This window comes from Homarus americanus, unplaced genomic scaffold (assembly GCF_018991925.1).
Source record: "Homarus americanus isolate GMGI-L3 unplaced genomic scaffold, GMGI_Hamer_2.0 scaffold36734, whole genome shotgun sequence".
Taxonomy (NCBI): Eukaryota; Metazoa; Arthropoda; class Malacostraca; order Decapoda; family Nephropidae; genus Homarus; species Homarus americanus.
The window spans coordinates 10,940,960-11,009,762 of record NW_024733126.1 but is presented as its reverse complement, the minus strand read 5'-3'; the positions used below and the strand labels follow the sequence as shown (position 1 = coordinate 11,009,762).

Genomic DNA, 68,803 nt, shown 5'->3' with positions numbered 1-68,803 from the left:
AGATTGAAGAAGCCACAAGTCCAGAAAACCGTGAAGGAAAACTTTTTCGGAGTGAGGGTTGTAAACTCTTGGAACAATCTACCAGTGTGTGTTGTGACGGCACCGAGTGTGAGCTCTTTCAAGACAAGACTTGACCAACACTGGAGAGGGTTCAGGTACATTCAGGAGCCGGTGCATGCCCAGTATTTGCCAACGGTGCGTGACAGAGACGTGACCGATCGCCCGGGCGGCTAGCGAGCCGATCAGTGGCGAAGAGGATAAAAGTAAAAAAATAATAGGACAAAATACGCTATATACGTAGGCCTATTACACGTTACAGCAATCGTCTTGTGTCCTATTAGCTAAATTTTGATAAATACATTTGCTTGCCTATTTAACCATTATTAAAAAATGATAGTACAGTGACCCCTCCGTTAACGAACTCAATCCGTTCCAGAAGGTCGTTCGTTAACCGAAACCATTGTTTCAATGGGTTTTTGGGTAATTGGTTCCAGCTCACCGAAAATTGCCTAAATTCAACAAAAATGGTAGAAAAGTTCACTACTTTGAGGTGTGTATGTAGAAGGCTCCTGGATGATGATGATGATGATGGGATTTAGAATGGGGGTGGAGGAGAAGCGAGAAGAGAAGGCATTGGGTGGAAGAGAAGTCACCCCATGGCACCATTTCACCCATAAAATTTTAGCTCTCTGGTGTAATTCAAGATTATTTTCTTTAAATCAACACTGCACTGCATTATATATTGTCAATATGTAAAATATATTTCAAAATGACCAATAATTTGCTTGGAAACACAGAAAAAAAGCGTTTAGTTGAAGAGAGTCTCAAGCAAGATGTTACCTCCAGTGAAAAGAGAGAGAGACTAACTCCTGTTTGCTGTGTTAAGAGGATGGATGCCGCGCATTGAACTAGTCACTTTACCTTCAATTATGTTCAATAATTGTTAAAATGACTAAAAAATTGAATATTAAGCTTTTAAAATTATTGAATAGTATAAACTTCTTGATATTTACTAAAATAGTAAGGAATTTAAGCCCTAGAACCGATAATGTATTGGCAGACTGATACTAAAGCTGGTTGCCCGGTCAGTGCAAGCGAAAACATGTTGAGGTCGGCTCGTAAGAACTTCGTTAACCGAATTTTTTTTCGTTAAACGAATTGAAGATCCTTATGGAAGGCAGTTCGTTAATCGAAATTACGTTAACCTAGGGGTTCGTTAAACGAGGGGTAACTGTATTAAATTTAAATCTGAAAACTTAGACCAAAGAGTTTTTATTGTAAAGAGTTTTCATCACTGATTTGTAGTAACACATTTTTTACATATTTCATCCAAGCATGATCAATTACTGTCTTTTATTACAGTAGTTTATATGAATTTGCGCTCATTTTACTTTACTTAATCATCTTTGCCATAAGGCTTGCAGGTAAATTTTTACAAGTGGACTGCCATGGATTTTTTGTTGAGCAATGTGTTTTTCCGATAGTTTAGAGTCAGTGGTTCTCAACCTTTTTCACTCCATTCCCCCCTTGAGGAATTTTCAACATCCTCGTGGCCTCCTTCATTTTTCTCCCAAAACCCCCCCATTCGGTCCTATTGTGGGGTTATGAGATATTAGTTCACACTCAGGATGGGATGGAGAAAGGAAACTCACAATGTGCTCTCTGTATACATATTATATTGGATGTAAAGTGCAGCTTGGTGCTTGGGGGTGGCAGCGTAAGTCCAAGCATGGTGTAGGAGAGTGCTGGTTGGTGAGGGTGCTCAGAGGAGGACAGGCAGCTTGAAAAGCGGCATAGAAGCCGGCGGGAGCGGAGGAGGAGGAGGTGTTGCTTGCTGGTGGCTGTAGGTAGAAAGAGGGAGGTCACGGCGGGGTGAGGTCTTATATAACATGGGTAGGCGTGGGTTGATAGTTGACCTCCGCCTTGTTAGGCGGCGCTGGTTGCCGACCTAGACTACGAGGCGTACGCTGTGGAATTCGAAGAGGGTCGGCTACTCAGCGACAAACGGCGTTTGTAGGGGAGGAATCCACTACACTATCACCACTTGCAAAGGGGATGACACACGGACACGTACTGAACAAGTCAGTTCAGCAGCTCGGTCCAGCGCCTGTCATACAGACAGGGACTGGACCTGTGAAATCTAAAATAATCCGTAAAAAAAAAAAAATTAGCACCAGTGTGTGTAAATATTAAAATTGTATTATCCTTATGATTAAACAAAATGACAAAAAATGAATGAAAATTCTCTTCTGCCAAGTCAAAATAAGAAATACAAGTTTTGTTTAATTCAGATTCCTAACATTATTTGGAAACGTACAATTTATAACAGCGCCGTGGCTCCCTTGGGGGCCATGGCCCCCAGGTTGAGAACCACTGGTTTAGACGATGCTAAGACACTTTTCTTCTATGAAGTTTCTCTCGCAAATAACTTAAATATACCATGGGATGCAAGGGGGCGGAGCCCCCCATTTAGGAGGTTGGGTTAGGTAATTTCAAGTCATTTGCAAGGGAAACGTCTCAGAAGAAAAGTGTCTTATCATTGTCTAAACCATTGGATAAAAACATTGCTCAACAAAGGATCCATGGTTGTCCACTTGTAAAAATTTACCGGCTTGCGCGACTAATTCGATGTCCTCTAGGGTACTTGTAGACTTCTATTTAGTCACCCTTTGCCCATCTATAGTGCAGTAAAGGCTAAGTAACTGCAGGCGTTCTAATCTATCTGGTTACCTGAGTGCAGGCACCAGTCTGATGGCCCTCTTTTGTTAATTCCCAATCAACTGGCAGTCTCGAGCATATCTCGGGGACCAGACGAGGTAACAGTGTGGGGTTTCTAGATATTGGTTCACACTCAGGATGAGTTGGAAAAAGGAAACTCACAATGTGCTCTCTGTATACATATTGTATTGGATATACAATGCAGCTTGTAATGGGCCCCTGTCTCATCAACAGAACATATTATATAAATGGGTCAATACATCTGATATTATATTCAGATTCACCACCCTGTAACTTTCCACTGGCTATGAGGTGACATGTTCAATGCACGTGATAAGGTGTGCCCACGGGAAGCTGCGTCATACTATGCTGAGTAAAGGCATAAGTAGCCGGCTCTCTGGCCACCAGAAGCGAGCAGTAGTTTGATATCCTTAACTAGAGGAAGACGTTATTTGAGAACCGCAGTGGATGGCTCCGTCTTCCCTTGAGGGGGAATGACGTACCCATACGGTTCTCCCTCGATGGGTCGACTCATCAGTTGCTCACAGAAAGTTACATCGTAAGGATGTGACCTAACGTTTATAATACATAAACACCGTCCCTTTCTCATTCACTCATATACAGTGGAACTTACGGTCGATCTACACTCAGGAATTATATATACAATCCTTTTATAATAAAACAGGGAAGTACAGTTTGGGTTTCGTTACTTAAACCCAAATAATATATATATATGTGAACGGCCCGGTTAATTGTACAACACAGCCGATTCAAGCTTGGTGCTGGGAAGGCAGCATGGTTACAAACGTTGAGTAGAGAGAGCTGGTTGGTGAGGGTGCTGAGAGGAGGACCAGCTTGTGGGTCGCCATGGTCGCCGGCTGGAGCAGGAGCCGCCAGGCAGGAGCGGAGGAGGAGGTGTGGCTTAATAGTTGACCTTAGTCTTGTAAGGTGCGTTTGCGGCTGGTGAGTTGGGGTGACTGATGAGTGCCTTCCTGCGGGTGGGGTTTGCATGCGGGGACGTTTGTAGAATGCGTTTGTACGCAAAACGAATGGAACGGCAATTTAACACATACAGGCCGGGATCACAGAAGGAAGGTTGGTGAATGGCGGGATACGGGGATACTGGATAGCACATTTTGGGTCATGGATAGAAGACCGCGGCAAGACCGGCAACAGGAGTGCAGAGACAATAGCAAGGGAAGTACCTGAGGGGAAAAAGAAGGCTGTGTGGGGCCACGTCAGGAGTAGGGGCCACGACAGCAGGAGGGTCCAGGACAGTAGCAGGGGGTACTGCTGGGCTGGGGGCGGCGTCTGAGGCAGGACGGGTGCGTTGGGGTCGGTAGGACATGGTGCTTGGGGCAGGAAGAGGAGCGGCTGTCTGCTTAGAGTAACAGAGCTGCTCTAGGGTGTCTAACCTGCGGTGTAGAGACAGTAGCTGTAGAACCGATGAGAGCTGCCTCTGTGTGGATAAGCCAGGCTTCCATGTTGCTTGAAGACTGGGAGAGTGATCGGTTTCTCCTCCATCCTGTGTGAGTGCGTCACTCCGGGGTCACCAAATGTGGGGTTTCTAGATATTGGTTCACACTCAGGATGGGTTGGAGAAAGGAAACTCACAATGTGTTCTCTGTATACATATTGTATTGGATGTACAATGCAGCTTGGTGCTGGGAAGGCAGCACAGTTACAAGCGTTGAGTAGAGAGAGCTGGTTGGTGAGGGTGCTCAGAGGATGACCAGCTTGTGGGTCGCCATGGTCGCCGGCTGGAGCGGGAGCCGCCAGGCAGGAGTGGAGGAGGTGTGGCTTAATAGTTGACCTCAGTCTTGTAAGGCGGCGCTGGTTGCTGACCTAGACCACGAGGCATACACTGGGGAATTCGATGGTCGGCTAGTCAGCGACAAACACCGTTTGTAGGGAAGGAATCCACTACACCAGTACCGTATTCCAAATGGGGAGGCATCTCATTTATGAAGAGCGTTATGAGGGTCGGACCATCGTTGAATGTGAACACCCTTACTAGGGTTGCCATACGTCCGTATTTTCCCGGAAATTTCCTCCATTTAGGTCTCGAAATCTTCATCCGGAAGTAATTTTTAAAATTCTTCAAAAGTCCGGAATTTCAGCTTCCATCATTTTCTCCACGGAAAAAAAACATGAAACTGTAATGACGAGAGAGAGAGAGAGAGAGAGAGAGAGAGAGAGAGAGAGAGAGAGACTATGAGAGAGGGGAGGTGGAAACGGTAGAGATCTTGTTCAGTTTTCATCAGTTGATAAGTCACGTGTACGCCTGTATGGTGTTGTCAACTTAGCTGCTAGCAGTTTTTGGGATAGCATGTAGTGCCATGTACTGCTTTTCCTTGTTCTTCAGCCACGCGCATTATTATTTTTTTTTGTATTTAGTGCTATTACAGCCATAAATGAAATGTTGAAAGTACGTATACCACTTTTTTCTTATGGCTTTTTTTTTACACTGTAGCATTTGTTTTTCTTGTCCTGCATTTAAGGCATCACAAGTGACTTAGGATAGAATATTATTGTAATACAACAGTTTTTTAACTAAAAACCATTCAAAAAGCGATTACGGTAACATCTTTTGAACGAAAGAAAGCGAAAGTCATTGCTTTCGTCACTTTCCACTATAATGCGTACGTCATTTCAGCAAAAATATTGCATTTCCATATTCTCAGAAATAAATAGTAGTTTTGCTGAAACGTAATGTATTTCAATGTAAATTAGGATAAACTACATGAAAACAAAAGACTTTACCTAACCTTCCGCTGTTCAAGATATGTTGCTCGTTTTTTTAATAGTTTTCGGTTAAAATACTGTTATATTAGTGATATTCTATTCATACTGTGCTTGATATAATACATTCACGGAAATGTAATATTTTTGCAGCTACACTGCTGATGTCAACACAAGCGTGGTTACAGCGAGACTGACTGAGTGAGGGAGCGCGGGGTGGGGTGGCGACGCGCTATGCGTGCGTGTGTGAGGTAGCGGGAGCAGGCGGTGTGCAGTGTTCGGTGCCGCGCGCTATTTGAATTTACTTCAATTACTTCAATGTACAGAATATTCCTCCGGCGGAGCAATCCGCGTATTTGCGAATCCGTGAATGCTAAACCCGCGTATGTGATGAGCCAACTGTATTGTAAGAATATAAACATCAATACAAATAACTCGTCGGCTGTAAAGTCCTACATATCAGTCGAAAATTTACATTTCAAAGAAATCAAAGTGACCAGGATAAGTAAACACCAAAGACTATAATAGTCTTTAGTAAACACACTTGTACTCTACATTACCTTCAATAGTTTGGGGGCATCATCTCAAACCATGTTTACTGTTTTCTTAAGTCTAGGAAGAGGTAACAAGTTAAGTACAGTATACTATATGGATGATATACCATTAATAAATCCTGGCAGTTGAAGCATGAAAAAGAAACATGAATTCAGTTTTTTAAAACTATTTAGGCTCGACAAGTTTCAATCTGTAAATACAGTCATGCGCCAGTTAACGTCCTAGATACGTTCTTGGAAACGTAACGTTAACCGAAATGGACGTTGTCCGATCATCACATAAACTTTGTATTTATACTTACGTGTATGTGGAATACTATATACGTACATATACACTTTTACTCTTAAATCACAACTGTAATGTGATACAGGTGATTAATTTTTATCTCTTGTGCAAAATACATGACGTTTATATTAAAATTATTCACTGTTTTACAAGGATTCCAGCAACGCCGGGCAGATGGGGAGAGAGAGAGGGTGGGAGCGAGCGAGGGGGCGTGGGGGGAGAGGAGGTAGTACGTTTGACAGTTGGCACAGACCCAGGTCTAACGCGTGGATATTTATCAGTTCTTAAGTGACTAAGCTTCTCTTATAAAAAGCCAGTGAAATGACCTGGGTGAATATAATTAACATTACTGGGATTCTTGTAACATACTGATTAATTTGAATATAAACATGCTATAATTTGCACTAGACAAAACAATTTTAGTACCGTAATCAAATTAGTACATGTGCACTCCAGCTTTGCACTAAGGTCATTTATTTCTATTATGTTTCTTTTAGTATGGTGTGTGCATGTAAATGGATGAAAATAAATGAAGAAATCTATGTAAATCTACCCAAAAATACAGTTGAAAAACTTTTTTTATAAAATGTACTACAGTACTGTACACTAATGTACAACAATTTTTATCTCTTGAGCAAAATATATGACGTTTATATTCAAATTATTGGCTGTCTTGCAAGGATTCCAGCAATGCAAATTATAATCTCCTAACTTTAGTCTGAGATATTATATAAGATAAAAACTGTAAGCCTAAAAGCCTGGCTGGGGGGGGGGGGACTGCCAGCTCCGCCACCCAGCGAGGGGTTTGGGGGGGTTGAGGTGATAAGTTTGAGGTGAAGGTCTCTGTGTGTTTATTTAACAGTCCTACTAAGCTTCTCTCATTTTAAAATGCCAGTGATATGACCTAGGAGAATATAATTAACATAGCTGGGATTCTTGTAAGATACTGATTTATTTGAATATAAACATGTTGTAATTCGCACTAGACATAACAATTTTAGTACCGTAATCAAATTAGTACATGTGCACTCCAGCTTTGCACTAAGGTCATTTATTTATTTTACGTTTCTTTTAGTATGGTGTGTGCATGTAAATGGATGAAAATAAATGAAGAAATTTATGTAAATCTACCCAAAAATACAGTTGAAAAACTTTTTATAAAATGTACTACAGTATTGTACACTAATGTACTACATTTTTTATATCTTGAGCAAAATATATGACGCTTATATTCAAATTAATCTCTGTCTTGCAAGGATTTCAGCAATGCAAATTATATTATCCTAACTTTAGTCTGAGATATTATATAAAATAAACATAAAGAAATCAAATCTGGGAACACAAGGAGGGTGGGAAGAGGGGGCGGGAGGTGAGGTGACAGAATGTCTGGCGTTTGTTTGTTTATTTATTTGAGATAAGATTTGACAGTTGGCGCTGAAGGCCTGCCTGCGTGTTTATTTATCATTACTTAAGAGTGACTAAGCTCTTCTCATAATTTGCCACCCAAACGACCTGGGTGAATATAACTTACATTGGAGGGATTCTTGTAAGATAGTAATTTATTTGAATACCTGTATAAACAAGCTATATTTGCAATAGACATAACAATTTTAGTACCGTAATCATTTAGTACATGTACAATACAGGTTTGCACTTAGGTCCATTGTTACTGTACAATATTGACTAAATTCACTAGATAACGTACGCCTGGCAGCACAATCTATAAGAACACGCGATGCATACATGACTGTGTCTGCTCTAGGGCCATTTAGGTTCACCAGGTCCCATTATTTGAATGTTTTTTTTTTCAATTTAAATTTTAATTGTTTATTCCTTGATAGAGGAAGCGGGATCCTAGTGCTGTCACTTGGTACCCCTGTACCATAACACCAGAAGCAACTGGCCAGTGTCACAAGTATATACAGTCATCCCTTGGTTATCGCGCCTAATTGGGACCCCGCCGATAACGAAAGTACAGAACCTATGGGATTTATTCTAATTGGTTCCAGGCACCCAAGACCCAACCCCAAGTTTCCCATTTTACGACCATTTAGACCCACTAAATATATATATAATGTTATGGTAAATATCATAAACACACATAGGCATGGCTAGGTTTATTACAAAGTGATGAAAAGGGTACGCTTAATACTGTAGTCCACAAAACATGTAGCTATGCTTTTTTTATTTGGTCCCCCGTCATACGAGTCCGTTTTCTCTCACATCAGGACGCCTGAGTCCTCCGTTTTCTCTCTTAATCTTAGAGTGCACCAGAAACTTTACTATTTTTAGTAATGCCACAGAATTTGACAATTGCAACCCCAATTCCAACTTGCAATTGTTGAGGCAACTACATATGTCTGATTACAGCAAATGTGTTATTGTCAATTTGTCGGTGAAAGATTTTATCCTCAATAGATGTAGGTTAACATTACACCTGGAGGCAAATGTTTAAAAATAGCCTAAGATAGGAAGCATATTCCTTTAACACATAATATCTGACCAGTATGGGGAGGATCATCGTGTCTCCGTCAGGGGGTTGTGGAGGTGGTCCAGCAGGCGTCACGGATTTTTTTTTTTGGTTTTGGGGGTGGGGGGGGGGCCACGGACATATATGCGATTGGACGTTGTTCGGTTGGACATTAACCGGCGCATGACTGTACTAATGTATACATTTCAAAACTAGGTAAGTTGACATGTGATTGATTAATTTTGAAAAGAAAACAGGTTGACGTATCACTTAGTAATTACGACACAAGACAAATTAAAATATTTGGTAACTGTGTAAATAATATACTGTAAGTTGACATCCTGCTAATATTAGAGTGAAAATTCAACAGTATGTTGACATATCATTCACAAAGATTGCAAGTAAGATAAGAACATTGACAATTCTGGAGTTGAAAACTCACTACTGTACAAGTAAAGTATATTGACACCTGACCCCTGAATTACACGAAAGCGCTTGGGAACTTCGTGTTTTCTTCTTTCCTTGTGGTTATCAGCATATACCTAGATCACGCGCACCTACAGTGATTTACTTGCATATATATATATATATATATATATATGTATGTATGTATGTATGTATGTATGTATATCTATATATATATATATATATATATATATATATATATATATATATATATATATACTACTATATATATATATATATATATATATATATATATATATATATATATATATATATATATATATATATATATATATAGATATATATATATATATATATATATATATATATGCAGATAGACCTGACTTACGACGGGTTAGGGACCCAAATCCAGGTAGTAAGTCCGACATGGGTAATGAGTCCGACATAGATAATATTTTTTTTTTTTTAAATAAATAATCTACAATGAAATACAGTACAGTAAAAGTAATGAATAATGAGGAATGGATACAGTACAGTGAAAGTAATAAATAATAAGGAATGGTTACAGTGTGACTGAGCACTTACCTTTAATGTAGTCAGCTGAATGCACATGGGGCCCCCATAATTTTCTAATTATACATGGAGACTACATTAACTGGAAACGTTTCGGTATAGAAAATGCGTGTGTCATTTGAAAAAAAAAATTAAAAAAAAAATGGTCACAAGGACGGTCGTAAGTCGAAGCAGTCGTAAGTCGGGTCTGTATATATATATATATATATATATATATATATATATATATATATATATATATATATATATATATATATATATATATATATATATATATATATATATTGATAAAATCACACGGGAAAATGGAAACAACGGAGTACCTTAACTTTCGTCATTATTCAAGACATCTTCAGAGGCAACTGGATCTAGATGTATGATAGTTATTTTGTGGGTCCCCTTTTTTCTGACCTGACCTGGCTAGTCACGTCACCACCCTTCTCTTAAGCTCCTCTACGTGTGTGTTGGTGTGGGGATTAGTGGATGTCATCATTATGACCTGACCTCATGTTTTTAGGTCACCCTGTATATTTAAGCCTCTCTCTGTCCATGTAATCCAGTTGCCTCTGAAGATGTCTTGAATAAAGACGAAAGTTAAGGTACTCCGTTGTTTCCATTTTCCCTTGTGATTTTATCAAGATTTATCTTATCCATGTTTTCATTGTGGATTTACATGATATATATATATATATATATATATATATATATATATATATATATATATATATATATATATATATATATATATATATATATATATATATATATATATATATATATATATAGATATATATATAGATATACTGTATATAGATATATATACACGCAGGTATATGTAATATTCAGAAATTTCAGTGTGATATTAGAGACACAATTACCAAAAATGGCGATACTGAGTTCAAGGTCAACGGAGGGAGGACAGTGCTCCCACAACCGCAGTGAGAATTTCGGGAACTGGGGCCATATAATATTAAGTATACTCTGGCGACTTAATTTGGACGTGAATTATGAAATTAAATATCAGTTATTAAATTAAAAGTTTCTATAGAATGTTTCCCAGTCTGAAAATGTTGTGTAAGTCCTAATTATGCTGTTAGTTGTGCGGTAAATAAGTCACGGCCAAGATACACGCCTTACAGGAGAGCGTGGCTGGCTCAGTCGCGTTTGAGCGGTCAAATAGACCGGACCCTGCGTTGGCCAGAGAAACACGTGATCTGGTTCCTTGGTTACGACACCAGTTAACAAGTAATTTTTATTCGATCTCAGACAGAATTTAGATAGGGCGGTAGGCACAAACAATGAGTGAGTGACGGTGATGTGAGACAATAGCTAACAGAGGGTTTGTGTAGAGCCCACGCGTCCATACGGTATGAACGTCCACACGATCTGAACGCGTCCACTCATCTGAGTTGAGCCCACGCGGTTGAGTGAGCAATGGAGTGAAACCAGCTGTCTGTTGCTGCAGGGTGTGTTCAGTTACGACAAAACAACCTCAGATAAGGAAACTTACATCATGGATGTGTGCTGAATGCAAAGTGCCGCTCTGCATTCCATGTTTCCTTGAGTACCACTCATAAACACACTTCTAACCCAAAAGTGAGTAATGAATGTAGTATAATTATAAGGAACTATGTAATGGTGTTGTGAAGTTGTAAGAACATACTGTATTGTACAGTGAGTTGGTAGTTCGTCAACAACACATCTGACAGTTCGCTCCCAGATGCGCGATAATTCCCAGAGGGGTGCTGAGGCACGATGACTTGCCAACAACCATGGGTGGTGAGTACACTGATATTTTATGTTTTTCCTATTGACTAACATGTATGTCTAACATTTCATGAGACTAGAAGGTTCATTTTATGATTTTTATTTATTAGCCCACTATTGAGTTTCTGGAGGGAGACATTCTAAGGTTAGTTAGACCTTTAAGTGTTAATGAAAGTAAATATCCAGCAGTCTTAAAGTATAATAACTGCCACAGTCAGATCAACAATATTATACTAATCCACATGATATGGAGATCAAAACAAATTCACCCAACACCTAGAAAAATACTGTATAGAACAAGCAACATACTACTGAATTTTGAGATAACAATGCCATACATCAAATGCCAAACTAGTGTGTTTTACACCATTCCTCTTCCTCGTATAATTCATACATAATTGACAGAAAGAATCACTCGTTTTTTTTAAACATCAAAAGAAGAATCCCAAACATTGGGCTATTTTTGTGTAAGCCAAAAAATAGATTCGTCAAACTCAAATAGCAACTTTGAGGAACCCATTTGTCAGAGTAACCCAATGTTCAGGATTCTTCTTCGGACTTACGTCCTCGAATATTTAAAAAAATGGGCGATTTGTTTGGACTTAGGAGAGAGGCTGTTCTCTACACAGAAAATTAACAACTAAAAGTCCTTAATTAGTACAGCAGGTTATCCAAACTGTTACAAAATGTTCATATTGAATGGAAAAGAGGTAAGACATCTTAAATAAGCAAAAAATAAATCCTCAGAGTGAGTGAATAGAACAGCTAGTTCACCGACAGTTTGACCACACACAGGGGTAAGATGTTGACTTAAGAGTCCTCTGGGCCTTTCTTATGGTGTTCAATTTCTTGAAGATATTCCCTTCAACAATGCCTCCTCATTAAAAGTTGTACATTATATATTGTATATACAGCGCATACACCCTTATTTTTATGCAAGGATGCACCCCAGGTCAAGCTGTTAGCCCTTTAGCTGGCCAATGACACTATCTGCGTTACTACACGGGTCATGGGGAGCAAGATGTCTCCTGTGACCCTGACTGCTCACAATGGCTAGACCAGTCATGCAGGGATCTGGTACGTAAGATATTATCTTTATACACTCATTTTTAGCCATCCATATCATTTATACAACTATTTGTTCTTTTAACACTTAGCCAGATAGTTTATCCTTTTAACTAATAAAAAAAAAATATATACCTGTAAATAGTAAAAGAAAAAATCTATGCACTTTGGAAAATGTCATTGGCAGGTCTACAGGTAGGATTTGGACTGCACAAGCAACCGGTGAAAAGGTCAATGCATTACTGTATAAAACTAAACCTTTGATACACAACAATGCACACTAATGTCTTATAACACTTGGATATTTTCCACTTGTACTTGTGAATTACTCTTGATGTTGTCCTTTCAAGTCACTTCACCTAATTGTGTTAGGTATTTAGCTAATTCTATACCATGACCAACATAATTTTGTAAAGTCACTTAAAAATAATTTTTTTCTTGGTCAAAGTAAACTACTGTATGTGTAAACAAAGTATTTAAAATACTAATGAGTCCTTATTAGATCATAGTTATTTTTTTGACAGCATAATAACAATACCAAACAGTCTCTCATACACTATTCCTTTTTACTTCCTTTTCTCAAGTGTTCCAACTAATACATACCTAAAACAAATTAAGAAGCTGAAATTTCAGAAAGTTCTGCTTCAGGTGGTTTTAAAGGCAAGCTGAACAAATACATGGGCTGCTGGACATTTAAGTAGTATTTGAAGTAGGTGTGTCGGGCTTCAAAACCTCGCTTGTAATACAATTCCCGAGCCTGAAATAGGGAAGGCAAGTAAAACATTATTAATCAAGAATTGGTTATAACCTGTGTCAATATAGGCTGGCCAAAAAGTTCTTTTAGTAGGTGAGTCAGTCACTTTGTAGTAGTATTCTTTTAGCTGACAAACATTAAAATTATCACCCATAAAAAGATGTCCCATGTATTACCACAACAATCAGAGAAGCACATAATTCACCTAGACTGTATTTCATTAGAGAAAACAAGCTAAGTGAAAGAGTCCAGGGACCCTTATCATAAACTGTCCAAAACATGGAGGGAAGGAAAATACAGGTTACTGAACTCTTCTAAAATCCTGTTAAATTACATTAACTGTTTAGTCACTCAAAAAACTATCTGTACTTGGGAGATCGATGACTTTCAGAATGAACACTGATTCCTGTTGTCTCAGTAGGTTTGTCAAATTCTTTCATCCGTTGTCATAATGTCTCAACACAATTTTGCATAGATAGTTTTTTGAGTTACAGTGAAGTTTGCATTCTTTTGTGTATGTAATAAAGTTCATAAAATGTCCAGTAAGATGCATGTGCATGTTCACAAATGGATGGATAGATAAAATTTTCATGTCCAGGCTGGAAAGCTTACTTTTCTATCATATGGAATTAATGAGAAAAAAAACAATACAGTACAGTAAAATCTCCATTAGCTGGAATCCCTCAAACCCGGAACTGAAATTTTCTCAAAAATTCTTTCCAAAATCTGGAATTTTCCAGAAAATTCCGGCTTTGGGATTGATTTTCCGAGAGGCACATTTTCCGGAAATTCAGATAAAATTTTTCTCGCAAAATTTCGGGGATGGGGGATATTTTTCCAGATTATAGAGATGACATGATGGGCAATTTCTGGAAATTCCGAGAACATTTTTCCGTTACCCGGAAAATTCCGGGGATGAGGGATTTTTTTTCCGGCTTTGAGAGAGTCTTCTCGTTACCCGGAAATCTCTCATTCCAAGAAGTGCTAACGGAGATACTGTAACACTACTGTATACTGTATATATCAAATTTCCTCAATGAGAAAATAAGATTCCTACAAAAATATTTTCAACTTAAAATACGTACACAAAAGTAAATAACTAGTAAAGCAATAGGAAAGAGATGTCAAGCAAACATACCTATACTGTACTCACACACTTGCTCATATCCTCAACTTGTATACATTTTATGTTATTACATTTTAGTAAAGCGTAAAACTGCATCATCACAAGGGCCTACCAATTGAGAAAAATATATACAGTACAGTACTGTAGTGCATTGTTAATCAAGGCACGTAAAATATTCCAACCACAATAATCTTTTTATCAAATACCATTTGAAGAACTGAAGAAGGTTTTTAATAAAAAACAGAAAAAGTTAAAACTACACTAAAATAACTTTATAAAATAAAGAACAGGTATAACCTTAATCTACAAATAAAATGCACATGACACTTGCATATGAAATCAAATTACAGTACAGTATTACCCCGCTTTACGAGGTTTCACTTTCCGCGATTTCTCATTTACGCGGTGCCTCACCAGAACCGAACTTTCACTTTCCGCGGTGCCTCACCAGAACCGAACTTTCACTTTCCGCGGTGCCTCACCAGAACCGAACTTTCACTTTCCGCGGTGCATCTACTCATATACGCGGGAAGCGCACAAGGTCGCCCAGTCATCAAAACATTACCGAGTTCTTCACCCGCCACCCACCACAGCCGGCCTAAGTCAGTGATAGTGAGGATATGGACTTATATGGACTTTGAGGGGTTTGACAAAGAGGCCCTGCAAGCCAATGTGGTGGATAGTGATACAATTGATACAAGTGATACAGGTGAGGGCCAATAATATGCCCTCTGCCTCGGAACCAACCCCTCATCCCTGTGTGCCCAGCCATCTTTTCTACTAATGTAAGTGTTAACAAAACTAATATTATTGATATTTCTCTTAATTATTAATTGTGTGTGCATACCATCATAAAGTTAAGATAATATTTTTACTACAACATAGTTGTGTGTCGTCAAAAAGTGGAGTTTGGGGGTCGGGCCAGTCTCTATTGGAATTAATCCCATATGTTCTGTTGTTCACTTTACAGGGTTTTCACTTTACGCGGTACCCTGTGGGCTCAATTGACCGCGTAAATCGGGGTACAACTGTACTTGTACAGTATTAGTAACAACAATAATATACTTTAATGTTAATGCAAACTAATAGAAGCAAATTCAATGTTTTCCTTCTCTTACATTGTTCTCTCAGTTGTTTACATGTGTAACAACCTAGCAGCAATATCGTGGGATAGACATCTGTAGTCCAGCCTCTTACATAATTGGCCATTTTCTAAGTCATATGCTGCTTCTAAGTTATTTTCTGGTGAAATTCGGGGTACTTTTGCAGGATAAAATAATTTTGACAATTCTGATTGTCAAGGCAGGTAAAAGGCCATATAAAATATTTAACGTTATTCACACCTCAGGATTGATCAAGCCTACACAGTACATACTATTTCCTCTAAGAATTCCTGCATACTTTCACACATTTTAGCAATAAATATGGCTGAACCATTCAAGGGGTTTGCATTGTATCAAGTTATTTTTGTAAAAAGCACATTATAGGGAATTTACTGGGAAAACCTCACAACCCTTGTCATGCATTTTCATAGGGGATCTGAAATAGTGCCAAGTTATATAAAAGACATCATATACTGTACCTTATAGTGACACTCTGTTGTAATAAGTTCAATTTCTTCATAGCAGCGATCAGTGCAGAACTGGATGACCTCATCCAAAAGCCCCATGGCAATTCCACGCCGCCTGTACATTTTTTTTACAGCCATACGCCTCAGCCAAGCTCTGCAACAATATATGAATCCTTCTGAGAGATTGATTAAAAGATTAAATTAGAGGAAATGTGAGATAATTTTCATGAGAGTTTTACACATAAAATTAAATAGAGGATTGAGAAAGGTTTTTTTACCTTCTTTAATACATTCACTGTCATGGTACTGTACTGTATATACAATTACCATAGTACTGTATACAGATTTGGGACCAGGTCATTAGATTCACCACTAAAAGTGGCTTTAACTATACACTGTAAGAGGCATGGAAAACCCGCGGCTTGAACCATGTCTTTGTGCGGCCCGCAGAGTGACTAAGAAATTCTATTTAATATGGCCCACATTTCAGGTAGATGCAGCTAGCTTGTGGTGAGCAAAGCAATATTTATTAAAAGAATAATCTTCACACAATTCATTACTGTTCATCACCTAAGAGTAACTACAAAAATGTAAAGGTAAAATAAGTGTAAATAGTCAACAATATAAACATTTTAACTTGTGTGAGTTTACGGGCCAAGTTCGGCGCGGTCTGTTTGATGGATTAGCTGCTGTGTGGCAGTGGGTCACTTGGGAATTAACTAAGGTTGGAAAAGTCCAAGTGGGGTCACAGGCAGTGGTCACACAGGTCAAAGGTAAAGGTCTCTTCCTTGATGACAGACTCTCTCCATAATACCTCATCCTTCATGCCTGGCTGTCTGTTCTATCTATTTATTCTTCTCAGATTAGATATGCTTATAGGTTGTTTCATTACAGTTCTTCATGCACTGCACCAAGATTAACATTGACATTGTTCTGGTGGGTGTGTCTCGTAAGTAAGAAAATGCTGTAACTGTAGGAAAATCAACGTACTCACAGACTGCTTCATTCATCTTCCCTAAAATGCCAAGAAACATATACAATTTACTAAAAAAATTATTATGATAGATTTGTTTCATAAATGGAAAAAAGACCGACTGTAAACTGAAAATATCGTAAGGTGGACCCCTGCCTGGTGCATTCAAATTTAACATTGTAGGCATAATATAATCAATAACAAAAGCATATAAATAGCATTAATGAAAGCATATAGAGAGCAAGCAAAAGATGCTGAAGCTAGAGAAAAGTGTTGGGTGGGATGGCTCGCGCGGGAGCAAAACCCAAGCGTAAGGGCAACTCAGGGGGTCAGATGAGTATAAGTTTCCTATATATATATATGTATATTATAGTCTGCATTTATGCAGGTTTTGTTTATGAGTTTGGTCATTTACGCGGAGAGCGGCTGGAGGTCCAGACACTCCATGCCATTTTTTATTCAAGCGGTCCATTCTCGACCATACGGTGAGTGGTGCGCATTAGGCCGCTCTTACGTTATCGCTGACGTCATATGACGTATCGGACTGTGATTGGGCCACGCATCCTTACCACCCACGTATTCCCTCCGCCGCTAGCTGTGATTGGTCTAATGTAACATGACGTGCCCCGCCACCAGAGGGTAGAAGTCGCTGACCTGGCAGGGCCTGTCTCATTGTTCTCAGCCGCGTATACAGTTCTCTCTTGTGCCCGCTATTCCCCTCACAACTCACAATGGCTTCCGCGGGACCCCCACCACCAGAGAAAAACATTGAATTACCTAGACCAAGCCATGATTGTGTGAAGGAAATCATCGAGTCGGGGAAGAAAATTAAGCTCATCCTTGACAACGACCCAGACAAGCATCGGTATGAAGCGTCTATAACCATCTGACGAAAGTTATGGAGCCGTATATCCAGATCTATCTCAACAACATCAATGCTAGTCGTCAACGTAGTATTGAGGACTTCCTTGCCCGCAACCCTACACAACTACAGCCAGCCCAAGTCAGTGATATTGACAGTGGGGATATGGACTTTGAGAGGTTTGTCTGGGAGGCCCTGCAAACCTCTGCGAGTAGTGAAAGTGAAAGTGATTCACCGAAGGGCAACTAATCTGCCCTCTGCCTCGGAACCAGCCACCATCCATGTGTGCCGACCCAGCTTTTCTACTAACGTAAGTGTTAAAAAACCTAATATTATTGATATTTCTCTTAATCATTAATTGTGTGTGTGCATACCATCATAAAATTAAGATGTTATTTTTACTACAACGTAGGTATTGTGTCGGAAAAAGTGGAGTTTGGGGGTCGGCCCAGTCTCTATTTCAATTAATCCCATATGTTCTGTTATATACATATATAATATATATACCGGTATATATATATTTATCCATGGTCTTCTTAAAACTTTAACAGGAGCCTACATAATACAAAAATTAAAAGAGAAATTAAGATGATGGAAGAGAGTTTCAGTGGTTCAAGTTTTATGGGGACAGTCACTTTGAGAAAAACCTATTAAGAATACAGAATGGGCTTCCGTGATAGACTAATTTATAGGTTCCCTGATTTAAGTCTACTGAACTGTCACACAATGGAACCTACTTCGAGCCTCCTCGTAATGATTTAGTGATAGCCACTGTACCAACAATGTGTCGTCTTTGCCCCTCAAGATCTATGTCTTTAGCCTCCAGCTGTGCTTCTGTCAGGAATTCATACTCCACCTGTAGATTGAGAACATTGTACAGTACATCATGCTGCTCCAATGATTGGTTGACTTCAATAATCCTTAATTTAAAGCAGTTCAAAATCAACATTAAAAATCATTAAATTACAGAAATTAATGTTCATCATATTCTATATGGTAGTCAGCACAGAATTACACATACAGTATTGTACTCTATATAGTTTACAACATGCATCATTAAGCTCCATGAAATACCAGCCCTAAGTGATTGACTCACCCACTCATAAACTTACAGATTTTGAACCAGCCCACACTGAAGTAGTTCATGACTAATTTTTTTTTATTCTAATTATATTAGTATTAAAATATCAATGTAAGAATATTCCATAATTAAATTAATTTTCCCCTTAATTTATTCATATACTGTAAATAAATTATTATGATAAAACTAGACTCTGAACAAAAGCATTTTTACAATCTTTTATGATACAGTATAGCATTACATATGCAAACAGTATGTACAGTATTGGAATTTTTTTTTTACATTTAACAAGAAGTACAGAAACACAAACATATACCTTTTTAGTTTTATTCATCAACATGTTAAGTTCGTTTGCCTCACTAACTTCAAGCACTTCTGCCACCCAGAATCCAGTATCAGGATATTGCATATATATTCGTGTAATATTATTCAAATCTTCATGGAGTTCCATAGCCTATGGGGAGACACTTTATATAATCATTGTACAAAAAAAAGTAGCAACTCTTTCAATTTTACAACAGCAAAACAGGCATGCTGAGTTTTTGACAAATGTTTATATGCTATTGTGCTGTATAGCACAAATTTTCACCTGTGTGAATTTGGTTAATGGTAGACCAAAGACTACATGCAGCCACCAGTCCTACCTCTCCTATACAACTACCTCAACTGCTTTTCATAACCATTTACCTGGTACACTTCCAGGACCTGTGAGTTAAAGTACGGTACTATGCTGTTGTTGGTTTTGCGAGTGACAATTGCCCCACAATGTCAGGAGCAAATAAAGAGTTTCAGGTTCTACTAAAGAAGGATATTCCATCCATTTCTATTTTTGGATGTGTGCCATTCGTTTGCCTTGTGATCGAGCCAAGCCAGCAACCACTTGCTTTCATGGCTTGAATCCTTCTTGAAGGATGTTTCCTTTTATTTTGCATGCATCAATAAACGTAAACACAAGTTCCAAATGATTCAGGACATTGTTCAGTTTCCCAAGCATAAAGGTTGAAATTATCAGACTCGCTGGCTGTCTAGAGGATCAGTTATATCCAGAATATTGGGACAATGGGAGGCACTGCAATTATTTTTTCAGGGAGAACCCAGAACAGATAAAGTTGATGGGGTGGCCCAGGTATTCAAAACAATAATCATTCCTGGAATCAAAGATATGTTGATGTTTCTTAACTACGTCCTCTATAAAGTAAACAAAATGAAACTTGAATTTCAGTTACAGTACCTAAGACTTTCAGCCCTTTCCTCTTTAATTTTAGATGAGCATAGAATTATCTTGGGTATGTTAATGTGAGACGAAGTAATTCAGGCACAAGGAATAGCTACCATTGACTTTGACAACACTCCTGCATACAAGAAAATCATTGGGATCAATCTTAGTGGTAGTTGTGAGGCTATGCTCATTAAAGAACCTCTTGGCAAAAAAGATAAAAAAATTGCCTTGACAAATGTCAATTTTTTTGGTGAAACTGTGACAAAAAAAAATACTTCTGGGCAAGATACAGTTCTAGCTATGCTTTGAATCCTCAACCCCAAAGAAGCTCTTTCTTCTCATTGGAACATAAAGTCTATAGTAAAATTGGCAATCCAATTTCCCACAGTGGTAAAGAAAGAAGACTTTGATCAACTATAAGACCAGTGGAGGGATTTACTGTATGTGAGGACATCCCTGACTTGGCAGTAACTTTCTGGCTTGAACAGCAGACAGTTAAAGATGGCAACAATCAGTCCAAATTCAGTCTTTCAAGGTTTATGTGCAGTCTTTTTGCCCTGCCCTACTCCTCTGCATGTGTTGAAAGGGTATTCTCCAAGCTAAATATGGTAAAATTAAACAAACAGACTGCATTTGTCAACTGCTGCAAATCACCTCGCAAAGCAAGCAATTGCGCAAGAAAGGGTTTCTTGTTATCAATGGGAGCCATTAACATCACTCATCAAAGATGTAAAAAGTGGGCAGTGCTACATAGATCAAGATGCTGCCAGGAAAAAGATAAACCTGGTAACTCTAAACCCAGGCAATGCAGAGACCACCAGTGAAGATGATAATGATGCACCAATACTGTACAAGTATTTCTACATTAATTCCCTGTTTTACAGATAAGTTTTCATTTATATTTATATTTTCAAGAATCAAGGGATTTTGGGGGCTTATCTTTGGATTTTTCAATGGACAATCTTGGGACTTCATTTTTTTAGAGTGACATCACCAGCATCAGCTGACTGAGCTGAGATGCTGGCTGTCAGCTGGCATAAACATGTTGTGTTTCTATGTACTGACATTTTTTTCCAGCAGCTTCCACGCAATGCATTTTTACAAATTTGAAGCTAGTCCACAGTACTGTCGCACCTTCATTTCCTCATATACTGTACTGTCCTTGGTACAGTTATCACAGAAATTCCCCCCCCCCCCCTTTTTTTTACACAACTTTCCATTTCCTTTCAGCATTGTTAAACTCAGTTCTATCACTTTGGTGTTTGAGGACATTATGAAAGCAAAATAAAATCTATACTATTAAACAAAGGGTACATAGCACACCTAACCTGATGCTTGAACCAGCAGCATTTGCACCAAGTAAACAAAGCAGAAATTTTGAATGATACAGTAACTCATGAGGGGTCATGCATGGGTTTTTTTCTGTAGAGAATGTACTGGTACTGTATCAACAATTACATAAAGGGAGTCACTGTAAAGTAATTTTTATAGATGTTGGCTAAGCATTTCATACTGTTCATTTTGTTTCAAATCTCGTCCAGTTTCTCTTTTAAGTACATACAGGTATAAACTTATTATTGTACTGTAACTGTACTGAGTTTATTTCATTTATATGTTTATTATTCTTTTAATCTTTGTGTACAGCACCCAAATTTTTATTAAAAACATAATTTATAAATTTTTTTTTACACTTTATGATGCTTTTAGTTTTTCCCTTAATATGTATCTCAACTTTTACAATGTAAGGCTGTTGGAAAATGCTCATTGATCCACAAAATATATTTACAAGAGGTTTTCAGGAACCTAACTCTCTTGTAAATTGATGAATACCTGTACCATACTGAAAATTTTACATGAAAGAGATATTATAGCATAAAAATTACCTTAAACGAATGTGCTGACCATATCACCACATATATAATAATGATGGCCACTGGAATACCAAAGAGACAGAAGTAAAATGGGATTCCAAGTCCAATGAAGGAAACAGCAATTGCCAAAAGAGCCACCTGAAATAACAAACAAATGTAAATCAGTGTTATCCATATGAGTTGGTCATCAGCTAGACTTACTGCCTTAACTAAAACTTTGGTCTGCTGAAAATGGCAGAACTTTCATAAATGAAGACTGATCCTGAAATTTGGGTGCTGGACAACTCGTACCCACCAGAACATGTCAAGTCGTACCCAATTACAGAATAACTAGTACCCAAAATGTTATATATATATATATGTATGTATGTATGTATGTATGTATGTATGTATGTATGTATGTATGTATGTATGTATATATATATATATATATATATATATATATATATATATATATATATATATATATATATATATATATATATATATATATATATATATATATATATATATATATATATATATATATATATATATATATATACAGTATTACCCCGCCTAAGCGGTTTCACTTAACTCGTTTTATCATATACACGGTGCCTCGCCAGAGCTGAACTTTCACTTAACACGGATTTTTTCCACATATACGCGGTGAGTGTCCGGCTGGAGACGCTATTTTTAGATTTGCCCCACCCGCCACCCTGCCTGACTGCCTGTTTTAGCTCATAAAATTCATACAAATTACCCGGCCAGAATATAATTTACATTGCTGGAATTCTTATAATTTGGTGATCATTTTGAATATAAACATCATATATTTTGCATTAAACATACAATTTTTAGATAAAAAATTTTCTCTAGGTAACTATGTTATCTTTTGTGCAAAATATATGACATTTATATTCAAAATATTCCTGGTCTTACAAGGAATCCAGCAATGTCAATTGTATTATCCTAACTTTAGTTTGAGGTATTATTTATTAAAATTTAGTGGTTTTCCCCCAAAAATTTCTCTGAGAGGGAAGAGCCAGTGAGTGTAGTGTGAGAAGAGGGGGAGGGAGTCGAGTCCATTATTTGAATGGACATTAGCTTGGCGACTGTATTTCTCTATTTCTCTTAAGTATTAATTGTGTGCATATACCATCATAAAATTAAGATGTTATTTTTACTAGAACATAGGTATTGTGTTGGAAAAAGTGGAGTTTGGGGTAGGGCGGTTTCTGTGGAATTAATCATATGTTCTGTTGTTCATACTTGGTTCACTTACTTGGGACCCTCTGGGTTCAATTGACCCGGCGTTAAATTGGGGAGTGCAACTTTCAACAACAACATATATATATATATATGTAATAACCATATATATATATATATATATATATATATATATATATATATATATATATATATATATATATATATATATATATATATATATATATATATATACACACACACACACACAGTGGTCCCTCGGTTAATGAACACAATTCGTTCCAGAAGGTCGTTCATTAACCAAAAATATCGTTAACCGAAACCATTGTTTCAATGGGATTTTGGGTAATTGGTTCCAGCTCACCGAAAATTACATACAAACTAAAAATAAATGCAGTAAAGTACACTTACTTTGAGGTGTGCATGTAGAAGGCTCCTGGTTGATGATGATGGGAATTAGAATGAGGGTGGAGGAGAAGGAAGAAGAGAAGGCATTAGGGTGGAAGAGAAGTCACCCCATGCTGCCATTTCACCCATAAAATTTTAGTTCTCTTGGTGTAATTCAAGATTATTTTCTTTAAATCAACACTGCACTGCATTATATATTGTCAATATGTAAAATAAACTTCAGGATGACCAATAATTGTACTGTAAAAACGTAAAAATAGTTTATGTTCAAGAGAGTCTCAAGCAAGAAGCTTCCTCCACTGAGCAGAGACACAAACTGACGCCATTCTGGGTGAGTCAAGTGACTGTTTGGCGCGCTAAAAAGTAGTTCCCTGTACTTCAATTTTGTTAAATAATTGTTAAAATGAATAAAATCTTTAATATAAGACTTGGAAAATTATTGAACAGTACAACCTTCTTGATATTTACTCAAATGGTAACGAATTTAAGCCCTAAAACCGATTACTGTATTGGCGGACTAATACTACAGCTGGTGAGCAGGCGAAAACAGGTTGGGAAAAATTCGTAAGGAATTCGTTAACCGAAGTGAAGAATCTTATGGAAGGTAATTCGTTAACCAAGGCGTTCGTTAACTGAGGGATCACTGTGTATATATATATACAGTATATATATATATATATATATATATATATATATATATATATATATATATATATATATATATATATATATATATATATATATATATATATATATATATATATATATATATATTCAGGGGTGAGTACAAACTAAAATAGAAGTGCAGAACAAGTTATATATACAGTATATACTTGACCTCTGTGGACTTGTTCTCACCCTCCTCTGTATATATATAACTTGTTCTGCACTTCTATTTCATATATATATATATACAGTATATATATATATATATATATATATATATATATATATATATATATATATATATACATATATATATATATATATATATATATATATATATATATATATATATATATATATATATATATATACAGTACAGTATACAGTGACCTCGCTTGTTCCAACACTTTCCCTCAGCCTTCCCTTCGGGTTAGGAGGAGAGGATGTTCATGGTGGAGAATCTGTCAGTCCAGAGGTTCCTGACATTTTCATGGAAGGCAGACTCACCTTCCAAGAAGCAGTAAAATGCTTTCTCCTCCAGATTAAAAGTTTGAATTAGGCCTATTCTTGGCAACTAAGTTGACTGCAGAACTTCCAAGATACAAAGCGGCATCCCTTTGATCATCCGACGTCACGTCTTTCGATAGTCATGTACCACAGTCAGGTTATTCGGAGACTTTGTGATATGTGACTATCGTCGGATGATGAAAGGGATGCCACCTGGGTCACTGACTGTGCTAATCTCTCGTTTTTGGAGGTCCACTAATCCTATGTAAGTGAGTTCAGTTTTGAATATAAGCTTGGACTTCGTTTCATAGCTCCATTACTGTTTCAGCCCTTGTCAAATTCAGTACTGTACTGTACTTATAGTGCAATGTATGTGTGACAGAATAACATACTTATGTAATGAGATGCAACTATTTAAAAGCACTGCATTACATTTCACTATTTCACTGCACTTTCCTACAGGATTTACATAAACTTTTTTTTTAATCATAGATAAAGCTAAAATGCATGGTACAGTTTATAATATATACCTATTAGTATATTATACTAATATGTATGGATTATCTTTTGAATTGGGTGCAAGTTATCTTGGGTACAACTTACCTCGTGAGTTGGGTGCGAGTTATCTAGGAGTAAACTTTTTTGGGTACGATTTATCTTGGGTACGAGATGACCCTAACCCCTGAAATCTCATTTTGTAACCGAGTTTACAGCTTGGTGACTTGGATAATGCAATTAATAAGTTTATGGAGTTAGGACTAAGGAACCCTCAACATTAAGGGTAGAGACTTTACCTTCAGATTAGTCATTCATCCTTGTTGCAACCATTACCCTTAAAGTGATAAGTATAGGTAAAAGGCACTATTAAATGCAGGAAGTTAACAAGTCATGACATTACACTAGTGTGTACAGTATACCCAGTACTGTACTTGTGCCTTCAGCTGTTAAAAACTGATCTTGGAATTCAGGCACATCCCCAATTCCAGCCAAGTTGCACAACACGAGGGTGTGGAGGGTGTGAGAGGCAACAAGCTGCAGGCTCAGTTATAAATATATATGGGATTAATCCAAAAAAACGTATTTACCAGTAATAACTAACAAGTAAACAATCCCTTTCAGGTAAACATTAACTTAAGTGCTGCGAGCGATTTTGCCAGCAAAAATTTTTTCCCTGCATGAATTTTGCTGCTTTTTTTATTGGAGATAGTTTTTTCTTGGGAAAAAAACAGAAAAATAATGTTTTTCTTATTTAACATAACCTAACATAACCTGACCTAACCCCCTAGTGGGGGGGGGGGGACCTTCTCAACCCCCCCTGAGTGGTTATATAATGTTGTCAGCATTTAACTTATCTTTATTTAACCTAATGTAACATATTCCCCTATTGGGGAAACACTATTTTTTCAGAGTTGGGTCATGTATTGTATAGCATGGTAATGCGATTGAGATGACCCGCACACTACGCACTCCCCCTCCCATGGCTCGCCAACGGTATTATAGTATAAATTATAAAAAAGAAACACTTCCCCCAAAGAGAACACAGTCACAAGCAATTAACAAAAAACATTATGGTGGAAAAGCAGGGTGTTCTTGCTAGAATCATTGGCAGCATTAATCTACACGTTAACCCCCTTTCATGATAGGTCCATCACATTTGTCTTCTTGCCAGAATAGGAAGGCAAAAATGATGAAGATTTAGTAGCCATTATTGTAAAAGTAATACAGGTTTCCACTCCTAATGGTAAAACTTACAATGTATCCAAAATGATTCACATTACCTACAAGAGAACTTTGGGGTAAAAGCTTGCCACCTCAACTGACAAAAAAAAAAACCTTCTCAGATGTTTTTATCATTATGAGAGGGGCAACATTTACTAAAACCTAACCTAACCAACCAACAAAACCCACCTCACTACCTAGTCGGGGGCAGACACCCCCCCCCCCATCATATTAAACAGACAGTACTTAGCCAATCAGAGTGCACTCAAAGTTAGTAGGAACTTGGGCGTTCACGGCAAAATATCCACTACGTTAATTTCTTTTTTAAATTCAGCACATTTATTGTTTAATTTGTTCACGTGATACACATGATCAGCCTCCACCATCGGTTAAATAAGGTAAAGTTTGGGTAAAGTGTGAAATTCATTCAAAACACATCCAAATATACACGAAAAACATAATTTTGTCCGGAGTAGTGGGTGGTCCTAAAACGAATATTGGATACTTATTACAACAGAGTCTAGCCCCAAAATCTGAAAAATAATCATTAACTCCAATAAAAAGTCTAAAATCCAAACCTGGGGAAATACTTCGGACATTACAGCGGCCCAGAAGAACTCACCCACCGTCTCCATGGTCGCCTCTGTCATAATTTCCTGAATAGTTACTTCATCTCCTTTACGATAAGGACGAATAACACATACTGGAGGAAATTCTTCCCTCATTTTCTCCAGCAAATGATAAATTCCTTCAAAAGTGATATAGTCAGTGATATTAACAAGACCGCTGTTAGTCTCCCCACAGAGCAAAATGAGCAATGTTAAACACCATATAGTATAATAAAACCAAACCAATAATAATCAACTAAAATTGCAATAAGAATATAATATTAGGTTAGGCTTATTTAGGAAAGATGAAAAATCCTGCTTAAAAATTTATGGTTAAATATTTCCTTTCGTGGTATATTGCTAAGGTTAGTAATCTTATTATTGTCTACTAAAGTTCGTCATTCATGGATCCGCGTTTCTTGCATTGACTTGTTTTTATTTATATTCATTTCACCCAAGTTATTTGGATAGTAAATTTTATAAAGGCAAAGTTTATGATCAGAACCGTAGTATTTGTTTGCTTTATTGGAATACGAAGGCATTTAAAATAGGTTTTTCTTTGCTCTACCACCGATTGTCGTCAGTCCATAGGTGTTGATTTGAGCTCCCTAAGCTTGAAAGGCTGTTGTAGTGGAATTCTCCCCTACAAACGCTGTTTGTCGCTGCCTAGCCGACCCCACCAATTCCCCAGTGTATGCCTCGTGGTCTAGGTCAACCAGCGCCGCCATACACCACGGAGCGGGGGTCAACTGCTAAGCCACGACTACCCCCGCTATTTAAGACCTGACCTCGTGGTGATCTGTCTCTCTTTCGACCTACAGCCGCAGCCAGCAACACCTCCTCCGCCTGCCTGGCGGTCCTCTCTCCAGCTGGCGAGCATGGCGACCCACAAGCTGTCCTTCTCTGAGCGTCCTCACCAACCAGCTCTCTCTACATCACGCTTGTAACCATGCTGCCTTCCCAGCACCAAGCTGCATTGTACATCCAATACAACATGTATATAGAGAGCACATTGTGAGTTTCCTTTCTCCATTCCATCCTGAGTGTGAACCAAACAATTTCTTACCCCACAAATGGTGACTCCCGGAGATTCGCACTCACACAGGATGGAGGAGAAACTGATCACGCTCCCAGTCTTCAAGCAACATGGAAGACTGGCTTATCCACCCAGAAGCAGCTCGCATCGACTCTACAACTACTGTCTCTACACCGCAGGTCAGACACCCTAGAGCAACTCTGCTACTCTAAGCAGACAGTCGCTCCTCTTCCAACCCCAGCACACCCGTCCTGCCTCAGACGCCGACCCCGGCCCAGCAGTAACCCCTGCCGCCCCTGATGCGGCCTCTGTTCCTGAGTGCGGACCCACACACCCCTCTTTTCTCCCTCAGGTACTCCCTGCTAATGTCCTGCACCCTGCTGCTGTTGTGGACCCAGCTGCTGTCACGAGCCCTCATCCGCTGCTGCTGACACAGCCCCTGCTCCTGACCCAGGCCCACACACCCCAGCAGGCGCATCTGACGACTCTGTACCTGCCGTGAGGGAAGCACAAAATTCATCGCCTCCACACACCCTTATTCTCCCTCTCTACTCCCACAGATATTGTGTATCTAGACAGTTGTCCCCAGCGACCGGCTCATCCACGCCATCGCCGTTGTCTCACATGAGGCACGCACCGCCCGTTCTGCCTCACATGTGCTATGCAACCCTGCAGACAACAAGTCTCCTACACAGCCTGGAGGGAAGGGGGAGTATTGTAGTGGAATTCTCCCCTACAAACGCTGTTTGTCGCTGCCTAGCCGACCCCACCAATTCCCCAGTGTATGCCTCGTGGTCTAGGTCAACCAGCGCCGCCATACACCACGGAGCGGGGGTCAACTGCTAAGCCACGACTACCCCCGCTATTTAAGACCTGACCTCGTGGTGATCTGTCTCTCTCTACCTACAGCCACAGCCAGCAACACCTCCTCCTCTGCCGCTGCCTGGCGGCCCTCCCTCCTCCGCCTGCCTGGCGGTCCTCTCTCCCGCTGGCGAGCATGGCGACCCACAAGCTGTCCTCCTGTGAGCATCCTCACCAACCAGCTCTCTCTACATCACGCTTGTAACCATGCTGCCTTCCCAGCACCAAGCTGCATTGTACATCCAATACAACATGTATATAGAGAGCACATTGTGAGTTTCCTTTCTCCATCCCATCCTGAGTGTGAACCAAACAATCTCATACCCCACACTGTTACCAGCGTTGCCAACTCGGATTTTCAAATGTCGCTAGGCTGGTACCTAAAAGTAGCTAAATGTCGCTAAATCTTCCATGAAAAGTCGCTAGCTATTATTCCCCCCCTTCAGTAATTTGATGCAAATATTTTCATAATGCCGACTATAATGGACGGAGTATAAATAAAATGCATTATGTAAAAATAAAAATATTATTTTTTTTAAAGATTAATGTGCACACTTGCCTATTATTCAATACAGTGGCGGCTCGTGAAAAATAAAATGGAGGGACTGCAAGCCTCACACAACATATGTTTGGCTGACTGCTCATGTTTCACTATTTTCTGTGGCAAATGCCTCAAGTCAGTCACACCACTTTTCGTCCATGCCGAGTCCCCACCAAACAATAAGCATGGAAAGCAGAATAAAGTATTTGCCTCGTCACAACCACAGAGCCATAAACACTCATGTTAAACTGGCGTGTATATTCTTTGTTCCTGCTTGTACTGTTCTGTTGAATGGATAAAACTGGTGTAGGTCTTCCTCTTGCTTTGATTTCAGTCTTTTCATTTAATGTCAGCTGGGAAAAGTTGATGTTTTGCAAATACTTCACTCGATTTTCCATCGTCAAAGGGTAATTAAAGAAAGCACGATTTAACCACACCGTCCACACGCAATGTAAACACGAGACTGAGCTGCTTCAAGTGCGGCGGCGGCGGCGGCGCCAATTAATAACAGACATGAATCGTACAGCATTGACAGCAACTATGAAAGTAACTTAAATTTTGGTTTGATTTTAATGAAAATTCACTTAGCAACGTATTGAAAATAATTAAATAACATATAAAATGATATATTTGTTGGTAGTGTATTATTCAGCTGTCTCTCTAAAGGAATCATACGCCTGGCAGTGAGTGTCTGGGGGGACTGCAGCTCTGCAGCCCTATGCACGAGCCGCCACTGATTCAATAGTAATTGCATCCCAGTCCTCTTCGTAGTCGTCGGCAGTGTGAACAACTGTAGAGCTGGAAGCATGTGAAGTGCTTGGTTCAGGTTCTCTTGTAACTGTATGCCTCCACAGTCCCTATCTTTCTTAAAATATCACTAGGAAGTTCATAACTTGCACAACAGGTGTTCTGTCTTTTTAACCCATACTTTATTGTAAGAATTGCCTTTAATGTCGATAGTTTCATTTTGTTGCGCAATTTTGATTTCACAAAGTTCATATTACTAAATGTGCGCTCTACATCTGCGTTTGAATGTGGAAGAGATAAGGCAGCGAGTGCAATTTCAGCCAGATCATGGTAAGGGTTTTCACCTGTCGCATCTCTGTAATTTGCCACTTCTGACCACAATTTTAGGGTGTTAGATGCATGGACGGGCTGACATCAAGTGATCAGGAAATAGACGTGTCCCTCCTTCTGTACCACGACCCGTTCAAATGTATTAAACTTTTCATATTATTTATTGTCCCTGTAATCCCGTTGATATATATTATGGCTCGAAATTAGGAAAACTGAGTTTTCATGGACAGTCCAAAAGTATCCAGAAAGTCGTTAGATTTCTGTGGATATCTCTAGATTTGCGACAAGTCGCAAATCGCTCTAAAATGTCGCTAGAAAAAAACAAAAAGCTCTAGATCTAGCTACAAAGTCGCTAAGTTGGCAACTCTGGCTGTTACAATTTAGGGTGTGTCAATTTTGTCAACATGTTAAAAATCAAATTTGGTAGTCAAAATATTGTGCCTCTTTATGTCTAAACTTGAGATTAGCAAACAAAAATGAATTGAAATAACCCTCACCTACATCAATTATACCTTAAAGTTTCAAATATCAGTATTTCAACAAATTAATGAGACTTGATTAGAATTATTCACTTGATATTAACTAATCTCATGTAAGCATATGGATTATGGAGTATTTTATGGTTCTATAGCTTGTGTACAATATGGATGTCAGAACATGAACATGAACAGGCTCTCCGTGTGGGACAGTTTAATTCTTGTTTTGACTTGTACCAAGCGTGAGGATAAGGCGCCCGGCTCACTCTCCTTCTAGATATCATAGACGGTGGTTTGCTCTCATTGCACTTGCACCTACTCTACCAGACGAATTCTACATTTTAATTATTGTAAGTAGGGCATATTGATTGTCGCAGTTACTTATATCATTGTATAAAACATTATGTTCTAAGAAATTATTATGTTATTTCTGTTACAGCATTTTTGATAAACAAATTGATATTTTTTGAAACAACAATTGAATTATGAAACATTGAAATATTTTTCTATTTGTCAGATAGTGTGAAGATGTCAAAATTGAAGACAAGAAGTCAGTTGTCAACCCACTTGAGCCTGCTAGTTGGTAAAGGGAAGGAGCTTCCTGTATCAGAACTTCCAACAGTGAGAGACATGCTAAGATTAGGGTTACTCCTTCGAGAAAAAAATGCAAAGGACAGAAGGAACTATACAGATAAAGAACTCATAAATGACATGATAGTCCCTCTTCTGCATCAATGGACAAAAGCTAATGCACTATTCAAACCACCTGTGATTAATCAGTGTCGAACTATTGAGCTAAAACTAACGAAATTATGGCACAAAGCAGTTGAAACATCACTTGGTAAAGGAAACTTGGCCAGGAAAAATGAATTTCTGCACACACTTGATACTCTGTTTGACATTTTGACCTGCAAGTGCTCCATACAATTATGTTCTGAATCCAACTGTTCTCACTCAGGTAAGAGAGAAAATAATTCCCACATTGATTGTGGTTGTCCTCGTGAAAAGAAGATCCCTGTTTTAGAGCTTGAATTTATAAAGGCACAGAGGACAAAGGCAGAAGGCCAAGGAAGTATGCAAATGGGTTCAATAGATTATTCAGAAACAAAGAAGCAGATTGCTAATGCCAAGAAGAGAGAACAAATCCGAGAGAGGGAACAAAAGAAGAAAATGAAGAGTGAAGAAGCCATCCAAAGAGAGGAAGAGCTGTGTCAAGATGTTTATCACTTCTTTGATAGTTCTTCTGATGAACAGGAAGCAACATCAGATGATAGTTCCAAAGAGCCATCTGAACCTTTACCAAAGAAAATGAAATACAACACAAGAAATATTTCAAACATTGCTTTAGCTAGTATTCGCCACCATGCTGGACTTCGTGAGGCTGCAGAAATTGCAACTGCCGCTTGGATAGATGCAGGCCTCATCAGCCGAGAGGATGTATCTTTGGTGATAGATCATAATAAAATTAGAAGAGCACAAGAAAAAATAATGAAGGAAATATCTGATCAGCATGAAAAAGATTTAAGCGAGGGAGGGCTCTCCTGTCTTTTGTTTGATGGAAGAATAGATGACACAAAAGTTTTGCTAGAAGTAGAGGGAGTGAACAGAAAGTTTCCAGGTCTCATCAAAGAAGAACACTACTCTGTCTGTTCTGAGCCTGGTGGTCGGTTTTTGTTTCACTTTGCTCCCGAAACTGAAGTAGAAGGGAAGAAACATGCAGAGGTCATTGCTGATCATATTTTATGTTGGGTTCAGGAGAGAGGACTTGGCAGTTCACTGCAGGCTGTTGGTGGAGATTCAACTGCAGTGAACACCGGATGGCAGGGGGGTGTAATGACGCATTTAGAGAAAAAACTAGGAAGAAGACTTGTTTGGATTGTATGTGATTTACATACAGGCGAGCTACCTCTTCGTCATCTCATCCAGGAACTTGATGGTCCTACAAAGAGCAACAACAAGTGGTCAGGTCCCCTTGGCATCATGCTGGATGAAGCAACACAACTAGAAATAAATACAACCTTTCCAAAGGTCGAAGTTGGCCCTCCCCTTCCGGCGTTGTCTGAAGGAGTCATCAAAGATCTCAGCACAGATCAATCCTATGCTTATCGTATTGCCCAAGCAATAAGATCAGGAGAAGTGCCTCAGTCATTGGCTCTCTTGGAGATTGGACCTGTCAGTCACAGCCGTTGGTTAACTACAGCTCTTCGTTTCTGCAGGATTTGGATTTCCAAACACGAATTGAAGGGCAAAGTGCTGAAGAATTTGAGGTTAATTGTTGAATTTATTATTGGAGTTTATCTTCCCCAGTGGTTTAGTGTGAAACTTAATCCTATGTGGGTGGATGGGCCCAATCACCTTTTGTTTCAATTGCAGCTAGTAAGAACACAGAGGAAGGTAGTGAGGGACATCGTGTTACCTGTGGCAAGAAGGTCCGCTTGGTATGCTCGATCAGAAGCAGTTTTGCAAGCAATGCTTTGCAGTCAATGTACCAATCTCCGAACCGAGGCTGTAGAAGTCATTCTAAAGATTAGAGGAACGCTAATAGATGACGACCAGTTGGGAGACTGTTCGTTTCATTCAAGAAAAGTTCCCCCAATAAACGTCAATGCCACCAAATTGTCAGAATTGGTTGACTTGAGTTTGGAAGTCTTAGAGCCACCATTGACAACAAGTCTAACTAGCCAAGAATTGAGAAACCTTAAAGAGACTCCAATGCAGGTGCCGAAGTGGCCTTCCCACACTCAAAGTGTGGAGAGATGTGTGAAAATGGTCACAGAAGCAGCGGGCCATGTTTACAGCCACGAGAGGCGAGAAGGTTACATCAAAGCACAAATAGCAAGCAGACTACTGATGACAAGAAACCAAAGCAAAGAGAGTATGAAGGCATTGGTTACTTTCAAATAGACTACGGATAATAAAATATAATAATTTGAAACTTGAAACAGTAACATGTGTGCAAACGCTGGTTATGTTATAAATTCACAAATATGTACATTTAAAAATCCATTTGATGTAGGTAGGACTTATTATAAAAAAAAATTTATGCCAGAATATTGTTTTGCATGCTTAAAGACTACAATAAATTGCTACCAAATTACTCGATTTTCAATTTAGCCAGTTCACCCCCTAAATTGACACACCCTACTGTTACATACAGTACACTCAAACCTTTAGCTCTGATTTGTCTGCGCTGACAGACATTGTACAGTTATATTCGCTATTAGGTTTCGTTCTGAACAAGGAATAATATAAGGAACTATGTCCTACGAGAGTAAGTTTGGCCTTATTAGTTGGATGCTTGTCCAAGAGATGGCGCTGGATTGCTTTTTACTTTTTACTTTTATCTTCTTCGCCACTGATCGGCTTGTTAGCCGCTTGGGCGATCGGTCACGTCTCTTTTCATTTATATTCTTCGCCACTGATCGGCTCGCTAGCCGCCCGGGCGATCGGTCACGTCTCTGTCACGCACTGTTGGCAAATACTGGGCATGCACCGGCTCCTGAATGTACCTGAACCCGCTCCAGTGTTGGTCAAGTCTTCTCTTGAAAGAGCTCACACTCGGTGCCGTCACAACACTCTCTGGTAGATTGTTCCAAGAGTTTACAACCCTCACTCCGAAAAAGTTTGCCCTCACGGTTTTCTGGACTTGCGGCTTCTTCAATCTTGAGCTGTGACCCCTTGTGGGGCGAGCGTCCGCCAGCTCCAAGTAAGGACACTCAACTGGGTGACAGTACTCCAGATGGGGAAGCACTTCACTCCTGAAGATCGTTACGAGGGACGGACCGTCTAGATATCTGAACGACCTTCTTATAAGACCCAATAATTTATTTGCCTGATTTACCTTCTTCTCACAATGGCCCGAGAACTTCAGCTCATTGTCAACATACACACCTAGGTCCTTCTCACACACAGTCTCAACTAGTGCAGTTTCTTCATTCCATTGGGACATATGATACGCCTCCTTACCGTTGGTACGCCCCAGGTGCATCCTCTTACACTTCGTGACATTGAATCTCAGCAGCCATTCCTTCGACCATTCCTGGAGCGGAGCCCACAGAGGTCCTTCTGCAGCTCGTCATAGTCCGCTTGGTTCTTAATTTCCCGAAATAACTTGCCATCATCGGCAAACATTTGTATGGAGGAGTGTACAACGTCAGGCATATCATTTATGAAACAAACAAACAACAGCGGGCCCAATACACTACCCTGCGGTACCTCACTTGTTACAGGTACAGATGACGATTTCGTGCCATTAATCACCACACATTGCTTGCGGTCATGTAGAAAGTCTTTTATCCACGCTAGGACATTTCCCCGAATTCTGTGCCCTTCCAGTTTGATTTTCAGCCTTTCGTTGGGTACACTGTCGAAAGCCTTGACAAAATCTAGGTAAATATTGTCGATATTACCACCGTTGTGTTATTTATGGGAAAAACAAAGGAAACGCTTGAGAATTAAAGTTTCACTTCTTCTTAAAAGACAGGAAAAGATAAGTTCATAGCTATGTGGTCGATTCATAAGCAGTGACGATTAAATTGTAGTTTATCGGGCGGTAGGTCTCTTTATTTGTATACAGAGAGCACATTGTGAGTTTCCTTTCTCCAACCCATCCTGAGTGTGAACCAATATCTCATAACCCCAAAGTACGACCTAGCTGTATTATTTTAACGCTTAGGAGGCGTAACATCTGTTCCAAACTCCCAGCACGACGAGGAAAAGCTCTGTTAGCAAGTACTGTACTGAGCATGTACCGGCTCCAGAATGTATAGTACGGGCCCAGTACACTGCCCTGTGGTACCCCTCTTTCATGGGTACACATAATCTTGTCTAGGGCTGTTATGTAGCCTATTACTGTTCTCGTTTCCATAGGTTGGGCTAGTAGATTTGTGTAGGCCTCCCACTCTATGTGTGAAGAAGTGAAGTATTTCCTTCCATTCGTCCTGCGTGGCAGCGAGGTTAAGTTTTCCCCTCTTGTTGGTGGTGCGTGACAGCACGAAAAAATTGCCCGAATTCAAGTTTCTATCCATTTTAAGGTTTAGAATGTTGTCGTCTCGTGATTAAAATCTCCCATGATGAAAGCTTGTGCTATGGAAATACGTCTTCTGACTTTTTTTTATCCTCGGAGTTCTATTATATGTACTACAGTATATGATAAATGTTTACTTGTAATTGTTGTGCATACCCATTACTCATACTGTATTGTATTTTATTGTACATTTGATGAATTTCAAATACAAAACATTAAATCTGTCGGCTAGTTCCAGGTGTGGATACTTGACTGACTAATGTCCTCTGAGGTCTTAATAAAGTTCGATTAAATCACCCCTTGTCCATCTATATCATAAGCTAGGCAACTGCTGGCGTTTTAATCTCTGGGTACCTGAGGTGCTTGACACAAGAGTTTTGTATTTAATTTTTTTTTTTTGAGAGTTGACGGGCAAGTGTAATTGCTAAATTTGTCACGGGCTTAAAGACCTTAGTGTTTGAAGCTTAACCTGGTTATGCTAGCCACCACTTTTGGAGGTAAACGTTCATTCAATGCTCTCTGACGCATTAAGACTTACGGATAAGTGTCTGTGTGTGCGTGTTTCAGTATGATGTTTGACCAGTATATATTATCCTCTCGTAAGTGTGTAAGCATGCGTATGCGTTTCTGCGTTCGTGTGTTTGTAAATAAACGGATTTCTTTAAACATGGGTGTGCGTTGAACATGCATATACGTATAAATGTGGATGTCCGAGTACATTATTCGTGTGTAGGCGATGTATGCAGGCGCGCATCCTCTGTGCATCGGCTGGTTGCTAAGGCGTTGCTATGGACGCTACCAAGACACCGCCACACACCTCTTGTCTTACAAGACGCTCTACCTACATCATACATATTTATGGCCCTGACAGCAACTGCAGTTGCATGATATACTCAGTGAGTGACACTTGTAGTTTACTCTAAGATAATGTGTGTTCTGATCATTTTAGATCAATGTACAAGGTACCCGAATGAAGTAAATCCCTGTAAACAATGTTCCGAGAGGCCATGACAAGATTTTGCGCCGTGGACTGGACTGTGATAGTACTACTTATAACTTAATCTCATGTTGATCGATATTGATAAAATTATCCCATTTGCTCAACCGTCTTTAAATTCTAAAATATTGATACGCTAAGTTGTGTCAGATTGGATTTCGACAGGTGAAATTTTGTTCTAAAGTCAGCCCACTGAAGTCTCTTTGGGTAATATTTAGTGTTTGAATTTTTTTTAAAGAAATAAGATTGTGATATAACGTACCCTGTAAAGAAGTTTGAAGACAGTTTAAAGCAACGGCAAATAGGTAGGTTTATAATGGATATCATATGAACAGTATTACTGACATCAAAGCGTTTGCTAAAAAGTACTGAAAGTCAGCCTTGCGCACATAGGCCTATTCGCATAAAACAGTTTTAATATAATTCTAGAAAGTTGTGTAGTGGAACACTATCTGTTGTTTCTTTAATTCACTTAGCCACAGTCTTAATAAGGTGCTTATTAAGACTAAGTCTTGGTTTCTACACTGGACAACAACTTTTGAGTAATGACAGATAGGTAGGAGTATGGGGTTTCTAAGATATTGGTTCACACTCAGGATGGGATGGAGAAAGGAAACTCACAATGTGCTCTCTGTATACATATTGTATTGGATATACAATGCAGCTTGGTGCTGGAGGGGTGGCAGCGTGAGTCCAAGCGTGATGTAGAGAGAGCTGGTTGGTGAGGGTGCTCAGAGGAGGACCAGCTTGTGGGTCGCCATGGTCGCCGGCGGGAGCGAGGGCCACCAGGCGGGAGCGGAGGAGGAGGTGTTGCTTGCTGGTGGCTGTATGTAGAAAGAGATAGGTCACCGTTGTTGTGTTGTTGAGATTGTCGGGCCGTAGTCCGACACGGGCCTTTGCCTATAGGCGGCCCGTTTGGTGGTTCCGGCTGGAGCTCCAGGAGCAGCCAGACCGGATGGGATTGGAGGTGGTCCCACCTGCAGATTGGAAGGATACTGCAGGTTGCAAGTGTGAGCGGACCCCCGATCAGTGGACGCTTACCACCAACCCCCACTCTTGGACGTGGTCAGTTTCGGAGTGGCGCGCCCCCCGAACTGGGGTCCGCACTTGCTGGGAGAGGATACTTTCTAAGCTATCTGGGTGGTGGGTATCGTGTGATGACCCGGAGTAGGTGGTGAATGTGGTCTGTTTGGGTCTTATATAGCGAGGGTAGGCGTGGCTTGATGGTTGACCTCCGCTTTGTTCGGCGGCGCTGGTTACCGACCTTGACCACGAGGCGTACGCTGGGGAATTCGCAGGGGGTCGGCTGGTCAGCGACACGGCGGTTGTAGGGGAGGAATCCACTACAGGAGTATAGCAGCAAATGAAGGATTTGTCTTTTACTCCGACAGTTCTTTTGTAACATAAACATGACAGAAAAATTTCTTGGTATAGGCCTTACGATAACTTTGCGACACGTGACTTTATTCAGCAATTTCTCAGATTTAAGGTTTTTCTACTTTTCAATACAAATATACTGTAGGTAGTGTATAGACTTGATTTGTGGTTTAATTATACACGTTTATCTAGAAATTAGTATCGAATTTTTCTTGTGTATGTTGTATACTATTACGGTGGTGGACTTATTGATTCCCCTCACGGTCCAGGGTGTGTGTGTGTGGCGCCCGTCTCCGTGGTGGTACTATACTAGCCTTGTGATAGCCCCCCTATCCCCCCCTATCCGTTTATCCATCCTTTTCTCGCTGATAGCCTTTGTACACATATTTGGTGTAGGTATTCAGACAATGTACACAAGCAGTTTGGGCATACAAACAATTACTGTACAGTACATAGAGAGCGCAGGTATGCAATAATTGTAAACGGTAAATATGGAAACACTAACCTCAGGTGTGTGCAGGATGAAGGATGAAGGGGTGAAGTTGGACCTGTACAACTTTGACCAGCCGCAGCATCAGGAGTGTCCATACATCCTCACCAGCCCACGTTCACTGCAGGCCTGTAGGACGCTCTCCATCAAGGTCAGTCTAACTCAACTTGACCTAAGGTAAACTGAGCTAACCTGATCTAACTTAGCCTGTAGGTCGCTTTCTATCAAGGATCAGTCTACGGCTCTATGCTAACCTATCCTACCTTTCATTTGTACACTGTAAAAAATTTAAAGTGCGTCCGTAAATGTCATAGCAGATGACGATGGTGTGTCACTGCAAAACGCGGAACTAACAGAAAATCACCGTCAAACTAATACGGTGGTTAACCGTCGATTTTTTACAGTGAACCACTGTAATATTCACGGTAATTTTTTACAGTGTAGGAATCTCTTTATCAAAGCCAGAGTAACCTTACCTGACTTAACTTAGCCTGTTGGACCTTCTCCATCAAGGTCATTCTAACCTTACCTGACTTCTGTGTGTGTATGTTAAAGAAAGACAGTCTAACAAGGAGAGAGCTCACTACTAACGCCAGACCTCACCCTAGCCTGTGGACCTACTACAGAAGAGCCGAGATGAATATGATGCCGCCCACGCCAACCAGCCCCTACAACAACGCCTCGTCGCCTACCACACCCAGGAGCGTCTCAGACTCAGTATGTGGCTGTGGTGGTGGACTAGTTGTACGACCATGGTCAGTACAAATTGTACTAACCATGGTCGTACATAGTGGTAGTGTGTTACTGTTGCTGTGTGTGTGTGTGTGTTATAGATTGAAAGATTGCATGAAGTTGTGTCATAAAGTCCTTGTTGATGTTAAATGCAATTGGTCACCTAGACATTAACATTCCTCCTCGCTCTCTGTCTTCCTCTCCCTCTGTGTTTTTTTTTCAATTATCTGTCTCCCAATCTTCCTATCTATATTTATCTTTATAAATGTTTGTCTCTGCCTTTCTATCTTTTCTTATCCCGTTCTCTCTGCCTGCCTCCTGTCCCCACTTCTCCGCTCTCTTGCCATCATCTTTCATTTTATCTCTCACTATGCCTCTTATCTCCATTTTTACCTCGTTTTTTCCCTCTTTCGACTTTTTTTATCGTTGTCTCCCTCCCCCCTCCCCTTCTCTCTCGTTCTCTTCATGCCTTCTACCTCCCCCTACTTCCGTGCCTCCCTATTTCCTTGCCTCCATCCCTCCCTCCTCCATCTCCCCCACAGAGCGACTGCGCCAGGCCAGAGAGCTGAGGGACAGACTGCTGGTAGACGATGAGAGGCGCGCCAGAGCTCACGGTGAGTGGTAGTGGTGTGATAGTCAAAGTATATATTCCATTATCTATATATGTGTTAGGATATAAAACAAACATTAGTCATATAGACCCAACCATCATTTCTACTGAGATTTTGTTTTAGTGCTAATTCTTAAAGTCTAAATTCGTAGTGAAACTATCTGATTTGTATAGAAACATACCTAAGAGTGATTAACTTAATGCATAATGTAACTGTGTAAATATTTAGATACCGTCCTCGTACAGCTGTAAATATGTAGTCGACGTAACACGCTTCATATAGTTCTGCCAGGAAACCTTTTGATGCTTGTTGTTTAATAAGTCAAAATTCATGAAGAAATGGATTGTAAAGATTAACCCACCTGCCGATATGCAGTATCTACCAATGATAGCCACGATTCTAGTGCGTATACATTTAAATGCTAATTGAAACTTTCGGCAAGTTTTTTTTTTTATGTTGCTATAAGTAGTACCTGAGAAGTGGTTTATTTTATCATTTTTTAATTGGTGCTGAAGTGTGTATATTTAGTTGTATAAATATTAAGTGGCAGTAGTGGTGACTCAGGTTGTCTATGGCAGGAAGGTCTGGTGGTGGAGGAAGAGGCAGCGCCCCGCCGGATGGTTCTACAGCCTCCACGTCCTCTGGCCTGGCGAAAGGGGTACAACAGAAAGTAGACAAGAACAAGGAGGAAGAAAAGGAAGAAGGGAAGGAAGAGGAGAGCCAAACAGAAGAGGAGGAAGGGAGAGGAGGCAGTCGCCATGGCAGTTCTTCCTCAAACTCCACGGCCCCTCCCCTAGTCCGACATGACAGTGAGAGTAACTCTTCCACTACTTCATCCAACACTTCTCACTTCATCTCCAAGTCCTCCTCCAAACTACTGAAGGACCAGGAGAATATAGCTCGCAGCCTTGTCACCAGACAGTGTAAGAGTTGACTATTATCTTCACACAATATGATGACCCCAACGATAATCAGGGCGGGTAGACTAGCGTAGCATAGTTTGTGTTTACCGGTACAGGAATAGTCTTTTCTTTTTTTTTTCATTTAGATTTTTTTGCTGTGTCATGTAACGGATATTTTAGATGGGTATATAGATAGATGATATATTGATAGGTACAGTCGCTAAAACAACTATCTGTGTAGGTGGGGGTCGATATGTTCCGAAATTTTACGTGTGACTAGTGACAGCCCTCATATACTAATATTTATCGTCCAAGGTCTCATATTGTTTCCCACAAAGTATGCACAGATAGCTGTTTTAGCTACTGTACATAAATTGATATATATTAATAGATAGGTAGAGAAGTTGTGTACAGTAAATTGCAGGGTGTATCCTTGGGACAATTCTAAACCACAATATAGACATGACAAAATGTTGGAATCCGCGTAATTCGTAGCTCCAGGTAATGATAGCGAGGTTGGAATAATACAACCGTAGATTTTTTTATTTTATGCACGTAACTACACAATGCGATACAGTTGTGTTATTACAGTAAATGCTCAGAATTTCCTCCCTCTGCCTGTGTATCATAACTATTCCTTTTTACACTATGTTATTTTTCCTGGTATGATCACTATTTTTTTATTAATTCTTCTCCTCTTTCTATTGCTTACATTCCTACTATCTTCATAATTCCTCTTTTAGTCCTTCCTATTCCTGTCTTCACTATTTCTATTGCTGTAATTTCATTTTCAACACTATCTGCTCTTTCGCTTCCTGGTCTTTCCATATTTGCTATTTCTGTTCCTGCTATTTATGTTTCTGTGCTATTGTGTGAGGAAAGTGAAAAAGAAACTGAGAGACGAGGAAGTGAAGAGGAGATGACTTAATGATGACTACAGCCGAGTGTGTCCTTCACCTCTCTCTCTCTCTCTCTCTCTGGCTTCGACCTTTTGTAGTCTCTCTCTCTCTCTCTCTCTCTCTCTCTCTCTCTCTCTCTCTCTTCTGATGTTTCACTTTCTATGTCTCTATATGTCCCACTTTCTAATTCTACATCTCTTTTTCTTTCTCTCATTTTCTGTCCCTCTCATTTTTCTCTTGCTTCCATTTTCTTTGGCTTTTTCTTTCTCTCCTTTTCTTTCAGTGTCTCTTGCTTTCTGTCTGTCTCTCTATCACACTGTCGCCTATCTATCCGATTTTCTTTCTCTCTGTCTTGGAGTGGCTTCAACAAGTAAGTGTTTCATTGAGTCGCGGGGATATTTTAATGCCAGCTTTACGAACTGTGCTACTGTGGGGATCAAGCGTGAGCCAGATAGCTGTTTTCTCATATATCTAGGTACCTGTGTTGATAAAAGCATGAGCGAATCTTAAAGAATCCTTCGTCGTGTTATTGCCCAAATGAGCCAGTTGGATATATTCTCGTGTTTGTAGTTACGATAAAAGTTGAATATTTGACTTAAGAAACTTTAAAGATTTCGGCCGCTTGTATTCTGATTATTTATGTAGAATTTATTGAGTGAACAGAGAAGGTCGGGTCATGAGTAAGGGCTACCAGGAGGATATTGACCGAGCGCTACGGGTGAGTGAGGCACTGTGTTAACATATGCATGACTGACATTTCTTAAATGTCACACAATCACTCCCCCAGGCCTCCATTGACAGCTAGAAAACTTTTGTGATTGCAGTGAGTGAGATCCCTGTCTCGAGTATAATAAATGTCTAATGAGTTAATACAGAAAATACCTTCTCAGGACGTGTAATGGGCAGTGCTCTGTGACTAAATGAAACCAATTAATTCAACTAAATGTAATATTAATAAACAAATGAGGAGAATGCTAAATGTATAATATTTAAAGTATGTTGTACGGACAATTTTAGCATTTTATGTTCATTGTGTCTTACACTGAGCGAGTGAGCGTGTACAGTACCAAGGTGCTTTATCTATTTCTTAATATTAGGGAGATATGGACAAGTACTTATTTAATATCAACAAGATATTGATAAGTAACAAGTTCAATTACAATCTGGGAAGCCTGGTTAAATCATTATTGCTGTGGTGAATGTATGACTTGTTATTTTCTTTGATGTGCCCTAAACAGCTTCCACCAGCAGCTGGGAGGAGGGAGGCAGCAGCAACAACACGAGGGCTGCTTCTGTAGACGACGATGGCGATGTGGCAGAAGCAGGAAACAGACGAAATAGTGAAGGACAGGTGAGAATACAGAGGGAAGAGAAAACTGGAGACAAAAAAGAAAATACCGATGATGTTCAATTAGGCGATGAAGGAGAAGAGGTAGTGAGTGAGGAAAGGGAGAAGGACAGAGAACAGGGTGAGAAGCCCAGGTCGACGGGAAGTATTTCCGAGGCTTTGGGTGGTGAGTTGTATGGTGTGTCCCTCACTAGTCACCAAGTTGCCTCTACTTCCAGTGTGACCAGTCACCAGGCCTCCACGTCTGGTGTCATAAGCCACCAGGTCTTTACTTCCAAAGTACCCATTCCCAGTCACGAAGTCTCTACTCACAACGTCACCAGTCACCATACCCCAATTCCCAACGTCACTACGAATCAACCTTCCACTTCCGGCGTCACCAGCTATCAACTCTCTACTTCCGGGATCACCAGTCACCAGCCTACGAAACCAAGCGTCACTAGGAAGCCCAAGACTGGTGCCCCAAGACCGTCAAGCGCCCAGCGCGTGAAGCAAGGAGTTCATAGGCCAGGATTTCACCCTATTCCAAAACGTATCACCCCACAGAATCGCGCTGATGCTAAACACGCCAGTATTCCGCAAGAAGGCGCTGATAATAGAAGTCTTGCGTTCTCGCGGATCCCTGGAGAACCTTACAAGGTTTCAGTAGCCAGCGGCAGTAGGTTTACGCCAGGGAGGTCAACACTGCCTGGGTCAGCTACACATAGTCAGCCATCACCACTACATCAACACAGGCAGCAGAAGTCACTACCACGCGGTGGCCACACACACACTCCGCTCCTCGCCTTTAAAGGTAAGAGAAACCACTGTACTTGCCTAAATATTTATGATATAAATAACTCTATCCAAGCTAAACTTAAGTCCTTTATACACCCGCAGTGCTCCCCGGGTTTAATGTACGATCATTCCAATAACCAAAATTAGTAAACATAACTTACCAACAAAACCTAACTCGCTATAATAACTTAACCCCCCTCCTCCCAACACACACACACACACACCTTTCCTCGCTTTTAAAGGTTACTCTGTTTTAGTTATGACCCACTAGAATTTTTTAAATATTTCTTAACGAGTTTATGATGGAAATAATGGTTCACGGATGAGAATCGAATCAACACGAGAGCTTCCGTGACGTTCACTGTCCTATCAAAATAAACGATTGAAGATAAAATACATTTAACTGTAACACACCAGAAGGTATTAAGCCATAGTAAATAAAGCCCGATTCAAAATACGTAAATAAAAAAAAGAAGAATGTTGATAATTATTGTACATGTTCTCGGCTGTTTTGTGTTGACAGGGTCGCGTCCGGGAACAGGAGCCGTCCACCAGCTGCCTAGCACCCTCATCCCACAGCTTCCCAAGGTCTGTGTATTACTTGTCTCTATGTGTAGATCTCTGTTATTCTGTTTTTGACTCTTTTTCTTTTTGTCAGTCACCATTTCTATTTTTTTCTATCTCCCTTTCCTTGTAATTCTTTTTGTTTCAATTTCCTCTAGGTTAGACCACCAGCGGGACCTCGTAGCTTCCTGAAGTGTGTCTTGTTAATATCTCTCTCTCTCTCTCTCTCTCTCTCTCTCTCTTCTTGACTACGGAACAACACGCAAGCATGTGTAGATGTATAGTCGGGGTCAAAAGTTTGCTTCCTCCCAAAATAAAGCAGTTTCGACCCCAATTGAGATAAAACAGCACACCCGCACCAAAAAACAGCCAGGGTAAGTAAAGTTCGGAGACTCATTCCTGTGATTCAGTTTCACCACGGAGAGCGATTTTTTGTCTTCGACTGTACGTCCCTGATGCGCTCAGACATTACTTGGATTCGCGACACGTCTAACATTCCTAGTAAGGACGGACGGACGTATGGACAGATTGTGATAACCTTACATAAATATAACTCTATGGTCACCACTATTCACTTTTCATTCACTTATCTTTTTTTTTTTGTGACTGACCCATGACCTCTGACCTTTAGTAATAAGGTCACTTAAATCTCTAACTCACAAACATTGGCTTTTATTTAGGTCACCAAAGTATATTTCTCTTTGATATTGACACAGTAACCATAAAGGTAATTAATGTCAATGTATTTTGATGTTATTGATCAAAAGAGAAGTTTTAAAATATTGAGGAGGAAGAAGAAGAGAATTACATTTGACAAACATTTTAGGAGAATAAAAATAAGTTGAGAGAGACATAAACATATCTCTTGGTTATTGCTGGAAATAATGAATATAAATTGATTGCTTATGAATGGTGGACAGATGGATAGGTTAAGATGTTGATGGACAGAGTTACTGAATGATAGATTAATTGACTGCTTCATCTGTACAGGGGTCAGGTACGTGGCCAGGCAGTATTCGCCATGCTGCTACCACTAACGCTGGGTCATCTCACCGACCTCGAATCACGTGGGCATCTACACCTCCTCGCTATCACAGGTCACGGTGAGTCTCTCTCTCTCTCTCTCTCTCTCTCTCTCTCTCTCTCTCTCTTATCCTTTTCCATTGTTTCTGTCTGTCTTTCTATTATCAATTCTTTTATTTAACGCTCTCTCTCTCTCTCTCTTTCATCATTTATTTTTTTATTTTTTGTTATTCTCTGTAAAATTATGAAAAAATCTCAGTATCTCAACCTAAATCCTAACCTTTATCTTACCTAATCTAGTCTCGGCAAGGTTTATCATTATGTTTTTATTATAGTAGCATCATATGTCACTGCTAGGTTAGGTTACGTTAGGTTAGGTTGTGATACTGAAGTGAATGTCTATCGCCGCCGGGGTGATGGAAAAGCGCTGTTGTTGCTGTCACCCACTGTTGATGTCATTCACTGTTGATGTTACTCTCACTGTTGCTGTCAATGTCACTGTCAGTTAGTGTTGTTTACGCAAGCTTTGAATGACCCGTGTTTACCTCCGTCTGTCGTCAACATCGTTATGGCTCCGGTTCACTCCTACACTTGCTTTCTCTGTGTGTTCAGTATCGTTCACTCCCTTTATGTGTAGTCACCATCGTTCACTCCCTTTATGTGTAGTCACCATCGTTCACTCCCTTTATGTGTAGTCACCATCGTTCACTCCCTTTATGTGTAGTCACCATCGTTCACTCCCTTCATGTGTAGTCACCATCGTTCACTCCTTCATGTGTAGTCACCGTTCCTCGTGTAGTCACCACTCCCCTTCATGTGTAGTCACCATCGTTCACTCCCTTTATGTGTAGTCACCATCGTTCGTTCACCATCGTTCACTCCTTTATGTGTAGTCACCATCGTTCACTCCCTTTCAGTCACCATCGTTCACTCCGTTCACTCCCTTTATGTGTAGTCACCATCGTTCACTCCCTTTATGTGTAGTCACCATCGTTCACTCCCTTTATGTGTAGTCACCATCGTTCACTCCCTTCATGTGTAGTCACCATCGTTCACTCCCTTCATGTGTAGTCACCATCGTTCACTCCCTTTATGTGTAGTCACCTTCGTTCACTCCCTTCATGTGTAGTCACCATCGTTCACTCCTTTATGTGTAGTCACCTTCGTTCACTCCCTTCATGTGTACTCACCATCGTTCACTCCCTTTATGTGTAGTCACCATCGTTCACTCCCTTTATGTGTAGTCACCATCGTTCACTCCCTTTATGTGTAGTCACCATCGTTCACTCCCTTTATGTGTAGTCACCATCGTTCCCCCGTCATCGTTCACTCCCTTCATGTGTAGTCACCATCGTTCACTCCCTTCATGTGTAGTCACCATCGTTCACTCCCTTCATGTGTAGTCACCATCGTTCACTCCCTTCATGTGTAGTCACCATCGTTCACTCCCTTCATGTGTAGTCACCATCGTTCACTCCCTTCATGTGTAGTCACCATCGTTCACTCCCTTTATGTGTAGTCACCATCGTTCACTACTGTAACTTGTGTCTTATTAAAAATAAACCATTGCCGGCCAGTAGCTGTTCTCCCGGCTGCTTATTACATTAGTCTAAAACTAAAACTTTCTCGGTATAAGTCTTCTGTACTGTGTCGAATAAAACAATGATTAAGACCAAAGTTACAATGAGAACCCCTTAATCTATTTACTGTGAGTGACGTTCTTAAACCATAAAACGTAAACTATGTTAGGTGGCTTCTTCACAGCTCCCTCGAGCTTACTTTTCATTAATAAGGAAATTTCGGCGGTAAATTCTGACATACAAAACCCATAACTTTTGCGGGAAGTACTTAACACTCGGAATTTATAATTCGTATCCGACAGCACCCGGTGGCAGTCAACACACTTCTCCTACTCCTCTTCCTCTTCCTCCCCGGCGGCGGTGGAGGCGCCCCAAGGCTCCCAGCTCCACCCTTCCCTTCATTGGGTTGAATGTTCGCAGGAGAAGCTCAGACTCCACAACTTCCGTGGCGTCCTCCCTGAGTGATGCGACAGACACTCATGACATCATCATCGACCCCCCGGGCACAGAGAGTGACGACGGTACTCGCTCACCCAACTCCGCCGCCGAGTGCGACAGACAAGACGATGAGGAGGATGACGGGGCCCTAACGCTACACAGAAACAGCCCGCGCAAAAGGCCGTCCTCAGCATACAGGTGATGTATCCTACCTACACCTTACGTTTGTTTGATCATTTCGTTGCACAGATTCCAGAGCAACAGGTCAGGGACAGGTACTGATACAGGACAGATATTCTTAAGCCACAACAGGAGGTAAAATGGTCAATATTAAGAAAAGGAAGTATCAGGTACAGGATCACGAAACTACTTTTTTGTCCAGGCAACACCAACCAACCAAGCCAAACTTATCCTAACCTAACCTAACCTGTTCCAAGTATTTTACTTCAAATGAGCGTACAGCCTTTCTAACTGTAGATTAAAAGTGCTAGTTTAACTTTGTCCATAATAAATGTTATGGACTTTCTGGACACAGTTTGCTATAGATTGATTTTCAGTGATAAGAACTCGTAAAACTTTTATTTTGATAACTTTTACCTCTTCCTGTGATGTGTCTATCATAGAATTGTTTTCATTATATAAATGTAATTATTCAGTCCTCAGCCTATAGATAAGCACTCAAAACATCCTGAATCATCAATAATAGTACTGACACACACACACATACACACACACACACACACACACACACACACACACACACTGTTACGCCGTCTCTTAATTTACTTAAATATCCAGGTTCTAGGCGTAACCAAACAAAAAAAAGTGAAGTAAATTAAAAGGGAATAAAAATTAATAAAGTAAACCTATAAGAATTTATAATTAATTAAATATTAACACAATAAAGAGCCTCGTAGGCTATCACAACAAATTGATTCACCATCGAAACTTTTAAGACAAATGATACTAAACATCGAAACCTCAAAAGAACAATAATAAAGCATTGGATTACGTTAACACTGCATAGACATATAAAAACTAACACCGAAATTACCTAAAGTGAAACAACACTGAATTACTTAGATGTAACTAAGCAAATACTGATGGACACAAACAGAGACATAAATAGGTACTCACATAGATATACCACATTGGTGGCGACAGGAACAACACAAATAAATTAAGTATAAGTAACAGGTGACGAGTGTCACTCAAAGGATGTGGACTGTATGACAGGAGGACTGAACTAACTCCGTCAGTTGGTGGGTCCTATATATAAGGTCGGCTCCCGCCACGCGACCCGCCGGTGGGTCGTTTAACGATGCAGATGGTCGTTAGAGAACAAAGAATACTGGTTACAATACAAAATGGGTTTGAACAAATAATAACAGTTAAAACCTTAACAGCACAGGGTTAAGGTGACTAGATTATATAATAGTAAATACAACACATCATTACAGGAATAATATGGAACATGGAAGCATGTTATATAAAAAAAAATAGAAAAATACGACAAGGTCGTAACAACACACACACACACACACACACACACACACCTTTTCACGACATTTATCTCTCTCACACACACCTTTTCACGACATTTATCTCTCTCTCACACAGTACCCGCAACCATCCCCTCTCTCTCTCACACAGTACCCGCAACCATCCCCTCTCTCTCTCACACAGTACCCGCAACCATCCCCTCTCTCTCACACAGTACCCGCAACCATCCCCCCTCTCTCTCACACAGCACCCGCAACCATCCCCTCTCTCTCTCTCTCACAGTACAGTACCTGCAGCCACACCCCCCTCTCTCTCACTCTGTCTTCTCAGTACACCCTTACCCATCTCTCGTATCATACCCTTTCTCTCACTCTGGTTCTCAACACCTAAACTTTTCTCTCTCGTAAGGTACCCCCTATATCCGTCTATCACAGTATATCCTACCATAGGTCAGAGCCTCGGCTGCCAGTAGTGAGTGTGGTGAATGGTGGTGGTGGTACGTGGACCCCTCGCAGTGACACCTCCACCCTCACTCCCACCTCTACGCCCCGTCTCCCACGCCGCCGCACGCCTGCACGCACGCCCACGGGACCCAGAACGCCCGTGAGACGTCGCCTGCCCGCCCACAGGAGGGTGTCAAGCGCCCGGCCAGCCATCTCCACCACACCCGCGTCCAGGTTACCCTACACCGGTAGTCTGGATGAAATTAGTGAGTTGTGTTTGTGGTGAATCTCTCTCTCTCTCTCTCTCTCTCTCTCTCTCTCTCTCTCTCTCTCTCTCTCTCCTCAACGTTTATCCCCTCCCTCACGATAAATAATATAACTATAACAAGTGACCATGGTCCCCCGTCACCATAGAGAGAAAGCAAGTCATGAGTTCTTATGTATAAGAAAGAGAAATAGTGATGTTCCACGTTGTCCTGTATCTTGCTAAGTTTAATCCACTTTAATAAACATCTGCATCACCAGAAGTTTTTCAGATATAAGCAAAACAAAATACTAAAACTTTTTTAGTTCTTAATGAAGTACTTATAATGGCTAGACCAGTGGCTCTCAACCTTTTTCACTCCATTCCCCCCTTGAGGAATTTTCAACATCCTCGTGGCCTCCTTCATTTTGCTCCCAGAACAGACAAACAGACAAGTGATAAAGACTAAAGAATGATAAAGGACAGATAAAGAGGACAAGAGTTAGAATGGCAAACACACACACACATTCACATACATAGCACGCCCATGCACTCACACATAAAGCACACATCCAGTCATACACAAACATGCACACAGGTAAACATTCACACTCAAGCTAGCAAGCTGAAGTGTACTTCCTGTAAGCAAGAACACGCCTCCTTTGACAAGCACTGCCCAACTTGGAAGAATGAGAAGAATAGCGAATCATACCAATTTAGCACTAAAAATGGTAGGATTATATAAGTAAAGAATGAGTATGAACAACAATGGCACCAATAAATAAGGAAATAATTAATAAAGGAAGTTTACAAATATTTCACCCACGTAAAGCAGCGATCACACCAATTACAGAGTATATTATGCTTGAGTCAAGCTCAAACACAATATACGGTTCAGAGACAATACACTCCACTGTTTTCGTGATGGTATTGTAGTGGACGTCTCCCCTACAACTGCGTAGCTGCAGGCCACCTGCGACGTCTTCCCTAGCAACCAAACTAGCGGCCCAGGGGGGCGTCACCAGATGCCGCAGTATCCTAGCAACGGAGCCAAAGACCGGCGACTTTCTCGGGTTTTCCCACCATGACTCATAGATGACTCACGGCTGCTGGGTATATAAGCTCTGTCTCTCCATTGAGATTCATTCTGGCCTCTCTACTTGAACACGCAACACCTCCTCCTCCGCCGCTGCCTGGCGGCCCTCGCTTCTCCTCCGCCTGCCTGGCGGTCCTCGCTCCCGCCAGCGAGCATGGCGACCCACCAGCTGTCCTTCTCTGAGCTTCCTCACCAACCAGCTCTCATTCTGCTCTCGGTTCCTGAACACGCAACACCTCCTCCCAGCAAGCTCCTCGCTGTCCAGCTTTCATTCAACCAGGAGGCCAGCAACAGGCAACATCTTCTCTAACGAAGCTCCTGCACATCTACCTCCTTCAACAGGCTACTCACCAAACGTGTCTACTGAGCAACTCCTCACCACACGGCACCTCCAGCACCTCCAGCACCAGACTGTCTACCATATAACTTATATTATATAAGAAAACCACCTTAGAGTTTCCATCCATCCTGAGTGCTAGACAACATTATATCACGAAACCCTACAGTATCCCAGGCCAGACTGAGATTATTTGGTCCTATCACCACTTGCAAAGGGATGACACACGGACACGTACTGAACAAGTCAGTTCAGCAGCTCGGTCCAGCGCCTGTAACACAGACAGGGACTGGACCTGTGAAATCTTAAATAATCCGTAAAAAAAAAAAAAAAAAATATCACCAGTGTATGTAAATATTAAAATTGTATTGTCGTTATGATTAAACAAAATGACAAAAAAAGAATGAAAATTCTCGTCTGCCAAGTCAAAATAAGTAATACAAGTTTTGTTTAATTCAGATTCCCAACATTATTTGGAAACGTACAATTTATAACAGCTCGCCGTGGCTCCTCTAAATTCTTGCCGTGGCTCCCTTGGGGGCCATGGCCCCCAGGTTGAGAACCACTGGGGTAGACCAATGAGAGAAATACTAAAAAGATATAGAATAAGAAAAAAATGATTTTTTGTCCATGTAATTAAGGATGAGCAGATAATAGAGATACCAAAGGGTAAAACTGAGAGTAGGAGAGCCAGAGGAAGGCATAGACTGAGAAGGGTGAATGAAATTAAAAGTTCTGGTCCCCGGAGAGATACAAAATACGGAAAGATTGGAAAACCTAACCCGAAAACACTTGGAGCGGAGGGCCATGGTCACCAACACTAAAACATAAGGATGGCGCCAAGAATGAAGGGCCTTTTGCAATTAATGTCTCCCTTTTTTGCATATATAGCTAATCTGTATTATATTTATGGTTTGTATAACATTTCAAATATTTAGTTTCTTTTAGAGAGTTACAGCCAATCATCACATGTCAACTAGTGTTTGTTTGACAGCTGGTCGGCGGGGTGAGCGCGAGGCCTCCCTCGGAGTGATGGTGGGACCTGTGAGTCTAGACCTGCCTAGACCACACAGCGCTGCCTCCTCCCTCGTCTCCTCCTGCCCCACCTACAGGATATCCAGGCCATCCTCAGGATTAGCTAGGTAATCTACGAAAAGTAGCCCCAGTTCTTTTAGCTGAAATAGCCACCGTTGTTTTGAATGACTGATTGAGTGCCTGACTGAAAGAATTCATTAATCAGTCAACAAAATTCTCAAATTTTCTTACCTAATTAGATACTAAAAACGGATTGCTTTATGTGTGTCAATGTGACACACCTGAACTTTAATATCTTCAATGTTCTAGTTAAACCAGAAGGTCATATACTACAAAGTCACTGGCAGCTTAAAATCTACTAGCATATGTTACTTTACTTACCCAGGTGAGAGTTATTAATTCAAAGGTCCGAGAACCAAGCTGTCTTGCCCGCTGTGTAGGTTAATGGAGGAGGTTTAAACTTACAGCTATTCTACTGACTGTCATTTCAACTCTCACCGGAACTATATCACCAGGACACAGTCACTACGCCGGCCTGCGTCTAGTAGCAGTCCTGGGGCAGGGGGGACGTGGAGCCCTCGACTACTGCCTCAGCAACGTTCCGTCAGCACTGTCTCCCTCGCTGACTCACAGATCCTCGCCAAGTTCATGGACGGGTGAGTAAAACACTGCTTTAGGATAGTTAATAAATCAGTAAGTAAATCAGTTTAGGAATGTAGGTGACAGTGTAGGGAAGCGGTTGAAAAAAAAATATAGTTGAGATATTTGTTTTGGAATGTGGTTGACAGAAGTAATACTCTCACCAACCATATTATTTTGTGTCTGTATTCAAAATCTAATAACTCGTTTAGGTAGGCTTCGAAGGACATTTTTATCACCTTTGTGATGTTGTCACTACTTGTCAAGTACTGTTTGCTGTACCATATACTGTACTGTATACTTAAAGATATATATATATATATATATATATATATATATATATATATATATATATATATATATATATATATATATATGCAAGTAAATCACTGTAGGTGCGCGTTGATAGTATTCCACAGGGAGACAGACTGTACACCCTGAAGATGTGAATTATAAAGCTTGGGAACTTGTGTTTTCTTCCTTGTATATATATATATATATATATATATATATATATATATATATATATATATATATATATATATATATGTGTTTAAATATCGTCATCATCGGATGTTACCCACAGTATTGTGGGGAACGGGGGGTTTGGGTTCTCACTCAGGATGGTTGGAGAAAGGAAACTCACAACGTGCTCTCTGTATACATGTTATATTGGATGTACAATGCAGCTTGGTGCTGGGAAGTGGCAGCGTGGTTACAAGCGTGATGTAGAGAGAGCTGGTTGGTGAGGATGCTCAGAGGAGGACAGCTTGTGGGTCGCCATGCTCACCGGCGGGAGCGAGGAGCGCCAGGCAGGCGGAGGAGGAGGTGTTGCTGGCTGGTTGGTGTAGGTAGAAAGAGAGAGCTGGTTGGTGAGGATGCTCAGAGGAGGACAGCTTGTGAGTCGCCATGCTCGCCGGCGGGAGCGAGGACCGCCAGGCAGGCGGAGGAGGAGGTGTTGCTGGCTGGTTGGTGTAGGTAGAAAAGAGACAGGTCACCACGAGGTCAGGTCTTAAATAGCGGAGGTAGGCGTGGCTTAGTAGTTGACCTCCGTCATGTAAGGCGGCGCTGGTTGACCTAGACCACGAGGCATACACTGGGGAATTCGCGGGATCGGCTACTCAGCGACAAACAGCGTTTGTAGGGGAGAAATCCACTACAATACTCCCTCCTTCCCTCCAGGCGGTGTAGGAGACTTTGTAGTGGACTTCTCCCCTACAACTGCGTATCCGCATTCCAATGCGACAGTATCCTAGCAACCAAGCGAGCGGCGTCACCAGATGTTACCACCTTCCCTAGCAACGGAACTAAAGACCGGCGACTTTCTCGGGTTTTCCCAACATGACTCATAGAGGACTCACGGCTGCTGGGTATATAAGCTCTGTCTTTCCATTGAGATTCATTCTGGTCTCTCTTCTTGAACAAGCAACACCTCCTCCTCCGCCGCTGCCTGGCGGCCCTTGCTTCTCCTCGCCTGCCTGGCGGTCCTCGCTTCTGCCAGCGAGCATGGCGACCCACCAGCTGTCCTTCTCTGAGCTTCCTCACCAACCATCTCTCATTCTGGCCCATCTTCCTGAACACACAACACCTCCTCCAGCAAGCTCCATGCTGTCCAGCTTTCATTCAACCAGGAGGCCAACAACAGGCAACATCTTCTCTAACGAAGCTCCTGCACATCTACCTCCTTCAACACGCTACTCACCGAACGTCTCTACTGAGCAGCTCCTCACCACACGGTACCTCCAGCACCAGACTGTAAATCATATAACTTATATTATACGAGAAAACCACCTTAGAGTTTCCATCCATCCTGAGTGCTAGACAACATTATACCACGAATTCCTACAACTTCTTGTCTGCAGGGTTGTATGGCACATGTGAGGCAGAACGGGCGGTGCATGCCACATGTGAGCCATAACGGCGATGGCGTGGATGAGCCGGCCGCTAGAGGAGACAACTGTCTAGATACACAATATCTGTGGGAGTACAGAGGGAGAAAAAGGGTGTGTGGAGGCGATGAATGTTGTGCTTCCCTCACGGCAGGTACAGAGTCGTCAGATGTGCCTGCTGGGGTGTGTGGGCCTGGGTCAGGAGCAGGGGCTGCGTCAGCAGAAGCGGATGAGGGCTCGTGACAGCAGCTGGGTCCACGACAGCAGCAGGGTGCAGGACAGTAGCAGGGAGTACCTGAGGGAGAAAAGAGGGGTGTGTGGGTCCGCGTCAGGAGCAGGGGCCGCGTCAGGAGGAGCGGCAGGGGCTACTGCTGGGCCGGGGGCGGCGTTTGAGGCAGGACGGGTGTGCTGGGGTCGGTAGGACGTGGTGCTTGGGGCAGGAAGAGGAGCTGGTGTCTGCTTAGAGAAGCAGTGCTGCTCTAAGGTGTCTAACCTGCGGTGTAGGGACAGTAGCTGTAGAGCAGATGAGAGCTGCTTCTGGGTGGATAAGCCAGTCTTCCATGTTACTTGAAGACTGGGAGCGTGATCTGTTTCTCCTCCATCCTGTGTGAGTGGTCACTCCGGGGTCACCATTTGTGGGGAACAGGTGGTTTGGGTTCTCACTCAGGATGGTTGGAGAAAGGAAACTCACAATGTGCTCTCTGTATACATGTTATATTGGATGTACAATGCAGCTTGGTGCTGGGAAGTGGCAGCGTGGTTACAAGCGTGATGTAGAGAGAGCTGGTTGGTGAGGGTGCTCAGAGAGGACAGCTTGTGGGTCGCCATGCTCATCATAGAGTGTGTTGCTAAGTAGACAACGTGGAAGTCACTGCCTGGGACCTTAAATATCTTGTATCTTTTAATAATAATAATAATAATAATAATAATAATAATAATAATAATAATTAACGGTTTATTGAAAGAGCTTGGCAGCCAGAAGGCTGAAAATATACAGTTACATATTTGGGGAATGGGTTTCGAATTACAAATAATATACAAGTAACATAAGTGACACAAATAAGACATGTAACAACTAGATGGGGAAAAGCTCAAACTACAGTTCATTTCAACATAGTGACAGTGCAAGGAGTAGTGTTTACTGGGAGTGAATACATTGGTTTATTACAAGTTATTGATAATTTTTACAATGGTTGGGACTGGGCTGTTCTTATAGCGATCAGTTCGTGCACGTATGGGCTGGATGCGGTTGTGGTGTCGAACAGCAATTCTCGGACTAGGGATCTCAGGTGGTAGTAGGAGCCGGTGTCGAGGATGGTGTAGAAGCTTCTTACCAAATTTTTAGATGAGGTCGTGGTGATGGTCAGCGAGAGTCGAAAGGGTCAGTGTGTTGAGCGCTTCTTGATATGTGGAGGAAGGGGAGAGAATAATCTTGCATGCCCTCTTTTGCACTTTTTCTAGGTGTTTACGTTGTGTGGCATTTAGGGAGGAAGACCAGGTGGGGGAGGCATAGGTGAGCTTGGGAAGTATGAATGTTGTGTAAACACTGAGGAGCTCGGTGCAGGAACTCCGAGGGACTTGAGTCGGCGGAGGAGGTGGAGACGGAAACTGGAGGATTTGACAACTTCACTGACGTGTGGTTTCCAATTTAGTTTGTTGTCTATGGTGACGCCGAGGAGCTTTGTGGAATCTACAACCTGGAGTGTGTTCGGACCTAAAGTAATGGGAGGAGGTGGGACAATGTCGGAGGAGAGGTTGATGTGCATAACCATGGTCTTGGTATGGTTGATGGTGACATGGTTGTTGGTGGCCCAGTTTTGGAGACTGTTCAATAAATCCTGAAGGGCGGTATAGTTGGGAGCAGAATTGTTGACTCTGATCCCAATGGTGGAGTCGTCGACATATTTCCAGCGAGCAGGGGTTTCTCTTAGGGCATCATTGATGAGCATAAGGAAGCAGAGTGGTCCCATCTTGGTGCCTTGGGGGACGCCACAGGTGAGTGACTGAAAGGTGGAGACAGCCCCTCGGAAGCGTACAGCTTGGCTTCGGTCACTGAGGAAGTCTGTAAGTCATGGTATAAGACTTCTCCGAAGCCTGAGGTCAATAGCTTTGTTGATGATTATATTGTGGTCGACTAGGTCGAATGCTTTAGTGAAATCAATGAAGGCGACAGCTACAGACGTTTTTCGTTTCTCGAGATGGCGGTATATGTAATCGAGAAAGCTGAAAAGACAGTGAGTGGTGGAGGAAGTTTTCATGTTGCCAAATTGCTGAGGGTCTACGACTCCTACAATATCAGCATAAGCCCAGTCGAACACAAAACTTTCACAGATTAGGCTGGGTATTGGGGTGATTGCAATAGGTCGTAGCTTTTGTCCATTTATTACGAGATAATGTTCAATATTTCTTCTCGTACTAAAATACAATAACTTAATATATTATCGGTATTGCTTGGAACTAGTGTTGTGTGTGTTGCAGCATGGAGAACACTGACTTGCCAGCGCGGGACCTACGTATCCTGGAGCTACTAGCCATGAAACACGAGAAGTTGTTCGCTGAGGAGCAACGGTCACACATGGCTCACCGTGCCTGGCTGCTGCAGAAGGAGAGAGACCAGAAGGTGAGTGTGTGTGTGTGTGTGTGTGTGTTTGTTGTTGTTGTAGTGAGTTTACTTTCTTGTTTGTATATTTTTATGTTCATTATTTATCCCTCCTTAGTCTCTCCTTTCGACTGTTCTCAATTGGTGTATAGTGGTCGTATTTTGAATAGTATTTATTCTAATACTTTTTCCGGACGTGGATGGAATGGCTACTACAGAAGGAGACAAAAGTGAGCTTAATATGTAAATGTCTGACGTGTACGTGTGTTTTCTTGTTTCTATTTATTTTATTTATTTGTCCTTTTATCCTCAAGATATGTTGGGTGTTCACAGGAAGCGGCAGCACAGTGGGCAGATTGGCGGTCACATGTGAACGACAAGCGTCGCCAGGAGAACGAGGAGAACGTTCGTCGGTGGCGGAGAACGGAGGAGTTGTACCTTCAGAGCCAAGAGAACCTCTCACACCTCATTTCCAGCAAGGAGAGGCGTGCCAGGGAGCTTCTCAATGACCAGCATGAGTCCAGGGTAAGCGCTTGCTGTTGTCTTGTAGAATCCACTTGCCAGCAGTCACGGCGTGAGCTATGTGGTCCTTTTCGACAACTTCTGGTCCTAGTTATGCAGGCCAAGGTCACATTTTAGGGTTAAAAGTCATTATTGTTCTTCTGTTTGGGAAGCATCCATCAGTTTTGCCGATTTCTTGTTTGTTAATACGTAACAGCTGTAACAGAACGTATATAATGTTGCGCCTGGGATGGTTGCTGGATTTATTTTAGGCATGATAATAATCCATGATTGATAATTATCCACGAGGACAATTATCAATGGGGACAGTCGGTGAAGGCTACAAACTTGCCACCAGACTGGTGCCTACACTTCAGCACCTCAATTATTCATAGAAAAAGAGCGCCTGCAACTGCTTAGCTTATACTACAGACGGGCAAGGGGTGACCTAATTGAGGTGTCTAAACATCTCAGAGGGCAATACTCAGTCGAGTGTCCATACCTAGAACCGGCGGACGCCCGCCCCACAAGGGGTCACTGCTCAAGGTTGAAGAAGCCTTAAGTCCAGAAAACAGTGAGAAAAAAAATTTTCGGGGTGAGAATTGTGAACTATTGGAACAACCTGCCAGAGAGTCTTGTGACGGCACCGAGTGTGAGCTCTTTCAAGACCAGACTTGACCAACACTAGATCAGGTTCAGGTACATTCAGGAGCCAGTGCATGCCCAGTACTTGCCAACAGTGCATAACAGAGACGTGACCGACAGCCAAAGCGGCTAACGAGCCGATCAGCGGTCCGACTAATTACCCAAATGTACCCAAATGTAGCAAAATGTAGCCGCAATGAAGTCAAATAATGGTCCTACATGAATAAATCGGACTGCTAATCACTTCTCGACTAGTATTTGGTGTCACAAAGTCACAAAAAATTGGAAAACTTACTTTAATCTGAGTTAATAAATCGCGTGCATGTACCGAGGGAGCGAGTAATTACCCAAATGTAGCCGCAATGAAGTCAAATGATGGTCGTACAAGCGTAAATCGGGCTGTGAATCACTTCTCGATTATTTTTTGGTGTCATAGTCACAAAAAATTGGTAAACTTAATTTAATCCGAGTTGTGTTGTGTTAGGTTAGGTTAGATTAGGTTGGGTTAGGTACATGCACTTGATCTATTAACTCAGATTAAATTAAGTTTACCAATTTTTTGTGACTTCGTGACACCAAATACAAGTCAAGAAGTGATTGGCAACCTGATTTATTCATGTAGGACCATTATTTGACTACATTTGGGTACATTTGGGTAATTAGTCGGACCCGCCGATCAGTGGTAAAGAGGTAAAAGAAAGTAATTAAAAGTCATTGTGCTTCTTTCTCTCTCGCGATGACAGATGCGACGGCTGGAGGAGCGCCGGGCCTCGGAGTTAGCACGAAAGGCTGCACAAGAGGCGACACTGAAAGCCAAAGAGGATGCAGAAGAGCGAAAAAGGCAACACCTCATCAAGATGTGGGAGCAACAGCAAAACTTAGTAGATCAGAGGAGGAGGGAGCGAGAGGAGTTCTTCAAGAGGGTGAGAACGCCAGGGCTTACCCTTACTGTATTTAACTTATAGTCTTACCAGTAATCACCAGTGCCAGTTGTAACCAATAGCTGCTAATCACCAACTTGTGCCAGTATCAGAATCAAGTGAACCAATGATCAGTACACTATGAGTATAATGGCTTTAGCCCTTGTCTATGACTTAACCCCTTGTGTATGATGACTTAACCCCTTGTGTATGATGACTTAACTCCTTGTGTATGATGACTTAACCCCTTGTGTATGATGACTGAACCCCTTGTGTATTATGACTTAACCCCTTAAATATAGTGGCGGAACCTCTGAGTAACTAGTGCCAGCATATCAATGTCCAGTACCAGTATCCACTAATTATTAACCAGCACCAGTACCAGTAATCAGTCTCAGCATCCTACAGCGGGTGGAGGAGGGCAACTGGGCGGAGGAAGAGCAGCAGGACGCCAGGAGAAAACAAGTGGAGGCCAGGGGGGAGGCGCTTCTGGAGGCTATGAAGAACAATATGGAGGATAGGTTGACCAGGGCTGCCAGAAACCTTCAGTTTCTCAACGACATCAAGGAGGACACCCTTAGAAGGCAAAGGTACGAGGGAGAAGGTCTGGGAGGTAGGAGAGGAGGGGTGGTGATAGGGAGGTAGGAGAGGAGTGGGTGGTAGGTGCAAGAAGACGTAGGGAAGGAAGGGGTGGTTATATAGGAAGGTAGCTAGGTGAGATAGGGAGAAGAAGGGAAGGATGGAGGGGAGTCATGAGAGGGACGGAGGTGAGGCAGTATGGAAGATGGTGATCGGCAGGAAGGGAAGCAAAGAGGTGAGGCAGATGAAGAGAAGGAGAGAGAAAGGGAGATGATCATGGAAGGAGGAAAAGGCAGTGATGGAGGGTTGAAGGGAGAGAGAGGGACTTGAGAAGAATGGAGGAGAAAGTTGAAAGGGAGAAGGGTAATAGAATGCCGGTAGGAGGGGAAGTGTACTGACAGTACATAGACAAGTGGATAAACAGATTGACGGTAAGTTCATTAATTTCAGTTAGTTATTTGCTTTTGATTTCTTATTTAATTGAAAATGAAGTAAGTGCTGAAAGAACAACATTTGGATAAAGATCATCCTGGTAAATTTATTTTACCTTTGTGTTAATTTAACCCCATTTAATCTGGCAGCAAGTAAGGTTGACAGGATATGTTTATATGTAAGAGATCATTGTTTGACATTGGTCTGTGACGTCACCTACGGTTATGATTGTGTAGTTTTGAGTGTCTGTTTAATTTTATTTCTTAGCTATTAGGACACGAAGTTAGCCTAAGTGGGTGGGAGTTTATAGTTGTCTTATGGATACACTTCCATTCATGTTTAGGTGGAGGCGCTATCTGTATGGCTGAACCACCCACCACATTGAAATTACGTTATACTTATACTCTATGCCTAAATCTGAACTTGTACGTCTGATCTTAATATTGATCCGTGACGTCACCTACAGGGACGAGCGTGATCGGCGCGCCATGGCGGTACGGGTGCTGCACCACCAACTAGAAGCTTCCATGATGGAGTGGCGCCAACACGTCCTCCGCCGTCAGCTAGACTCCATGGCGGCCGCCGAGGCTCGACAAGAACAGTACCTCAATACCCGCGCCAACCGCATTCACACCGACCGAATTTCCCGCTCACACCACCAGCAGCAACTTCTGCAGCAGTATGTCTCATCAAACTTATATCTAAGCCTTAGCTTTAACAACAGGGATGAGCTCTGCTTCAGACAGCATATGAGAAAAATATTAATTTTTTTTAAATCCTAATGGCTTTTTAGTTGCAAATGTGTAGGCAAGAAACACTACAACCTCTATAAATTTATCCCAAAATTACATAGTTTAGCTTCAAAAGGTATCCAAAGCAGTAGCTTTAGCGAAATAGTTATAACTTCTCAAATTAACAGCATATTATTTTTCAGTATTCCATACAGCTACTATGCTAAATTCACTCAGGCTATTTAAGAGCCCCTGTTCTGCTGCATATGCACCACGTTGCACACGTTGTAGCAATCCAATGTTTAAGCCAACTTAACGTTTATTTTTTTGTCATTTCATGTCACCAATGCTGATGCAACAGCATTCTGGTCCACACAGGGCACTAATGAGTCCCAAACTGAGAGTAAGGATACACTTAGGTCTCATCAACACATTCGTGTAAATGGTGTGGAACAAGTCATGAGATATTTCCGCTCGAGTCTCAGGGATGATCAGGATTTGTTCTCAAGAGGATTTTTTAATTACTTAAAAATTGAAAGGAAACTTTTAGATGCAAATGTACCTTAAGACGCATTCATCTATACACGAGGAAATATATTGCAAGATTCGCAATGGATTTTGCTTTCATATGAGTAACTATGTAAAAATCAGAGTATCAGCCGAATTTCATGTATTCAAGACGATATTAACTATACTCTTCATTTTGTATGGTTATCCGCCAAATTAACAAGGCATGCTTGTGTGTGTGTGCAGAGTGATGGCACGGGAGGAGGCTGAGCTGCAGATGGCGAAGAAGAACTTGGAGGCCAAGGATATCAAGTCCCTTGAGGTAGCTCGGGAGAGGGACCGTCAGGTGTGTCGCGCCAGATCTACTGCCCTCACCACCGCCGCCCTCAGGGAGAACCTTAGGTATCACCTTGCCCTCTACCTTAGCTTATGTCTACTCAGGGAGAAACTGACCTAGCATACCCTTAGTCGGGACATCATCCTTTGTAAGATATGACGACCACTCATGAGGACTTAGATTAATCTAACGTAACTTCAAGTATACCCATATGTCCCGGCTGGGATTGAACATTGAGGAACAACTAAACTAACCTTCGATATGTTTTTATTTTTCTAAATAGAATATAGTCAGTTGAGAACTTAACCTTAATGATAACCTTATTTTTCTGACCATGATATACCCAGTAACTACAGTGACCTAATAAGCTATCATTTCAGAGTACGAGCAGATGACTCACTTGTGCAGATTATTTTAACTCTTATTTTAAAATCCTACAGGAAGAAGTTAGCCCCTGAAACATTTGATAAAGTGGTGGCGCGCGCCAACCTGGAGCTGCGCATAGAGAACCGCCCGCCTGCAACCTCTACCATGGGCACCCGCTCACATATCTTCCTTGGTTGAAAACCACAATATTTGAGTATATGGGGTACCACCTCTGATTGGTTGTGCTTGGGAGATCCTTCACCCCAGAAAGGAGAATAGGAATTATTTGAGGACAATTGGGATTATTTTTCTTGAAATCTGAGTAGGTATTGTCTTCTCCTACCCCACCCCCCTCCGTTTTGTATTATTTTAGAACATTTTCAGTTATTCATATTTACATACATGCTCTCATATTACATTTCGAAGACTCCCTCAAGCTCCTCGGGTGAGGGACGAGATCTCAGTATGTAGCAGGCATTCCTTCTCTGGATAGCTATGCTGAGGCACTGGAACAAGTAACTTGGTGTCCTCGAGTCTCCTGTGATTTCAGTAAGCCCGGAACCCAGCTCTTTCAGTGCCTTGGCACCCCAGGCTATACATCTCTGATCCTATTGGGACAACTAAGGTAGTAGGTAGTAGGCAGCTGTCAAACAGGGAGATACTACCACCTGCAAAGATATTGGAAGTACAATGTGTTGTCTCATGGTAGACCCTGCTGACATAAGGCATCACAAAAATTTTGACCAAGTCCCAGTTTGCCTATCTGCCTCATTTACACACAATTGCAGGGTCTCAATTGTTTCTCTTACTTTGACAACACATAGTTCTTTGTTATTAGTGTTATTATTATGATTATTATTATTGTTACCTGTATCATTATTATTTTATTTTTAATTATGTATTTTTAATATAAATTATATTTACTATACATTATTATTATTATTATTATTATTATTATTATTATTATTATTATTATTATTATTATTATTATTATTATTATTATTACATTTTCGCCCCCCAGGCCCCGATGTGGGTCAGTGACCTGTGCCCGGGTGGGCTAATCCCCGTAAAAAAAAAGAAAAAAAAAAAATGTGGCTCTGGTTCCTGTACTGTCTCCTGGTTTTCCCTTGAGCTTGCTGCCCTCCTCACTTTAGCTACCCTGTTGGGGAAGATAAGTAGGCACTAAGGTGAAACGACATATGTAGTTCCACACCAGCTGTCAACCGTCCTTCCAGGAGGCAAGCCAGATTTTATCTGGACGCTTGTTTTTGAATCTATAGCCCTCTCGTTCCCTATATGTACTGGGTAGTCTCCACGGTGTCAGCCTCCTTGTGATGTCACACACACATACAATATATATACAGTAATAGGTATTCACATCTTGTGAACTGCTGTATTCCAAGATCTAGTGCATCTTGCCATTCTTGAGGAGGAGTCTTGTTAGATTCCACCTGCCGTGTGTTAGATGCTGCACATGAAATAGAAGATCCAATGTTTATTTAGGATAAGATTTTTTTTTAAATACTGTATTTGCTGCTCGTCGGCCATGAATTTACTTATCACATGAAGCATGCAAGGTTAGAACTAAATACAGTATATGAGACCCCACACTTTATTTTGTAAATCCATCAGAATAACAAATTAATTTAATAAATTACATATGCTTTCCGTTGTGAAATGATCAAGAAAACCACTAACATGAAGGCAATAAAAATAATTATATCCTATAACAGTCTACGTTATGTACAAGACAATTCAGCCCCAATGTGCCTCAGTTTGAATTAAGACTGATGACAACAAAGGTTTGGTCATAATACTACCAGATTGCCATAATCATTGCACCACTTGCGATGATTTAGGAGAAAATATTGTAATGAACATCATGAGTACCATTTTGTGACTAGTCATGGTATGTGATTATGTGATATTACTAAATGATAATGATTCAAATCATAATATAATATTAAAATGGAAATATATTATGTATGATTTTTGTTTTTACAAAATGATGAATGATGATTAAACACTTATGAAGTCACACTTTTCAAACCACCTTGTAATGACTTGGGGCTCTTGATGCATGAAGATAGAAAAGGAACCTTAATTAAATTAAATGAACAGAGTGCAAGTGGTACAAAAAGCAGCCTAAGAAAATGCAAGAGTATGATACACTCTGGTCCAATAAAATTCAGTGTAACATCACAATTAAAATTGTAAATTTATTTCCATTCAACACCATACATCCTGACTAATAAAAGAGGCATACAGGTATTCCTCGTTTAGCGTTAATTCATGTAATGTTAATTTGGTTGAATGATAAAAATTTTTTGACACACTTTCTCACTTAATGTCAAGTCAAAATTCGTTTTAGCAATAGCTTGACTCACTGGGATGGGTGAAAACGGGACGAGGTGGCCTGTGAGATGGTATGACGTGGAAAAATCATTACAATACTCTAATGTGACTTTGAAATAAAGAAAATATAATATAACATTATAAAACAAGGAAAATGTAGAGCATGGGTGTGTGAAGTGAACATATTTCTGGAGGCAGTGGGTTGTAACAGTGTTATGAGTCCAGCCTGCTCCCTGACTCCCATCCCCAATGTGACATCATGGCATACACACAGCAGCCACACATCTCTGAGTCAGCTGGGTAACTGACTGACTGAAGTGTCACGTCACCCAGAGGATGGTTTGAGAGTGGAAGGGCCTATTCTATGTACTGTACATAAAATATGTGCTATTGTATTTTCTGATATGCTATGTATCAATTTTATTGTTTTCATAATTTTTTTTTTTCATTTTTGATGTTTGAAATTTGTTTAAATTTGGCTCACCTTTTGCTCAATAAATTGTTCAACCCTGAACCACAACGTTTATATAGAAGTTTGGTGTTGATAAATCAACTGTTTAACTTCAAAACTGTTTATAACAAATTAGTTTTAGTATTATCATCAGGGAGTACCATACTGTACAGTGTTTACCACCCTGCTGTGTGAAACTGTTGTTTGCCCTCTGTGCTTTGCTGCTATTCCTTGTTTAGTGATAATTTTGTGTAACATTAGGTTTTTGAGGAAAGCAACTCCATCGTTGAACAAGGAATAACCTGTACTTATAATACAACTTCAGCCGCTTCCTAAGTAAGCAACACATTCATCGGTAAAAGTATCCTCAGGTGAATGTATTTCACTTGATAACTTTTAAAACATTGTTATCAGAGACTAGTACACTTCAACAAATTTCTCACCAACCATGTTTCTCTACTAAAGCCAAGGCATTAGATCATTATTCAAAACCCTACTGGCACACTGGAAAGTTTATGTAAATTAACTGGCATTTTGATCAGAGTGTTTCTATTTAGATGCTAAGCTATCTTGCAACAGAGATCATTCTTGGATTTGTTTAAGAAGGGGCAAAGAGATCATGTGATAAAAAATTTTTGGAACTCTGGAGTACATGTAAACCCCCTTTTCTAGATGAGATAACCTTTTTACTGTGCTTGCCAATTTTGGGGGCTCGGCATCATCCCACAGCTGTGACTACTGATCTTATGATTATCTATCCCTCCCTGTCCATAATGCTCCAGTACAATACAAGTACTGTCCAGGAAGGTGTCATACAAATGCCATTTTTTAGTACTAAGCGTGAATACAAGGCCATAGAAAAGAAAGTATATACCCCGGTTTATATATATATATATATATATATATATATATATATATATATATATATATATATATATATATATATATATATATATATATATATATATATATATATATATATATATATATATATATATATAATTTGCATTATATATATATATATATATATATATATATATATATATATATATATATATATATATATATATATATATATATATATATATATATATATATATATATATATATATATATATATATAATTTGCATTACCAATCCACATATCATAACACCTCAGCTTATTTTAATTGTAATAGTGTGAAGCCACACTACAATACACTAATAACAAGACCTAATCAGCATTAAGTATCCTCAAAATAACTAAAATTAGTAATTTTAATATACTTATGATTGTGTAAATATATTAACAATTATTATATACAGTCTCACAGTACAGTAATATAAAGATTCACTCATCACTGTTTTGTGGCCATTTTCCATGCTTGCATGGGTGAAGCATAATATAACAAAGGGTATGTCACAAAAGTGCAAAATGCCTGGAGCTGCGAAATTGAATCAAATATCCCAAGGGTACATACTGTACAATATGATTGGAGGTTATCTGATATTTAATGGATACTTGGGGGAGTTTAAGGCTTCCTCTTAGTGAAACTGCACTTCTGGCTAACCCCACCCTATCAAAGCTACCTCACAGACCCTCCTAAATGGATTATGTAACTATAAAAATCACACTTAAGTACATAAAACTCCCTTGGTATTTGTGAGGTAAAGGGTTCCACATGCAAAGTTGTGTAAAATATCGACGGGGTTCTCCTTAATGGCCCACACCACAGCCAGCTAATGGTTTTCTTGAAACCACAGGGCAACATAACCAGATGAATTAACAGAAGGTCATCAAGTTACAGCACTGGTTTTTAATACCTCATCTTCATAGTTGCTGGTGTTAATGCCAGCTACTTCTAGAATGCAGCTCTGAACTCAAAAGAGAGACTGACTAGTATGTAAATAAACCTTAAAAAAGGATGCAAGTACAGTATGATAGTGATAATCTTACCTAAACTGTGGTATCATCCCTGACTACTATCCCTGAAGTGTCATAAAGGGGCAGACACTTAAACTTTTTCAATGGTCAAGCAGAGTATGGGAGAGCAAAGCAGGTGACTGCTTTCTTTATGTATGTCTGTATGCCTTGAAATCAAAGTTGGTGGGCCATTGCAATGGTGTGAGGTTCTGTCTGCAGAGCTAAAATTAAATTTGACTTACTGCCAGAGGGAAACTTTTACCTTTTCTCTTCTGAGTGCAATGATCAAGATGAAGAGGGAAAAGTGATCATAAAATCTTCCCCAAATATCTAATGGAGTCACCACATGATGGACATGTCCCAAAAATTAGCAAGTGCAGTAACAAGTGCTGCCATACGAAATGCAGGGAGCTTGAAAATTTGTGATTAAGTTTGCAAAATATGATCTCTTTATTTAAAGCATATTATTGTTGGTGACGTTTACCTGATCATAACAAATGATGTGCCCGAAAACTGTATAAATAGAATAAATAATACAAAATCAATCCCTGTTCATCAGCGACCCAAGTAATGCAATGCTGAGGATAGAAACAGTATTAACCAATCAATATACAGTAACGATGTGCTTATTGGCTCTCTCTCCTGTTTTATTCCAGAAGTATAATGAAAAACTTTGTAATTATGGATTTTTTTCAATTATGATACATTGAATAAGATATTGGAGACTGAAGTTTAAAATACTGAATTTAAAATATCAGTCTTAAGATGCCTCTCCCCAGTGTTAACTTGACCTAAATTTATGAACAATGTATTGCATTATGGGAAATAATCTACTTTTTTCATTACATACTTACTGTTGAAATAAAATTGCTACATACAGTCAACCCTCACTTTACGCGGTCCCACATTCCACGTTTCCACGTTTAAGCGGTACCCTGCCGGAACCCGGGATGCTCACATTCCGCGGTGCGTGTACCCCTTTACGCGGGTGAAGTATAATGTTTTTATTTAGCTCATAAAATTCATACAAATTATCCGGCCAGAATATAATTTACATTGCTGGAATTCTTACAATTTGATGATCATTTTGAATATAAACATCATAGATTTTGCATTAGACATACAAATTTTAGATCTAATGCAATTATTTTGTTTACTCTGAGTATAAATATGTTCTCTTTTGTGCAAAATATATGACATTTATATTCAAAATATTCCTGGTCTTACAAGGAATCCAGCAATGTCAATTATATTATCCTAACTTTAGTTTGAGGTATTATTTATTACTATACCTTAAAATCTAGTGGTTTTCCCCCAAAAATTTCTCAGAGAGGGAAGAGCCAGCGAGTGTAGTGTGAG

General features: G+C 40.6%; 1 protein-coding gene and 1 long non-coding RNA gene across 3 annotated transcripts; one reads left to right on the top strand and one right to left on the bottom strand.

Annotated features, from left to right (window-relative positions):
* Positions 1-11,717: 11,717 nt before the first annotated feature.
* On the bottom strand, positions 11,718-27,567 carry LOC121869348. 2 transcript variants are annotated; one of them, XM_042370666.1, is made up of 6 exons: positions 27,148-27,566; positions 22,070-22,195; positions 19,284-19,421; positions 18,624-18,742; positions 16,064-16,205; positions 11,718-13,358 (listed from the first exon to the last, which is right to left on the bottom strand). In XM_042370666.1, exons 1-6 carry the CDS (start codon positions 27,292-27,294, stop codon positions 13,215-13,217), a joined length of 816 nt encoding a protein of 271 aa, XP_042226600.1. In that variant the 5' UTR covers positions 27,295-27,566; the 3' UTR covers positions 11,718-13,214. The 2 variants fall into 2 exon arrangements, with proteins under 2 accessions (XP_042226600.1, XP_042226601.1); XM_042370667.1 differs by lacking the exon at positions 19,284-19,421 and having other exon boundaries at positions 27,148-27,567.
* Positions 27,568-37,008: 9,441 nt separating this feature from the next.
* On the top strand, positions 37,009-40,230 carry LOC121869265. The gene is made up of 3 exons (XR_006089518.1): positions 37,009-37,090; positions 39,079-39,209; positions 39,667-40,230. It is a non-coding gene; the product is annotated as an uncharacterized LOC121869265 (long non-coding RNA).
* Positions 40,231-68,803: the final 28,573 nt, after the last annotated feature.

Coding starts and splice junctions, on each gene's coding strand:
- LOC121869348 (XM_042370666.1), bottom strand. CDS start 27,294: ATGAGGGAAGAATTTCCTCCAGTATGTGTTATTCGTCCTTATCGTAAA. Junction 18,743..19,283: donor TGATGAATAAAACTAAAAAG/GTATATGTTTGT, acceptor CTCAATCTACAG/GTGGAGTATGAATTCCTGAC. Junction 16,206..18,623: donor TCATTACGAGGAGGCTCGAA/GTAGGTTCCATT, acceptor ATATTGTTGCAG/AGCTTGGCTGAGGCGTATGG.